This window comes from Benincasa hispida, chromosome 1 (genome assembly GCF_027475165.1).
Source record: "Benincasa hispida cultivar pf3 chromosome 1, pf3_genome.v1.1, whole genome shotgun sequence".
Taxonomy (NCBI): Eukaryota; Viridiplantae; Streptophyta; class Magnoliopsida; order Cucurbitales; family Cucurbitaceae; genus Benincasa; species Benincasa hispida.
This window is the reverse complement of record NC_143478.1, coordinates 38,370,222-38,432,138: the sequence shown is the minus strand read 5'-3', so window position 1 is coordinate 38,432,138 and position 61,917 is coordinate 38,370,222. Positions and strand designations below refer to the sequence as shown.

Here is a 61,917-nt window from a genome sequence, read left to right as displayed (position 1 = left end):
TTAGAAGTCTACATTTCACCAACTTTTCAATCCTATTAAGGTTGATGTGACCTAACATTAGATACCAATGATGGGTGTTTTCCTAGGAGAAACCCTTGGTCTTTTTGCAGTTGTCGTTGTTTTGAACATTTCATTATTAAGCAAGGCTTTTATGACAAATGGCCTTAGTACATACAAGTTATTTTCCATTGAACAAAAACCAATCTCCATACCATTCTTAAAAATAAACACTTTATTCTCAGAAAAGAAGATGAATTAACCTTGTTCAATCAGACAAGAAATTGAGATTAAGTTCCTCTTGATATGAGGAACTATATAAACATTATCCAGTAACAAATAACGTTTCTTATCCAAAAATAACTTTAACCAGCCTACAGTAATAGCTGAAACAACCTTACCAGTTTGATGTGTCCTAATCTTAGGTGTCAAAGACGGACATTTTCTTTAGGAGAAAATTTAAGTCTCTTATTATGAGTTACTGCAGTTTTAAACATTTCAGTGTTAAGGAGGGCTTTAGTTACTAACGGTCTTAGCACATACAAATTATCTTCAAGATTAGAACAACAAATTAATACTCCAATCTTGTAAAGAAACACTTTATTCACTTGAAAGTTAAGAGAGTAATGTTGTTCAAGAAGACATTTTACAGAAATTAGGTTATTTTTCAAACTTGGAACCACATATATATTATTTAATAAAATATAAGATTTCTGTAAGCAGAGTTTAAGCCCTCCCACTACCATAGCTGAGACGATGTGCCCAATTACAACACGCGTCATCATCTCCCCAACCTCCAGTTGCCGCTAGGAACTAATTCCCTAAAATGAAGAACAAACATGGTTAGTGGCACATGAATCAATTATCCAGGCAGAATCATCATTCTCCACTAAATAGGTTTCCAGTACAAGTAAATCAACCTTGTTTGGCCTTCTTCTTTTCTACCAAGTATTTGAGACAGTTCCTCTTTCAATGTCCCTCATGGTTGCAATGGAAACAGTTTCCCTTTGCAACTTTGGTCTTCTTGCTCTTCTAGGTAGCAGCTGGTAGGTTAGCTTTCACCTTTCCACCTTTCTTCTTCTTCCACTTTTTGGTGCTGAAAGAAGAAGGCACAAACTTAGTTCCAGAGGATGATCCTCTATGGAACTTCTTTGAAGATGAAGCAACATTTGTCTCTCCCTTTTGTTTCTTATTTTTCATCAAGGACTAAAAAGTCTAAAGCTCATTGAGCAAGGTGGTTAGGTTGTAATCAATCCTGCTTATAACAACATTCCTACAGAACTATAGGAAACTTTTAGGTAAAGATTCCAAAATGAAGCTAACCTAACTGGCTTCATCAATGACAGACACATTCATCTCTGCTACGTTGAAGTGAACCATCATGTTAAGAACGTGTTCTCTAACAGATGTCCCTTTTTGCATATGGGTATTAAAGATGTGTTTAAAAGCGTTGTGTCTGTTGTTCTCTAACAGATGTCCCTTTTTGCATATGGGTATTAAAGATGTGTTTAAAAGCGTTGTGTCTGAGTTGTGCGAATGTTGTTCGAACATTCCCCATAGGGACTCTATGATCTCACGGGCAAAGATCATGGGCTCATGCTTTTTAGCCAAGACTTCTAAAAGGCTTGTCAAGATATACGCTCGGGCCTTTCATTTTTCCATGTCTAGTGCTCGTATGCCTTTCGAACATTTCAAGTGGCATTTTGAGCAGGAATAGGAGAAAAATCCTCCATAAGGACAAAACGCAGGTCATCGATGATCAGTATTGTGTTGATTGTGTTTTTCCATGTTGTATAATTTTGCCCATTAGTTTGTTGGCAACAAGCAAATTAAGTGTCGCGAAAGTCATTGTTAATAAATTATTGAAACCATACAAATTATTTATATTAGTATACTATGTATTAACCCATTTGGAAAAACCAATCAAATTTAACAAAATAATCTCATGCACCTTAAGTGATATCTATTTTGCAATGATGTTTCAGTGAGATAGGACAAAAGCCACCATAGGTTGATTAGGTGCCTTTTCACTGAAATAAGACTATCTCAACCAATAGACCGAACAACTCCTTGTTATTGTAACTATCAGTCACCATTGTTCAGTCCAGAAATTGTTAAACTCGCTTAATATCTCTTGTAAGTGTAATCTCTCATTTTAGATTCTAGAGTTCCGCCCCAATGAGCCAACTGTAGGGAAAAGCCGATTAGGGCAAAAACTAAAGTAATCCTATCCATTTTTTGAATTTGACGTAAAGAATCACGCAAATGTCATCCGTTGGGGGACACAAGCAAAGGTGCCTCGAGGCCGAGCATGAAACTTTACTACCAACTAACGAGAGAGATCGTGGGATATGTTGACAAACGTCCCGCTCCCACTTACTATAAATACTCTCTTCATTCACCTTGTTATTGATCTATACACTTTGTTAGTAAATTCTAATCAAACGTTGCATGCTTGTAACAAATGTATCTAATTCACCTTTCCAAGTAAGTTTCCAGGTAGAGGTGCTACGTTTCCGTCAACTTAAATACCTCAGCCTAGACACAACAAGCCTTAAACAAGAGGTCCCTTATAGATATATTTGTTACAAATTTAATATTTTAACTAAGAATCAATTTAATCATATTAAACTGATTAAAATATTAGACTTAATTTCTAATCTTATTAGAAAAGTGATCTTAGGTATATGTGAATCATATTTTTAAATTATTTAAAAAAATTATTTTAACCTAAGGTTTGCATGTAATTCTGAATTATTGATTTTAATTACTAATTTCATTTAATTATAACTTTTATAAACAAATGAAATAAATTAAAACCAAACAATTGCATTCATTGGCGTACTTAGTAAATTATAACAATTACAAATTACCTAAGATAGTGTCATACTTCATGCAATTCCATTTCATTATTAACTATATATAACACTTATATAATTAGGTAATGAAATAATTAATAACATTCATGCATACATTCACAAAACTATATATTATAACACTTATAATATAAATGATGCATGACAACATTATGAATGCATGCAAACATATACTATAACACTTATATTATATAATGCATGTGCATGTTATAAAAAATAAATCATGCAACTATACATATTATAATATTTATAATATAAATGATGCATGAAATTAAATGAATAACTTATGGTGGGATTTTATATTATATGACATACATATGACATATATATATAAATTGAAATCATACATCAAATGCATAATTAATAAAATAATTATTGGACAGGGATTGGACACTTAAACAATTAATTAAATTAAATGAATAGTCAACTGGTTCAAAACAAGCGAATCAGGCCCTAAACTGCTCGAATCAAACGATCCAGCCTCTGAACCGGACCCGAACCACTCAAACTAACTGAACCGCAAGTGAGCCAAGCGAGCCACACCGAACTGGGTGCGAATCGGTTAGTTCTTTTTGTCTCGCAGTGGTGCAATGCTATGACCCAGCGTTGCAATGTATGAATAGAACAATTCGTTCGTCTAATCGTAGTGTTGCAATGCTAAGGCATAGCATTACAATGCTACTATACAAAATGCACTATACAGTTGCAATTTTTTTCAAATCTCCTCAATTTTTGGCCCCATCTTTTCCAGAAATCAATCAGAATAGCCTCGAACGACTCAAAACATCAAAATACAGACTTGATCGCAAAGAAATTGCTCCAAAACATGGACCCTTACAAATTAAATTGTAAATGAAAGCGATAAAACTAAATAAACCAATCCCCAAAATATCCAATAATCTCATTCAATCACATTCATAAATATTCATCACATGAACATACAGAATACTAAAATTACACCATTAAACTGTAAAATTAACTCTGAAAAATTGGAAAAAATTGGATAAAAAACCCCGCTCTGATACTAATTGAAGGAACCGATGAAGGTTCTTGAGCAGAAACAAGGATCAGACTCAAATCCCAAAATTACAAAGCATTCAATTTTACAAAATCAAACAAAATTGTATGCATTATATAAAAATTACAGCATGCTGGAAAGTAAGAGAAAAGAGAATACTAACTCTTGAAGATCAAGCTTCTTCACGTAATTCCTTTTCTCTGAAATTGCAATGGACTCAAAACCCTAAATAACCACCACCACTTGGTTTCCTCTATATTATCTGGGATGAGAATCTAGGAGTTTTGTGGGCTCTAAAATTTTGGAAAGGGAGTGAGAATTTTTTATTTTAGAGGAGAAGAGTTAATTGGGAAGCAAGATCTCAGAACGTTTTTCTGTATTTGTATCTATAATTTGTTAAAAAACTAGAAGATAATACCCAAAAATAAAACCACTAACACAATACGTGGGTTGATAGAAAATAGGAGAGAGAAGTTATTTCCCTCCCTTATAATTTCAAAAAATAAATTTAAATTAAATAATTTAATTTTAATTAGTTTATATATATATATATATAATAACTAATTTATTGTACATATATACATAAATCATATGTTATATCACATATAACATATAACCTATAGTTTCTATATTGTATTAAATACAATATAATCTATAGTTTCAATTCTCTCACCAATGACATTTAATATAAATCTCATTTATATTAAATTTAATTATATGAATACAATTCATATAATTAATATTTGAAACATATTCAAATATTTATTTCCTCTCAAATAAAATTTATAATGTATCAAATACATTATAATAATTATATCATATATAATTAAATTAGATTAATTATATCATATATAATTAAATTAGATTAATTATATCACATATAATTAATTCCCTCAATTAATTAGAACAATTCAAATTAATCCAAAATTGATTCTCATTTAATCTCCGTTGAACTACAGAGTGGACTTCGTGGTCCTGTAGATAAAAACTCCAATGGTACTTAAATAATTAATTAAACTCATTTAATTAAATTACTCAACATCCATTAACTGTCGGGCACTCCACTAAAGACCAACAGCTGCATTCTTCGCACAACAGATATATTTCTGTGTCCACTGAATATAACTAGTCAACAGTGCGATGACCCTTCACAAATTGCTCGTAAGTACAACTGGGACAGAATTACCGTTTTGCCCCTGTAATTACGTCGAACTCCTTAAGTACCATTGATCATTCTAATGAACAATAAATCATATTCCAACTATGACTAAACCTCTCTCCTGCCAGGAGAGGGTGTGACGCCACATTATTCAAGCCTCTGAATCAACCCTTAAGAGAGCAATTTATCTACTTACCCGACCTCGAGGAAGAGACGAATTTCATCTTGTGTAGCTGTATTTCCAGCTCCCTAATCAAACGAAACCCCCCAAAATGCTAGGCTTGTTGAGTCGGCGATCTGGCCACTATCACCCATACAAATCAAATGACTGCCTTCATAGGCAAGAGTTCACAACTCACTCAGGATTTAGGTCATGTCATCTATGGTCATCTTGGTGAAATGTAAGTCTCTATTATGAACGATGTTATATAATGAGACTAGTCATTTTGTGGTCCGATCTTATATAAATTCCTTTGTATAGAATACCCCGCGCACACATCTCCATATGAATGAACAGGATCAGATCATTTGTAGCACTTTACAACAGTTGTAACATCTACAAGATGGGTCGTACTCGTAGTGTCACCAGGGTAATGTATCCAGTCTTATTCATCTACTACAGACCATTTAGGTTATCACTTAAACATCTACTTGTATGTCTCTACATACATGTTTAAGCTGCAGAAGATAACCTTGGATGTTAGTTTATTGGTTTGTGGGCTTAATGTTACTAAATGTCAAATAAAACATCTCATATTATATTAAATAAATAAAATATTTGTACAATACAATTACAAACTACAGAATCCGACGAGATTTAGGGCACCAACCCCAACACTTTTGACTAAATAACTCAAATTTGAGAAGAAAAAAATAAAAAAAAATAACGTGTATATATGTATGTATGTATGTATGTATGTATAGCCTTCAAACATATATCTATACAAGAATTAGGGAAATTTTACTTTTTCAGTGATGAGGAGAGAAATTATTCGATGAGATATTCCATTTAGGATTAGGAATAGGCGTAATCACAACATGATCCGTGATTTTTTACTATTGGATTTAGAAAAATAAATACCTCAAAAGGATTTAAAGATTATTGTATCCATGTCTAATAATTATTATTATCGAATAGCCACATTAAAATAATTTTTAAAGAGAGAGAAGAGAGAGAATAGATTTTTTTTTTTTTTACATTTTTTAAAAAATTAAACATATCATGTCATCGTTTTAAATAATAACAAAAAGAAACTTCAATACTAGTAACTTTCGAAGATTGCAAGTAGACAAGTTTCAACACTTCACAGAACAAATGCATTCATAACTGAAAAGTGAAACACTAAAATAATAGGACTTTTCTGTTGAACTTTTGATTTCTTGATCAGTGGTATCTATTTTATGTTAGTTGAATGACTAAAAGATTATCTTTTTTTCTAGAATTGATTAGAAACTATGATGTTGAAGTGGTGGGGTAGAGTGTACGCAAAAGATTAAAGAAACAAAAAGAGTTTACTTCAAAGAAAATACTAATCCTTATCCTTAATCAAACGCCACTAATCCTTATCCTTAATCAAATGCCACTTTGCATATGGGATTTATGGACTCCCAACATTCCTTTTCATAATCAAATTAAAATCAACTTCTTTTTTCTTCAAAGCAAAAGCTTTTCATAATGGTTTCCTTCTTGTTTTTATGCGGTACTCAATTATCTCAATTAGTTAAGCCATGTTTTAAGAACTTACAGATTTATTTATAAGTTATACAATTCTTAAACTAATAGGGTTACATATTGAGATAAATGATATAATTTTTTTGAAAATGTTTAAAATTTTGCATTCTAATTTAATGATTTTATGAGGGATATTTACTATATATATTTTTAAAGAAATTTGATCACTATATGAATTAGCTTGCCTATTCCATATGGCTCATTAGCTTAACCTATTATTATTATCCTAAGTTAATTTGAATTTAAATTGATTGATTTCTTACATTGTTATTACTTTATATTCACAGTTTGTGATTGTGTCTGGGACTGGATGGGTTTTAGTTCTTTATGGGACGTACAAGTTCTTCCCTGGAGGCATGAAGGAAAAAGCATGGTTTTTTTAGAACTTTATTGAAAGGAAATATGGTTAATATGATTAGTTTTAATGTAAAGTTTTTGTAGGGCTTTTTCTCCAAAGTTTGCCTTTCGATTGCTTCAGCTTTGCCTTCTCTTGTTTGGTAAATGTGAGAAAATTGTATTTGTTCACCCTTATATTGGTGAAAATTGAACTTCTTTTCAAATGTTCCATCGCATCCACAATTTTTCCATGCTCGCAGCTGTATTGTGCATGTCACTTTATATTTTATTTTACATATCTACATGTGTATATACATGAAAAAACAAGTATCACAACAAATTCACAAGCCCAACACAATAATATATAACATTTCAAAGCAAGGCGCATCGGAAGCAACACATAAATGTAACACGTCATGGAATATAAAAAAATGTAAAAATAGAAAGCCAACTTAGTATTGTATGTTATGAAAAGATAAAGAAAATATTAACTCCATAAACAAAACCATCTCCAATCATACAAGGAAAAGGGTATTTGTGGATATCAAATCAAATCAAAGAAATGCATAATATTGTCTTACAAAACTTTTGAATATTTGAGTTCCTATCAAATTTGGTTACTATTATAAAATTGTTAACAATTTTACTAAAATGGTTGCAACAGAGGACTAGAGTTAGGCAAACAAACTCTATACCCATTAGTGATTTCTCCTTGATTGTAGTAGAAAAGTTGGCAATTAGCTCTCAATTAGGAAGCTTCCATTGTGTAAAATCTGCAGTTGTAAATTGGCCTTATGTAAACGAGCAGTTGGATAATTTTTCTTAGTTTCTTTGTTGTTATTGTGCAAGTAGTATTTATTTAAATTTCACCATTGCTATTGAATTTTGCATAAACATCATGAACTACATTTCAAAGTTATTGATTGAAGTACATCACCTTCATTTGGTTATTTTTTATACCGTCTTTAAATTGTTGAATTAAACTTGTGTAAGACCTAATAGTTCTAATTGAATATGAAGTCAAAATTAATCCAATGAAAAAGAACTTGTTTCTTGCAGATAATCCAAGCTTGGTGATGTTCTGTTCCAAACTCAGTCACCCCATTATGAACTAAAACTCCTATTTCCCATTGAGTCAACATCAAAACCAGGAAAAAAAATCTTATCACTTTCTTTCCACTCATGTTCAGATTTCAGAGCAAGCTTTTCAGTTTACTCTTATTAGGAAATTTTAGACGTATGCTTTTATGATTTTATGGATGAATGGTGAAGAAAGTAATGAGACTTGATTTGCGTCTTTTTTCTTATGTCTTTGACTGGACCATTTTAAAGTATCAGATGGCCACTCCTCCAACCCGTGCGCTAGTTAGTTATATGTGACTTGCTTTTGTTGTGCAACTGTGCCCTTTCTTTTAACCGTACTGAGTGTATTTTTTTTTTTCTATAGGGTGCCGGTGCTGGAACCAGTTCTTGAATTCCTCCTGGTATAGCAAATGTTGATAGACAGACAGGTTCTCTTTTGGTTTTACTTTAAAATTTTCCTGGTTTAGTTGAGTGGAACGTTGATCCTCTCTGGTTATGCTACTTGGAGGGATAGTGAATGCAAAGAATTTTAAAGCAAATAGATTTTGTGTGTGTTTAGTTGGGTTTTTGGATGCATAGTTATTTGTTCATTGTGTTAGTAATGCTTCATTGAGCTGAATATTGTAGTCTTCGTTTTCTTTATGAGCCAGTTCATGTTCTTAGTAAAACATAAATCTAATTTGCTTTACTTTTCTCATGTGTAGGAAAATGTCAAGACGAAGCATCCTAAGTTGCTTTACGAGTCTAAGTTATACAGAATTCTTCAGAAGGAAGTAATGAGATATTCTTCTCCCTTCTTTCTGGATGGAAGTAAAATCGGAATGAATGCTTTCTCCTGAATGAATGGAAGTAAAATCGATGAACAACAATATTAAATAAATATAATTGCTATAGCATGTATCATTTCTAAATAGAAATACAGTGTAAATGGGTAAGCATTAGTTACCAGTATCTAATCGAATGGATTTTATATACAAAAGTGGCACATTTTTTCCTAACTTTGAATTTCAAACTGGTAGTTTTTTATTAGATTTGATTTGTTTGGCCACTTTTCGAATTCATTCAAAATTAATCGATCTCTATTTTTTATATCTCAATTTAAATTTTAGTTTATTATAATCTTCAAATTTTACATTATCTTGGTGACCTTTCCGATGTTGCGATGATCTAGGTGGTTGCCCCTACTCGGGAGTGGGTCCATAATTTTTTATTATTTTAAATTCTTATTAACATATTTAATTCCGATTGAGTTTTGTTCATTATTTTATAAATATTCCCATCAAACAAAGTGTATATTTCATTCAAATTTCTCGATTTTTCAATTTTTTTATCACATTTTATCACTTATCATCTTATTATATTATTATATCGTTTAACAAATTTTTATATACACTTTATTTTATCAGTATCTCAACAAAAATTTGTCTTTTTAACAAATAAGTAAGTATTCACTTTTACAATCTTGTTTTTGCTATGACTCTACCCGATTGCGTCCTAATGGAGACCTTTTATAATGGCCTGAACAGATCAACGCAGGCTGTTACTGACTCCTCCGCAGTAGGAGGTTTTATGGATAAGACATATACTGAGGCCAAGGTCATCCTTGACCGCATCTCGTGGAATATGGATGACTGGGTTGATGATGGACACGGAGGAAAAGGCTCTGAAAAGAAGACTAATTTGGCCGCCCAAAAGAAGAAGAAATGAAATTGTCATTGTCCCTGTGAGACAATGACTACTTTGGCTGCTCAAATGGCCGCAGTAACCTCTATCCTCCAGTTGATGGTGCTTAATCAAGGTGCCCTCTCCCAAGGATCAGCGCAACCCAATGCGCCAGCACAAGTGGCCGCAATCAATTGCGTTAATTGTGGAGGAGGCCATGCAGCGAAAATATGCCCATCGAACATGCAGCAAATATGTGCAATCCAGAACAAACCCTATAGCAACACGTATAATCCTGGTTGGAAGAGACACAGGGAATCAGAACCAAGGTGGGCCAAGTAACCATTAGAATAGCAACTCGGGGAATCGAGGAAACCCTCCACCTTTTCACCATAATCAGAATAACAGAGACAGTCGAACCAACAACCTTCATCTTCAAACACCTCTAGCAATTCATTGGAGGCCCTGCTCAAGCAATACATGGATAAAAACGATGTGGTGATGCAAGCGCATGCATCTTCAATTAGAAATTTAGAGATTCAAGTGGGGTAACTGGCATCCGAGTTACGTAATAGAACACCTGGAACGTTTCCAAACAATTCTAAAGCCCCTGGTTCTCACGGGAAGGAGCAATGTCCCTGAAGACATTAGGCAGGCAAGCTGGACTGCCTGCAGAGGTGTGGATTGCGTTCATCAAGAGAAAATTGTCTTCCGGTCCATATCTCAATCCTATGTTTACTTGCTTTTTGAATTTATTGCTTTATGAATTTGTCATTTATCGCTTCATTTAATTTGTTTTTATGACTTTACGAATTTATGCTTCATTTAATTCTCTTGCGTTTATTTTCGTGTTCTTTCTATTCCTTACTTTTCCGTCATAAATGTGTTATTCTTAAATATTGGTGAATGATTGATTAATCAGAAGAAAATTATTACCGCAACGTCCATGTGACTTACGTTGATAAAACAATTTAATAAAACAATCAACACTCAGTATGCATTACGATGATGGGTGTATCTTGTACCCACAAGATATACTTTGCGTTCATCCAACTCAAATGCATTGCGTTGAGGGGTGTGTTGCGCTCGTATGTGTTCTTTGCCCGTCCTTAGCAAAAATGCACTATGTTGAGGTAGTGTTGCGCTGGTAGAAATACCGTGAGCCCGTCCTCCAAAAATGCGTTGAGTTAAGGGGTGTGTTGTGGGGATACATGCGTTGTTGCTCGTCCTCTGCAAAGATGTATTTGCTTTGATGAACTCATTGCATTAATTCTTCACCTTGCGCCCATTCGAATAAAACACTAAAGTTAATTCATTTTGCAAACTGAGAAGTCCAATCGTTTAACTTAAGCCGCACGATGCGAATAATGATTCGTCTTCTTCCTCAAAGCGAGCAGCAACCCCTTGCGTCTGAAGCTTCATCATAAACGACTCAAACAAACAAAAAAAACAAATACATACTCGATTGCAAGTTAATAATGCCCAAAAACACAATGGCCCTTACAAATTAACTTTTGTAAAAGTAAAGAAAGCTTAAACAGAAAGGCAATTATCCCGTAAACATCCATCAACAACATCCACAACCACACTTAACACTTAAACGCATTGCAGAATACTTAAAACCCACCAAGACTATAAATGACAGTCAATACAACAGGGATTTGGAAATCAAAACAACTGGTTCTAATACCAGTTGAAGAAACTCTAAATATAGAGGACTTATAAGTGGAAGCAGATCGTTCCAAACTTCATTGTGAAAAAACACATACATTTACAATCATACATAAACAATTATGCATTAAAGATAAATTACAGCATGTTTATTATCAGACAAAAAGGATGAGAGAGACAATACCTTTGAAGAATTCTTTCTTCACGTATATTCCTCGAACAAACTCGAATGCAACGAGCAATTGGAACTTCCTCGAACACCAGCGAGTAAAACTCAATCCTCGATTAGAACTAGACACCATCACAAGATTACCTTGATATTCTTGGTGTGAAAATCCAGAAGTTGTGGGCTCTGGCTAATTTTGGATTGAGGGAAGGATTGGAGTGAAGGAGGAAGAACGATCGAGTATTGGACAGAAGTATCGTGTAGAAGATATAAGTCTATCACATAGACTCGACTCTCAATCGTTTAGACTCTCTAAGGCTATCGTGTAGTAAAAATCCTTTTACTTGATAGTGTAGCTTATCAGTCGTGTTTTTGTCGTACGATGAGAAAAACTATTTTTCTTTTTTTTATCTCACTTATCTATAATAACTGTATAACCACCCACTAAGGGTGGTTATTAGAGGAAAAAAAATTAATTATCTTATAATTAATAAATTATAAATAAATACAATAACTAACTTATCATATTATATTTATAACCTATAGTTTTAATATTTCATCATATACAATACATAAACCATAGTTGTATTTCTCTTTTTATGGCAATTAATAGAAATCATATTTATATTAAATTCCTCCAATCAAATAATGTATCAAATACATCATATCAATTATACCATATATAATTGAATTAATTTAATTATATCATATATAATCAAATTCCCTCTTGTTAATTTGAACATTTCAAACTAACCCAAAAATTGATTCTCAACTTGAATCCATTAAGTTACCAAAAGAGGACCTTATGGACCTATAGCTTGAAACTCTAACGGTACGTGAATAACTAACTAAACCCTTTAATCACGATATCCACCATCCGTTAACTGTTGGGCACTCCACTAAAGATCGACAACTGCACTCTTCGAACTATAGATATATTTTTATGTCCATTGGATATAACCAAACAAAAGAACAATGACCCTTCACAAATTGCTCGTAAGTATAGCTGGGCTAAATTACCGTTTTTTTCCTGTAGTTACATCTAACTCCTTAAGTACCACTGATCCCTCTAATGAACAATAGATCATAGTTCCATTATGACTAAACTCTTCTTAGGCCAAAAAAAGGTGTGGTGTCACATTGTTCAAGCCCCAAAATCAACCTTTAAGGGAGAAATTTATCTATTTACCCCTGTTTCGAGGAAGGAGTGAATTCCATCTTGTGTAGCTGAGTTCCCAGTTCCCCAATCAGACAAATCCCGAAAATGGTAGGCTTGTTAAGTCGGTAATCTAGCCACTCTCACCTATGCAAATCAAAGGATCGTCCTCATAGGCAGGAGTTCACAACTCACTCAGGATTAAGGTCATGTTACCTATGGTCATCCTAATGAAATGAAAGTCTCAATTATGAACGGCATTATATAAGAGACTAAACATTTCGTGATCCGATCTTATATAAACTCCTTTGTATAGAATATCCCCACTCGCATGTCTAATACATGAATGATTAGGATCAGATCATTTATAGCACTTTACAATATTTGTAACACCTACAAAGTAGGCCACACTCGTAGTGTCACCAGGATAAGGTATCTCTCTTTAATCCATATACTACAGACCATTTAGGTTATCACTTAAAACACGATCCACTTGTATGTCTCCACATACATGTTTAAGTTACAACGATAACCATAGATCTTAGTTTATTGGTTTGTGGTTAAAGCAATGAAAATATAAAATTTTTCATAAACTAAAGTGAATAAAATATCATATATTATAAATCACAAAATGTTTGCTCATACAAGTGTTTACAAACTACAGGACCCTGCAAGATTTAGGGCATCAACCCCAACACTCCCGACGGCTGGAAAGCCGTTGAGAGTTCAAATTCAGAAACTCAATTTTTGAATTGAACTCTCGACAGCTAGATCTAAGAACTCTTGACGATGTCTATACATGCGTCGATAGTCTAAACTACCGACACTGTATATCAAACGTCGAGAGTTTACATTAGCTCCCGACGATATATCCCAACCAAACTCCTGACAACTAGTTTTTCGTTAGGAGTGGATCTCTCGATGCATTTTTTTTTTACCATTTCCTCGTGATTTTAAGTGTCGGAAAATGGGTGTAATCTTGTAGTGTGGGTTCATAGATTTTATAGTTGATGGAGTTATAGATATAGTATAATTGTTGAAGCTTTCAATTATTAAATTATGACCTAACCGATTAAAAAAAATAAACGAGTCTTTTTCATGATTTCTCTCCCCCAAATTATATTTGAATTTATATTTTAGTATCAAATTAGATTTTATCTAACTAATTTTTAAATTAATAATAATAAACAAAAAAATTCTGATTTGTCTCTCTAATTTATATTCGAATTTATCTTTTAGTATCAAATTTGATTTTATTTATCTAACTTTCAAATTATTATTAGATTTTATCTAACTAGTTTTTGAATTAATCACAAGAAACAAAAACCTCCTGATTTTTCTCTCCAATTTATATTTAAAATTATATTTGGTTATCAAATTTGATTTTATGGGTTGGGTTAATTTATGGTCACCTAAAATGATCCGAACCAACTCAAATTTATTATTAACTTTAAAATGTATATATATATTTTTAAGTAGGATACAATTATATATCCATATATTTACTTTAGTTTTTATTTAATTTCTTTATATTTTGAAAAAGTTATTTTACAACTACTCCTAAAAATAGTTTTTTTAGCACTTTAGAAAAAAAATCATTATATAAATTGAAATTGAAATTTATTATTAAGTAAATATATGAGAATAATTAAACCAAATATTTACGTATTAACATTTTACTTCTTTTTAGTATAAAAATTTAAATAAATGACCCAAGTAACCCGAACCAACCCAATCCAAATGTCTCATGGTTGAGTTCATTTTTGGGCTAACGAGAAGTACAGCAGATTTTAACTTTTCATTTGTAAAAATAGAAAATCATCATTTCATTCACAAAAATGCCAAAACAAATTAAAAATAAAAAATAACCAAATTTGTAAAAGTCTAAACTACCCCCAGCCATACAAATGTGATTGCAATTGACTTATTAAGAAATATTCGTAATTACATTGAAATTAAAACTAACATCTAGAGACTAGTCACTACACCGACGGCTCCTCCACCAACAATGGTGCAGTCGTGAATAGAATCACTGTCTCTGAATCTATCATCGAACCATATTTTCTTCCACTCTACTCAATGTTCTGAAAGTCCAGATGGGGGAATTATTTTCTTCCACTCTACTCAAGGTTCTAAAAGTCCAGATGGGGGAATTTTAGGATTAAAGAAAAACTAATTACACAGTAATTCGGATGAAGGTTTTGTAGTCATCAAAGATCTTTTGAAAGTTTTTGGCGATACTTCCAATGAGATATTTATGTGACCTATAAATACAATGTAATTAGTTTCCAAACTACGCCCAACAAATACACTGAACTGAAAAAAAAAAATACACTGCAATTGAAAATCACTCAATCAAACCATTTACATCATTGTTGAACTTACCCAAAATTTTGTAACAATACTTTTTCTTGGTTCTAGATCAAAATATTAGTTTAGAAAGTGAGGGTTGGACTAATAAAAATTTTATCTAAATAATTGCATTCGTGAAGAAAGAAACTGATTTAGATTAGAGTGTGAAAATCTCAATTAAAAATCGTCAATTGAAATTACTAACCAATTATAATATGGTGTTGATGTCAATTGTGGGGATCTGATGAATAGAAGAGAAACAAACAAAATTTGAGGATGGTACATCCTTCCTTGATCGAATCAGTCAAGGTGGATATATAAGACCCCCAAGGCAAACAGGTTAATACCAAGGCGCTATATGCTTGGCCTACCTTTTCACAATGGCTCAATAGGAATCACTTTGGAAAGAAGAGACTCTGCGACTTAAACTATTGGCCATCCCGATACATTGTTATCGAGAAATAATACATTTAGAAGTTGGAAAACCTTAGGTTGGATTAGATCAACAAGATTTTTAAAAGATGTGTTTGAAGCAACAGAAACTTCTATAAATCAGAAGTCATGATAGTAGTTATTTTCATCTCACTTACCATTGAACAAAACTCTTAATCATTTAACAGTCATAAGAAGAAAACGTCAAGAGGATGAAGAAAGCTAGGGCTAGGTGTTGTATTCTAATATTTTATGTTTGAAACAAAAGGATAATAAATATAATGTTCAAAAGTATTTTAAAACTTTAAATCTTGATTAAGTTTAATAGAAAGTATAATAAAAACAATAAATTTCAATTGGGCTAATTAATATATATGATAATTTAAATTTCAAACGAAGATTTAAAATTAGTTGTTGTAGAAGATTTGAAAATTCAAAATAAGTATTAAATTTGATACGTAAATTCATAACAACGGCTAAAATCGCGAGATTTAAGGATGATTATCCGCTTGAAATAATCAAGTTACTTGGCATTGAAAGTCTGCTAGAATATATAGTTGAATAAATTACAGTCTCATTAATATAGATGTCGAATTAATTACACTGCAATTAAAAGAGACGATAAGGGCATTTTAGGATTTCCAAAAGTTTGACTCACGTGATTTCCATGCGTTTTGCTATAATTCAAAACTACTCCGCCTTTTTCTATTTTTCCAAATGATAGTGTAATTATTGCTATTTACCTTATTATTCCTTCTTTTTTTAATAAGGATTATTGGGTTAGTTGCATAAATGGAATTCAAACCCAAAATAATAGAATATGTTGTAAAATGATAAAATAATTGTCTATATAGAACAAAAAAATGGTAAAAGACCAAAAAACCCATACCTAATCACCATTTTGTGTGTTGCTTCTTGGTTTTCTCAAATTGAAAGATATTACTGATAGCGTCTATGAGTGATAGCTTTCAATTTAAGAAGTGTGTTATCTGTAGCTATCACTATCAATGGTTACTTTTCGATTTAAGAAGTGTGCTATCAATTGCTATCAGCGATAGTTTTCAATTTGAGAAGTGTGCTATTAGTTGCTATCGCTGATAGCTGCAACTAGTGATACTGCTATCAGTGATAACTTTCAATTTAAGAAATGTACTATCAGTTGCTATGACTAATAGCTGCTATCAGTTATTATCAATGATGTTGTTATTGGTGAATATTACTGATAGTTATTATTAGTGATGTTGTTATTAGTTATAACTTTTAATTTGAGAAATAGGCTATCAATTGCTATCATTGATATGTTTCTATCAATGATAGCAATTGATAGCATATTTCTCAAATTGATAGCCTATGTTTCTATCAATGATAGCCAAATAGTGGCTATTGCTAATATGATTCTATTAATGGTAATGTTTTGATGCTTTTTGTTGTTTTGATATCATGTTATACTTGTTTGTAAATAATTGAGGTCTCTTGATTAATTTGTTGATATATGTAGTGTGCCTATATGTCGTTATTGATGCATGTAGGTATATAATGATATCTTTCTACATTGATAGTCATAAAAGATATCATTGATAGCAGTTGTCAGTGATATTTTCTATTGTAAATGATATCATTGATAGTATTTATGTATTATGTAATGTTTGGAGAGATGAGGAGATTGCGGAGATGGACGCAAAAACTAGAGAAAGGAACGAAAAAATTAAAAAAAAAAAAAAAAAAAAAAAAAAAAAAAAAAAAAAAAACTAGACGAAGGAAGGGAAATTAAAAAAAATTTTAAAAAAAATCGGAGAAGGAAAAATTAAAAAAATTAAAAAGTTTGAGAAATGAAAAAAAATTAAAAAATAAAAATAAACCAAAGAAAATAAAAAAAAATTAAAAACATTGGAGAAAGGAAAGAAAATTAAAAAAAAAATAAAAAATTAGAGAATCAAAATAAAATAAAATAAAATAAAAAATAAAGGGAAAGAGAAAGGGAAAGAAAATTTAAAAAAAAATGAAGAAGAAGAAGAAAGGAAAGAAAAAACTGGAAAAATGAAAGAAAATAAAAAAGGAAGAGGAAGAAGGCATGCAACAAAATAAATGAGAACAATATGGAAAAGAAAAAAATTCAAAAATTGACTAATCAATACTTTCATATTTACAAATATTTTGAAGATGTAGTATATTGTTTTATCCATTATAAATATCCAAGATTATTTGAGTTGAAAGAAATTTACCGCCCCAACTTAGTCAACACCTTCATTAACATATAATATATTTAATGGCCCTGATTCTGGATATAAGTGGAAATATTGTTTAGTGGGCTGGGCTTTGTAATGAGTCAGTTTGAATAACATTGAATATTGTCCCTTTAGAATATAACAACAAATGTAGAAAAATGAGCTTCATTGTTTGTCAAATATATCCTTTTACTTTAAGCCTACTGCATCTCATTTCAATTTATGCAATCCTAACTATATACCAGAAAAGGAAAAAAAAAATACAATATTAAAACATTACCATCTCAAAGTGACATTATAACTAATAAAAATTATTTATTTTTGTTGCACTTAGAAAACACATTTTTACAAGCAATTACAATATCATTCAAAACATTCTTATATTTTGTTCTTGGACCCAAGTACGGTATGTACTCAAAACAGATCTATATTTGATAAAGTATTAACATCATTAATCAATCAACAAAATTTGGTTTAACTTTTCAAATCGAACATAGTGTAGTAGATAATACATGTCTTTCATCACAAAGGGTTAATGGTTTGATCCCACTCATAATATTCTATTTATTTGACCCTTCAATTACTCGAAGATTTAAATTATCTATAATTTCAAACTTGAAATATACTCTCAAACATGGCTTAAACCTATTTAATTTCTTCTTGCTTCTAAAATTTTCAAAGTGAAAATATTAGAAATGGTAGTTTGACAATACTGTAGAATTGGATATTGATAAAAGTTTGTGGTTGACATAGTATAATAACAGAGAAAGAAGACATGAAATACTCGGACAGAGGATATATTTTAATATATATATATATATATACAGAGAAACATTATTTGATGATATAAAAACTAAAAGACAGTCTGTTATATACAAAAAATTTGAAATTTTGAAGAGAGAGAGAGAGAGAATATGTGTTTGTCTGTATCGATAAGAGAAAAAAACAGAGCACAAAAGCAGAAGCAGTGGGCGCCACGGAATACTGTGTTTCTTTACGTTGTAATTTCACATGCTGGGTGTGTCACTTCCAAGGACATGGATGCTCTGCTTTGGTTGCACCTTTATTATAATTTTCTTTTTATTTTTTGCTGCTCATTTTTCTAATGTATGAAACTTCATTTCATGAACTACAACAAATGCAATATCTGTTCACAAACAGAGACTGGGAAAAGGGCGGTTTATACGAAGAAGGGGACTAAGCATTTGGATCATTTTCATCCAATGATATAATTGACATCTAGTTCAAATAAGAACGATAAAGCCAAGAAAACAGCATGGTACGACTTGAAAGTGGCGATTTAGCATCAAAATAGTCTAAAAAAGGGGTTGACTTGTACCTTGGCTTGAGTCCGTGTGCTCGACCTCAGCCAAGGCCTTGCCTTACCTATGTACATAGTTTCAACAAATTTTTTGGACCAATCCAAAAATTCGAATTGGTTAGGTGACTATCCGAATGACCCAAATAAGGTCTCTAACCCAATCCTTAAAATTCGGGCTGGGTTGTCGGACTATTTATTATTTATTTTTTTAATTTTAATTGTATTTTTTATTAACAAAATAATACTTAAATGTGTGTGCAACACATATTAATAATTAAAATTTTATAAAATTCAAATATTAAATATCAAAATTCGAGGTATATATTACAAACTTCATACAAACATCATAAAAATATATAGAAAAATTATTCTTTTGGTCCTCGAGTTTTAGAAAATATGTGTGTTTAGTCCATGAATTTCTTTTTAGTCCTTAGGTTTATAAGAATAAACTCATTTCGTCACTGAGTTTTCAAAATAAATCTTTTTAATACCCGAATTTTTAAAAATAGGTTTAAAAAGTCTCTTAAACAACTTTATACTATTATTTTGAATTATTATATTACATTTCAAATTAGAATAATGATTTTTAAAAATCACATTCTCTCTAAGACTATTTTTTCTAATTTTAAATATCATATAATTATTTTTAAAAAATCAAACAGAAATACTTCAAGGACCTTTTAAACCTATTTTTATAAACCTGGGACTAAAAATGTATATTTTGAAAATTCAATGACTAAATAGATCTATTTTTATAAACTTTTGGACTAAAAAGATATATTTTGAAAACTAAACCATGGACCTTTTTATAAACTTAAGGACTAAAAAGATACAATTTTAAAACTCATAGACCAAATGCACATGTTCTTCAAAACTTGGAGTCTAAAAAGGTAATTTTTCAAATATATATGATTTATAAGTTATAATATATATATTTGATAATATTAGAAACCAATCCAAATTTTTAAGAATGTAACCCGAATACAACCCAACCTGAAGAAAATATAAAAAATTCAATTCAACCCAATCCGAAAATAAAACTAACCCAACCCAACCCAACCATTACAATTTAGGTTGGATAGTTCGGGTTGTTCGGGCGATTGGGTCATTTGAACATCCCTACTTATCAATTGGGCATGCTTCATGCATAATCTGGTCTGAGAGATCATTTGAGGATCGGAATATGGCTTAAGGAAGACGTTCGGCTTTAGCCAAGGCTGATGTTGACCTAGCCAAACATGAAACTAGACACGCCCCTTAGTCCGATAGGCAATATAATTAACTTGAAGTGACTTCATAACCATGGAAACAACTTAGGTCAACTTCCTCTATAAATATGTGAGCACTGGTGTGCATATTTCTTCTTTTGTAGGCACTTCTTCTCCTCTTCAAATAAATTTATGGTTGGTGTCATGTGAAAGTAAGATGTATTTTCCCAGTCCAAAATTTAATATCCAAAATTATTATTAAAAAAAAACTAACATTGTCATTTCTTTAAGAGTATTTTTATCATTTGTAAAGTTGCACTCTCCATCTTTCATAAAAAATTTCAAAATTAACTTTTGACTAGATAACCGTTAGAATATTAGATGAAAATTTTAGACTTATAATACATTGTTGGTGATTCGAAACATAAATTAGGACTACCACATTCATTTCAAGTCATAATTTTCATAAAAAAGTCTAAAAGATATGTTTTAATGGTAGCTTTAAAACATCTATGGAACATGTTTTAAAGAAAGGACCATGCTAAGGATTTTTTTTTAAGCAATTTAACATTTTCTTTCTATGAGCCTTTTTCTATCTCAATTGAGTCTATGTGAGAAAAGGGGGATTTTTTAGTTTCATGGTCCTTTCGACCCTGCTTTACTATGTATAATTCACACATACACACGTAGAGAAGGCAGTCTTTTTTCTCATAGACTTATAATATAATGTTTCTTAAGGAGATTGAGATAATGGATCTTTAAATTTTGGGCTTCTTGCATATTTGATAAAATAAATTTAAAAAATTATATCTATAGTCCAGATTTATTACTTTTGAAAAAATAGCAAAAAAAAAAAGTTCAATTCATGTGATACACTTATACATATGATATATATGATACACTTGATACACTACTAGTATACGTCTGATACACTTGATACACTACTAGTATATGTCTGATACACTTGTTACACTATTGATACACACTTAATACAGTTGATGTACTATTGATACACGGTTAAAAATAACCAGTTATTTAAGTGTTTAAAAAAAAAATCATAAAAATGATTTTAAAAACACTTTTTCTCTAGTTATTCAAAACATGACCAAATTGTCAAAATGAGTAATACTAAATTGAGTGTAGTTTTAGATTGAATCTTGTTGGCCTATTGTACCTTTGTACTTAAAAATGAAAAAAACAACATCATTTAAAAATGAAAAAACTACAAAAAGAATAAAAAATATAGCAAATTTAAAATTTAAAGTGAGTAATAACTCATATTGCTACAAATAAAAAAAAATACAAAAAAGTATACATATCAAAGGAAAAATATATATAACTAATATATTAAATGTGGTATAGTTGGATATACAGAAAAAGTGAATATATTAAAAGGGTAAAATTGGAATAAGGAATAAATAAAAAAAATTAATTTAAAAATTTAAGTATATCTATAATTTTTCCTATGGTGAAAGCTCGCTTCTAATTGTACCTTCTGTATTTGCCCACCATTACAAATTTCCTTGTTTCTGTGGGTCGTTTTTATTCTTTCTTTTGAAAAAGTGGTATTTTTCTCTCTGATATAGAATTATAACTATAATGCTGGAGAGAGAGAGGAGAATAAAATAGGATTTTTCTGATATGGGTCTTTTTCTCTCTGGTATAGTATAATACTACAGAGAGCAAGAGACAGAGATAGGAAGAAAGAGGGAGTTTTGATTATCTCTCTCTCTCGGGTCCTTTTAATAATTACAAATTACAGAGAGAGGTGGGGCTTGGGAGAGAGAAGAGGAAAGGGATATGTATAGTTTGGTCTTTTTCTCTCTGTTTTATATTATTATCAAACTGTTTTTGACCCATTTGTCTGTGCTACCGTCTGTTTATCAATCATGTTTTGAGTTTTAACTTCAAAATGAAGTTATTAATGAATAATTTGGTATCATTTTCAGTAATGATGGACTTGATTATGGAAAAAAACCTTTGAGTGTAAAAGTTGGTTTTTTTTATGAGAATCTTCAGCTAAGATACAAGAATTTCATGTTTTCCTTAGGATAATGTGTACTCTGCTTTGTAAAATTGCCATTTCCTTTTGTTTTGGCATCATCCCAAATCTGGATTTTAAACTGCAGTTGCAGACCATTAATGGCGATTATTAAAGCCATTATGAAGTATAAAGTTACAATAATTGAACATGAAAGCAAATAATGTCTGTATTTCTGTTTAGAATGTCATAAATTAATGAGAAATAATAAGTCGTATTGTGTCAACAACTTCAAATTTTTTTTTTTTCTAATAAATGCACTGTGAAGATTGTTTGGTTAGCGATTTTTTACGTCATTTGTTCATAGAAGTGGGATTTCTTGAAGCAAAAACCCACAAGTTGCAATGTGTGCAACAAAGAAACAATGATGAATTTGATTCTCTAGTCTGTCTTCTTTAGGCAACTTTGCTTCTGTAATCTTCTTCTTCCAACACTCAAATTTTAAATTTCCTTTTATTTTTACCCTTTTTATAATTGTCAGTGGCACTGCCATGGGTTTTTGGGTCCTACTGTATTCCATGGGAGATGTAACCAAAAATCGTATAGCAAATTGTGAGGAACAGATTTGAAACACTCTCTCTCACGCGCTTGAACCATTGATTAGTTTCTCACTTTCCCTTTTTGATGCTTCTTAAAATGTGCTAAAACGGCCGCCGCTCCTTCGCGCCACCGGCTTCTTTGCTAGCTCTGGCGGCGAAAACTTTTAAAGGGTCTCTGTCTGTCTTGATCATGGCCGCCGCCGCACTGAGCAGAGCTTTGTTTCTAATGGGGTTTCTTCTATTTCTTCAACTGCAGCTTCCTGAAACAATGGCGGGTTAGTCTCTTTATCCCATTTGCTTGAATATTCAGACGCAACTCATCTCTGTATCTCTTCCTTTTTCACTGTGATTTGTTTTCTGGAGTCGATTTCTCTGATCTAGTGACAGTTCTTTTGAGAAAAAATGGTGTTCGTTGAAATGGGTTTTTAGTTCCTTTGAGAACAGAGTGAATAGCGATGGAAAAAGGTCAGTGGAATGATTCAGAGTTAAATGGTTCCTTGTTTTCGAAGAAGGTCAGTTTGAAATGTGAATCTGAATGACTTCTGGGATTTTTGTTTACCCTCTATTTGTTGGAGCTTTGAGGTTGCTTTCTTGGGCCTAGGTCTTGTTTGGCTGAGCTTGGTTTTGGTTCTTTTGTTGTTTTTGGATTAAGATGAAAAATGTTTCAGGTTGATTTTGCAGAAGTAAACATTATATTCAAATGGTTAGCTTTTAATTTCTTCTTGTTCTAAAAATTTCACAGATTGTCCCTTGGACTTGAGTGGATCAAACTTTACTTTAGTTGCCTCTATTTGCTCTAACCCCAATGAAAGAGGGAAATGTTGCCGCTATATCAATGCATTTGTTGCAGTTTCTGTTGCTCAGCTTGCAAATGCAACAGGTGAATTGGGAGTTTCTTCAAACTTATCTAGCATTTGCCTGCAATTTATATTTCAAACCATGGGACTCTATGGGGTTCCTAGAAATGCCACTGTTTTCTGTGGGGTTGGAACAAAAATTCCAGTGAACTATGCGTGTAGAGGCCGGGAAACCATCACACAGATGCTGGAATCTCCAAAGTTTACAGATGTCAGCGAAAATTGCAAGTTGCCACTCTCAGAGGAGAGTACTTGTAGGAAGTGTATTAATGCTGGGATTTTATATCTCCGCAATCTGATTGGAAGAGAAGATAATATAACGTTAAATACTTGTCGCGACGCTACGTTTGTTGCACTTGCTAGCCAACTTGATCCTGCTTCAGTTATTGATCTTGCATCCTGCTTCTTTGGAATTCAAGGCCTTAACAAGCCTCCAGGTACGACTATATAAGCAAGCAAATGTGAAATTTGTTTAGTTTCTCTTTGTAAGAGCCATACAGGCTTGGTTCTTTCCTTGCAAAGCTTGCTGTTCCCCTTTTCTGTTTATTACTGCATACACTTTAAGTTCAATAGCTATATCAGTTGCATAATGTATGATGTTCTGTGCCATCTGGCCCCTAGTTCTGCAGTATGTTGTTAACATTGTGTGAGATTACTAGTAAGGGATATTTTGGAGAATATTAGTAGGATACTAGTAAGAGCATAGTGGTAATTAGTTAGTGGTGCATTAGTTATAAATAAGGAAGTTGGGCATCTACGGTGGCGGGATCATTTTGGCATGTCAGTCCTTTGTGGATTAGTGATGGAATAGACATAGCCTCCTCGAAAGGCTATTGATATTGTAATTTTTTCATTGCTATTGCAAAATACAATTATCTTTGATGTTTTCATATATTTTGCGTTTGGGTAACTAACGCATCGTTACACAGGTACGATTATATGTCAGTTGTAAAGTTTTTTAAGATCGTACTTTTAGCAACCTATGAAGGGTGGTATTTGCTTACACAAATAGACTAGACTAACTCTAGTTTTAAACCTAGATCTCCTTTTCTGATAAAAGAGGATATTGGGTGAGTGAATGGTGCACACAGAAGGGGACACTATTTTTCTGCTCATGATTTGTTTGGTCAGATACAAGTTTCCTTAATCCTGGGTGCTGATTTAATTTTCCCCACAAATTCCTCTTCTCCAACATATAGTATAGTATAAAGTGTGATTTTATTTTTCATGCTGTTTTCAGCCCCACCCCCATCTTTGGCTACACCAGATATTTCCCCAAGTCCATCAGCTGCTGAAAGTCCGGGGCCACTGACGCTAGGTGTTGCTGGTGATAAAAGTCAACATCATTCCTACCATCTAACATTAGTAGCGGGTATTGGCATTGCGGTGACTGTCGCTTCTGTATTGATGCTGGTTGTCTTGATTGTGCTGATTCGAAGGAAAAGCCGAGAGCTAAAGGATTCTGATAAGATGGATGCCAACTCTTCAAAATCCTTCCCCTCTCGTCCCATCAAAAAGTATCAGGAAGGTTGGGTGAATTATCTGTACTCCTGTCGGCTTTCGAGTTCTTTGCTTAGCATTAGGAACATACATGTTCAAGCAATCTTTCAGCTGTCTCTTTCTTTTGTGTTTTATGCCCTCTGTTGCCATTGACATCTCGTGCAGGACCTTCAATGTTTAAAAAATTCAGCTATAAGGAGATCAAGAAAGCAACAGATAGTTTTAGTACAACAATTGGTCAAGGAGGATACGGAACTGTTTATAAAGCTCAATTCAGTGATGACTTAGTGGTAGCTGTGAAGAGGATGAACAAAGTCTCCGAGCAGGGGGACGATGAATTTGGCAGAGAAATAGAGCTGCTTGCGAGATTACATCACCGGCATCTTGTTGCTTTAAGGGGCTTTTGTGTTGAAAAGCATGAACGGTAGTTCACTTAATGTTATACTTTTGTGGAAGCATTTAACATCTTGTGACAACAACATGAAATGCTACAATTTTTTTTTACCTCGGCAGGTTTCTTGTGTACGAGTATATGGCTAATGGAAGCTTGAAGGATCATCTTCATGGTATGTCAGTTTCTTTAACAGACTCGATTGTTCTTTCTTTTTTTCCCCTTTGTACTTCTCAAAATAGAAATGATGTTTCATTCTAAAGTATTTTAAACAAGATTAACTGAAATGCAGTTTCTGGAAACTATTGACGAAAACAATCTTCAGGCGATCTTTCAGCAAATTTTTGGTTTCGAGCCTATTGTTACTTATAGGCTCCCTGGTCACATCCTCATTCTAGCCATTCTTTCTTCCATATGGTTGGAAAGGAACGGAATAAATTTAAAATATTTAAAACCCCTTTCAGATAGACTTTGGGATAATATGATTTTTGTAGCACTTTATGCTTTGTCAAGTGTTTAGTCAAATGAATGAGCTTCTTTTTATTATCCTCCCTTGGATTATGTATAAATGAATGCATTCTCACGCTCGTGCAGCTCCTGGCAGGACCCCTTTAAGTTGGCGGACAAGAATCCAAATTGCCATTGATGTCGCCAATGCTTTGGTAGCTTGCTGATATTCCTATTCTCATCAAGAGCTAATGAACTAATAGCTCAACCATCTTCAAAAGCTGTTTTCAGCAACTCTTTTATTGAAGGAAAATCCATTTACCATTCACTTGTACTTCTCCTCTGCAGGAGTATCTTCACTATTATTGTGATCCCCCACTGTGCCATAGAGACATTAAGTCCAGCAACATTTTACTGGATGAGAACTTTGTTGCTAAGGTGACTGAGCAAATTCATCTACAATGACAAATATTGCTCTTTTCTTTTGTTATGTACCGACAACATGGTTGCGGTACCATATTACAAATTTTTATTAGGAATACATACATACGTTTACAACTGAACCGAAGATTTATTCTCGTTACAATCTGCAAATCCAAATGCTTCAACTTATTATAATTCTATCTTATCTTCCAGGTTGCCGATTTTGGCCTTGCACATGCTTCAAAGGGCGGTTCTGTTTTCTTTGAACCTGTAAATACCGATATCCGGGGAACACCAGGTTTGGAAGACAAGGAATTGTTCAACTCGTGTACGGATATTACCATCTCATAAGCTAATAATATCTCAATGCTAATTAATTTTCAGGTTATATGGATCCTGAGTACGTTATCACACAAGAACTTACTGAGAAAAGTGATATATACAGTTATGGCGTGCTACTTCTGGAAATAGTTACTGGCAGACGTGCAATACAAGACGGGAAGAATTTGGTCGAATGGTCCCTGGGGTACATGATTTCAGATTCAAGGATATCTGAACTAGTAGATCCAAGTATCAAGAGTTCTTTTAACTTGGACCAACTTCACACAGTCGTGTCAATAGTGAGATGGTGCACTGAGGGAGAAGGCAGGGCGAGGCCATCGATTAAACAGGTGCTTCGAATATTGTACGAGAGTTCGGACCCGATGCATCAAGGGCTTGTAGAGGCTGTGGATGATGAAGAATATGGAGGCATTGAAGGGAGACAGAGCATGAGCAAGAGAAAAATGCATAAAAGTGATGTGATTTTCCACAGTGGAGATGGAAGGTATCTTGCTTCTTCATCAAGCACATCTAGGTCATATTGTAGTAGAAGCTTTTTACTTGAAACTGGTTCACCACAGTCTCCTCCCAATATTTTGTCTGTCCCAGACCAATTGTTTTAGACTTCAGCACTGTATGAGGCATGTTTGACAGTGAAAAAGTATTGGTTTTGTAAGCATGCTTGGTTTTCATTCTTTCCATGGCTACACCTAGAAAAAAGTTGTAAAGAGAGATCGAAACATATTTCACTGCCACGTTTTTGGTTAATGCCAAACCAAAATTCTTAAAAGGATTGAAATATGTTAAGCCATCGTGTATTTTCTTTTATTCTATTGTGTACTGTCATTCTTACTGATAGAGGATGTCAGTGAAAATTGTTGTTAGATACCGAATTCAAACTATGTCAATATTGGAGATATAATGATATAAAATTTTTAGATGGTCGTCATTTACTTCTCTACATGACACTGCAATTAGTATTTAAATTTAGTTAAACCATGATTCAGGAAATGACGATTAACGTGTCTAATAAATCTCTTCTATAAGTGTATTCAACTATCATTTAACCTCCCTTTCATCTATTCTATAAAAAGCAAAATCAACTATCAATGATAAAATCTATTTTATTGTATTCAACTATCATAAGCCTCCCTTTCATCTATTCTATAACTATTCCATAAAGCAAAATCATTCTATATTGATCTACCAAATTTAGTCCCATCATCGTTCAGTATAAATTAAATACAATCACAACTCAAAATATAGAAATAATTTTTTAAAAACTTTGAGAACTAAATAAACCACCATCAAAATTAAGAAATTAAATTCGTAATCTTGCACTTCCATTTGGCATCTGATAAGACCTGAAAGGAAAGAAACAACTCTACAAAAAGAGGAAAGTTATTTTTTTTTTTTTAAAAAAAAGAAATTATCTTGAACCCCAAACAAAATTTAGTATAATATTCTTCTGTGAAAAGATCATATAACGATGAACTTCCTCTCTAAACTAAAGTGCGTGTTGGCCATTATCTCATTTACAAAGGGTTTTTGTAGCCTAATCGAGTCAAACAAGAAATGAAACAACCTTCAAACTACACAAAAATGGCTTCAAATTTGGCACAAGGGTTATCTTCCACGTATCTTCTGAGTTCAGAGTCCCCTTTAAATCTGAAGGTATATAGAGCTTGCCTTTGCGTCAACCCAACTGGGTATATTTTGTACAACCTTAATCCATCTCCTCCTTTTAAGCTTTTAGGCCTCTCCTGCTTCCATATTGGTTCGTGCTTCAGAGAATTGAACTTCGAAATCACTGCTGACGCCAGACCTTCAAGCGTCAGATTACTGGACCTGCAAACTAAGGTCTTACACATTCTATTCTGAGAACTGAAGGGGGCAGAAGACCACTCGGACTGGTTAAGTTCGTATAATTTAGAGTTAAAAATTCGAACCTACATTTGAAAGGCAGTTTACTTAGGAAAACCTTTCTATAACCAATTATTTTCTACCCTTCAAACATAGATTAAACAATATCTAAGTTGCCGAAACGAGCATAGCTTAACTGACATATGAGTGTCTTAGTAACTACGAGGACTGTGGTTCAAATTTCCCAACTCCCAATTATACTAAAAAAAAACAAAACCTAAGTTTTAGATCCCATATTTCATACCTATGGAACAAATTCTTTGCAGATAAGGTCTCACCACACTTCATAGTTTTAAGGGTTTGTTTGGAATGACTTTCTAGAATAATCATTCCAAACAACATTTCCGGAAGAAGAAATAGACAAGTCACGTGATCCAGTAATCTTGAAAAGAGTATATGGATTACCTCAAGAAAATGGACTCTGAATCAAACCTTCCTCTTTCTCTCACATACAAGTGATAAACAGTCTCAGAACCTCTGGTGCATTTACAAGGTCGATTTTTGAATGCTAGACCCTTTTCTTCGGTCTCGTGAATACCTGTTGCCACATGAATACAAAGGCGACATGACGAATGAACTGCTGCCATATCCAATAGTGCCTTGAAAGAATCAGATGGACCCTCATATTTCCACCTAGAATGGGAAAGACCAAATGCACATAGTTGAGAAGGAACATCAGAAATAGACCTGAAATATCTCATTTCTCTAGATGGATTTAAATTTCACCTCAGAGAGTTGTTGAATGCCTCAGGATTTGCTGCAAGGTATTTCATAGAGTTGGCAACTGACTCAACATCTGAAAGTTCCCTGATATGCAAAAGTGAAGCAGGTGAAGGAGCAAACTCTTGAATGTTTGGAGCTCCAATAACCACTGGAACAGCTCCTACAATAACGACAAGAAAAAGAGAAAGGCCACAACTTTCAAAGACAAGGACTGGATTTTAGAACGATAAGTGGAATAATTCCTTACCCAGTACCCGTAAGATAACTTGAAACATAAAATTTGAAAACATGAGCGATTCAAGTAACATGCAAGTATGTAAAAGAGATATGATCACGTAAGACCTAATCATTGAATGAAGCATATGAGGGTAAAAAGGATATATCCAGGAGTCAGTGAAGAGATCCAAATTCCTTACCAGCAACTAGAGACTGGAAAAATTTTTCAGTCACATAATCTTCCTCGTTGGAATTCTCAAAAGCCAAGCTGAACTTGTAGCGCTTCAGAGTCTCCAATTTGTTCACTGCAAAGAGCAAAATAGAAATGTGTATTACAAAACTTTTCACTACGATAAAACTGGTAAAAGTCTAAATCTCTGATCCCTGCAAGTTTATTAGCATATCTACCCAGAAATTCTTTCAATTTATGAGATGACCAGAATATCATAATGTATATTATATTCTCTAAGGGCATACATTTCACAACAAAATGAGCCAAATAACCCACCAAGTATGAAAGCCATGTGTGAATCAAGCGATGAATTTCTTGGCCATTTGGTTTTATTTTATTTTTTAACCAAGAAACAAATAAAGGATTCTTGTTCACTGCAAGTAACAATTTGTTCACTGCAAAGAGCAAAATAGAAATGTGTATTACAAAACTTTTCACTACGATAAAACTGGTAAAAGTCCAAATCTCTGGTCCCTGTAAGTTTATTAGCATATCTACCCAGCAATTCTTTCAATTTATGAGATGACCAGAATATCATAACGTATATTATATTCCCTAAGGGCATACATTTCACAACAAAATGAGCCAAATAACCCACCAAGTATGAAAGCCATGTGTGAATCAAGCGATGAATTTCTTGGCCATTTGTTTTTAAATTAGTTTTTAAACAACAAACAACTCATTAATGTAATGAAAACAAATAAAAGTTTAAAAGATACAACCTCCCAAAAGGAGAGGAATAAAAGTTTTCTACATTGCTGCTTTGCATCCCATTATAGGCTAATTATTTTGGAGGCTTCTGGCTGGTCATAATCGTTTCCTAATACCATTTTCAATATCCTCGCTTCTGTTTTGGTTGATCATCCTTTTGGCAGTACTAAACAAGTTTTATGGTTGGCTATCGTTCGTGCTGTTTTATGGATGCCTTGGGGTGAAAGAAATGGCCGTGTTTTCAGGGATACTTCCTCCTCTTTTGATTATTTTATAGACAGGGTTCTATCTACCCCTTTCGTTTTTTGTAAAACGAAACACCCTTTTGTTCATTATAGCATGTCATTCCTATTGGAGATCTTTATTGTAATTCACCAATAGGTTTGGAGTCTTACTCCTTTATTTCATCAGTCAATAAAATTGTTTCTTGAATAAAAATAAAAATAAATAATAAATAAAAACTATGAAAACCTTTTGACAAAATCTTTCATCCCAAATATCTCCTGCATCTCACACCAGCCAATTAGGTTTTATCAGATGAGACTTATTCTTTCACTTTCTTTCCCTCCAGCGTTCATATGTTCACTATTTTTATTTATTTATTTTGTATCGCAGTTACTTGATGTAAACAATTTTAGTTTCAATTGAAAAATTATCACGTCTTCCAGTTCTACTAAACATCCATCCTATATGATTCGAGTGTGTCAAAATGTGCACCCTCCACATGTTTCGAGCATATCCAAAATAGAACCAAAATAGAAAATCATCGCAAACCAATAGAGTGCATTCATGTCTCAAACAAATAAGTAGAGTTGCATGCTTCCTAGGTCAAACACATTCAGGATTTAAGAGATAGCATCACTTAGAGGCACACGCTTATCACTAATCAGAAGCACATGACAGCAACAATGACTGATGAGCAAAATCCATCAAATAACACTGGAATCAAATTAGACCCAATAAATTATAAAAAATGTCCTCTTTCTTAGTAATAACAATACGATGAGAACTACTCGTAGAGGAAGAAATTGATAATTATGTGACTTAAAACCAAAAGCAGAGTACAAACAAGGTAATCAAAACCTAGCGATTTAACAGATGAATAAAACATTATATTATCTTTGTGGTCATAGGATAATTTTAAATTGCACCTGTGCTTCCATCACGATTTCTGTGACAAGCACCATAGGAATCTATTGTGACATTCAGCTTTTCAAGAGCCTCAAGAGCTTCCAGGCGGAAGTTACGAGCACCACAATTCGAAATGAAAGCAGCTGCAAGGGCACTCTCACTCTTTGCCTGCACTGGAGCCATGATATCATACTCGGCCCAGGAGAAGTATCCAACAGGTACATCTGACGAGAGACTGGTGGTCATTACTATACTGTAGCCATTCCTAAAAAAGCATCAAAGACTATGTTAGAGTTTCTTTTTTTTATTTTGGTTGTGTGGGGGTGGGGGGTGTAGCATACAATTTCTTGATTAAATGAAATATTACAAAAGGTAAAACCCATACAAAGAGATTATAAAAGAGTTCTCCAATTTGTTACTAGAGAATGTAAGTTGTAGCTATTAAAAGGAGCCAAATTTTTACTCCACATAGCAGTAAAAAAAAAGAAGCTTCTAAAACTTCCAGCGGGGAAATTTCTCTGTTTTGACTGCTTACCACAACTAACCACCACATTCCTATAACATTAAACTTACTATTATGCTATATAACAGCCAGGCCAACCATTACATCAGATTTCCAATTATCTCAACCCACGACATACAGAACATTGAACCCTTCTAGCTCTTTTCTTCCTACATAGGTGATCAGACTAGCAGTTTAGCTATATCAATTCCCTCGCCCAATCTTGACCTTAACCAGGAAGTGAAAGTCAGGGTAGCATTCCATATGTCGTCAGAGGACTCACATGAACTGTTCAATTCTTGGCCATTAAATTAGGACCTTAAGGTTAGATGGTCCATGACTGCCAAATTGTATTGCTATTCTTAATTCAGCCCATTTTTTGATAGTTCTCCATCCATTGAGACATAGAAAACATGCCAATGTTACCCCCTCAAAAATTGACTAAGCTTTGAAAGCTTCCTAGCCAATTAACTCGCTATGTTCTTGATAGATCATATCACAAAAGCCTATAAAATATGCATTCCCACCACACCTCCCTTGCTTCCCTTACACTCTTCTCCTCATGGGCAAACTCTTGCATACCACTAGTTCAGCCCTCCAACTCGGGACTATATAGACTTCTTCCGTTACAGTTCTCTTACAAGTTGAGCTCTCAAACCAACCACTCCATCCCTTCCATGAGTTTCTTGATCTCTCTCCATCATGGATAACTTTTGTATCACACTCTAAAAGGAACTGAATGCCCTCTGCATCCCCTCAAAATTCCAACTCCAACTTATCTCCCATATTACTCAATCTTACTTCCCTCCTGCATTTCCATATTCCACCATACCCAAGTTTTCAAAGGCTTGGACTTCTTTTCACATTTCTCTCTCTAACCAGTCTTCCTCCTTCCCATCTCTCCCTTTGATGAAGACTTCTACCAAGAACCAAGCACCATAACCCAATTGCAAACAACTACCTATAAAAGCTCATGAAACCTCTACAAATCCCCAATTTTCTCGATCCATAACATATGACCCTTCTGGCAGCCTTCCTTTTAAGCCCTTTGTTTCCTGTGTAGGTAAATCAAACTGGCAGCCTTCCTCTACCAGATAAGTTTTTCAGGCATTTCATCAGATTGACTGGGGGGAAAAACAGCAAACCGTGCATGGTTTTTGTAATCATACATGACACTAATGCCCAAATATTTTATTGCCTGGGTGTTAAATAAAAAACTATTCATTAAAAAAAATCCCTAGAAATAAATATAGAGGATGTTTCTTACTAAGAAAGGGGAAGTTTTGTACTCCAAACAGCATAATGGTAATATAAGAGATTGTGCTTACCCACCGTCGGGCCTGGGCAATATTGTTATCTGCATAATATAGAGATGATTCCATGGATCGAATAATTGAAGGCATTCCACCCTGGTAATTTAAACCAAAAGCAGCATCCGGATCCTTACTTGGTCTGGCCTGAAATTCACATCCTACAGCACAGGATTTCCTCCCCTATAGAAAACAAATAACTAAAAGGATTTAGAATTTTTTGCAAAAACGTACAAATTAGGATTTTGGAGCTTTAAGTCCCACAGGAAATAAATCTCAGCATGAATGCAGTAAGATAGTCTCCCTGAATTTATACATGAATTAATGAATTTTAGTATATTAATAGCAGGAAGGAGAAATGCTGTGCATGGTATAGATAAATTTCCCTCCGCTTTTCATGGGGCCATCAAACATCACTTTTTGGGTGATTGAAAATATCTAAGAAAGTCATTTCAAAGTATCCTCATATTTATCCTTGAAAATTCAGTGTTTCTTGATGATCACATATGTTAAAGGAGGATTTGCAGGCATTTTACAAAGGGCTAGAGCCTTTAAGAAGTTGAACCAGAATGGCATCGTTCGCAATGTCTATAGGTATACATTATTAGAAACCAACAATGTTTATGAATGGCATTTCATCCCAAATAAGCGAAATGGCAATGAATTAAGATATAGTTTGCCTGTCCTTGCAACTAACGCGGATGAGAGGGGAGAAGGATATGGAAGGACCTTATTGTTGGATTATTATTCGTTTTGATTTTATTCAGGGCCACAAACTAAAGAAGAATCCAACCTTCAAAGGAAATTTGCCTTTCCCAATCCGAGCCACAACCTCCTTTTAGCACAACTCATAGTCTCACACTTTCAGGTTGAACATTCAAGTTCAATTCCTACCAAACATTTGGGCACGAAACTATCTTGATATCAATATCTGAGCTCCTAATATACAAAACCAATGCATGAACTCTCTCTCCACGCATCCAAAAAATAAAGATGTACATCGAAAATTGAACATGGAAAGGAAAATTTGCATATCAAATGATATCGATAGATGCTACGTTACGTGTAGCATTACATGGATTTCCACGTCGATGCAGTACAAAGTCGTAACAGCACATTAAATAACATAGTGATGCAGTACATCAAAATAAAACGCGAGTATATAGGGCATTTTATTATGCAATGACGAGTGAAACATGATGCAGAAGGCGAATAAAGAAAGAAACCTCATCAGAACCAGACACCAATATCGGCTCCTTTTGGAAGTCCCTAGAATACGTCACAGCATCTTCTTTCTCCAACCACTCCTCACACATCCCCAATTCCGAAATCCGATCGCCGTCAATAAACCGGGAATTCAAATCATCAGCTCCGCCGATCAGTGCACGAGAAGGCGGCGAGCGGTAGAACAAATCAGCCCATGAATCGACCATGGCTACATTTTTAGCCACATCAAGACGACCCAGAAAGATGATCTCTGCTATGACGACGAGAGCGATGAACAGAGGCATCGCATTTGACCATTTTTTCTTAGGCGGTATCGGGGCCCCACTGGACACCGGCAACTCCTCGGCGGTGGCCCATGATCGGGACCCTCTTTGATTCGCGGTAATGCTCATCGTTTCAAAACTCAACTCAAATCAAATCTCCTTAATTTGATTTCTAATTCCCAAGAAATTTGTAATCCAGGGAGTTTCGGAAGAGAGAGAGAGGGAGATTTTGACGATAATTTAAGCGTTTGCCTTTTATATGGTTTTCAGTGTCCCGACCAGAAATTATCGAAAGATCGCTATGATATTTGAGGAGAAAATTTCTACTACTTTAATGAATGATGTGGATCCACCAAATAAATAATTAAGAAATTAATAAATTATTTAATGCTATATTTTCAATTTTTTAATTTATTTATTTTTGGCAAAGGCTTGTAATTTAAAAATTGATAATTAAATTTTATCTATAAAATGATGACTAGTTTTAAATGTATTTGTTTTGTTCGTAATAAAAGAAAATACTATATTATTGTAAAATAGTATGAAATTTGGATAAAGAAATTTCAAGGTAAGTTATTTGAAATCACCATTTTTTTTTTTTCGTTTTGTATCATATGAGAGGGAGATTGAACTTATAATATTGAAGTTGGTAATATAACGATGCCATTAAGCTAAAAGTTATGCCAATTTTGGTATTTGAAATAACAATTCAATGTGATATGAGTCATGGAATTCATTTGAAATTCTATATGTATACACATTGATATCACATATGCAAAATATATACATATATATACTTCATCGGTAACCAATAAGTCTTTCGATCTAAAAATTTCTATTAGATATTTAAGACGTTTTATATTTTACCCGGTGAATCTTTAGCTTCATATTTAACAAATTCATGTGTGAAAAAAAGCCATTATTTTTTTTTTATATGTCTTGCAGTCAATATTTATTGGCTATTTATAAATTTTAAGAAATATGAAAATAGTACATGTTAAATACATGTTGTAATTATAAGATTGAGATCGAGGATATTATATATATATATATATACACACATATATTAGTTTAATTCGTGCTAAATTGTAAATTTTATCTTATGATTTGGAGAAAGTTAGAGTTTAATCCCACAATTTTTAAAATTGTAATCTAGTCCTTATTGTTCGATAAAATTTTCATACACGATTCCTAATGTAAGGACTATTTATGAAATTTTTATTAAATTATAGAGACTAAATTTTAATTATAAATTATCTAGACTAAATTTTAATTTCGTCCAAAACTAAATTTACAATTTAATCATTAATTTAAAACTAAAACATTGGTGGCTTCATTAAAAAAGAAAGAGAGAGAGAGAGAGAGAAAGAAAACACATTGTTAGCTTAATTTAAACTGAAAATGTCAGATAGTTTCTAAATATATCTCAATAAAACGGATTTTTTGAGCTATTGTATTTATTTCAAATTTGAAAGCTTTATTATTTATTTTTTTACCTAATAGAATTTCTGTTTGTTTAATTAAACGCAAACTTGAAAATTTCCCGTACAAAGCTGACCATTATTTCACGTAATCGCCAAGCAAATCGAATATTTTCAAATTCCAAGGGCTCGGCAAATTCATCGTTGCATGAGTTTCATACACAAGATCAAACAAAAAATTATCCATCATCTTTCAATTCTCATCGTTCTGCTCTAGATGGGGATTTTGTTCCCATCACGAGCGACAGCGATTTTCAAAACCCTAATCAGTTTCCACTAAGCCCTGTTTCCTTCTCAATTTTTCTTTTTATCATTCCGACGCGTTACTACCGGCAAAACCAGCCATGTTTCCGTGGAACATCGCGAAGACGGCGGAGGCGATGTTCTCGAAATTCGCCGTTAAGAGGCTGTGTAAGTTTCTACTGAAGAAGAAATTGGGGCAGTTTTTGTTGGGGGAAATTGATATCGACCAGCTAGACGTGCAGCTTGCCGATGGCACAATTCAGCTTAGCGACCTTGCACTCAACGTTGATTTTCTCAATGAAAAGGTTTGTTTTTTTCTTTTTTTTTTTCTTTTTAATTTTCTTTTTATCACTTTTTTTTTCCCCATTTTCCTTTTTCTTTTAACGGGGACACTGGAGCGTGTCTCTTCAACGAGAGAGTGGAGGAAAACTTTGGTGAAGTTAAATTGGGAAACATGATAGAGATGGTTTTGTGTGGAAGGAAATTGCTGGGATTGGAAGGTGGGATGAAACTGAAGGTTAGCTAGCACGGTGATGGCAAACAAAGGGCATTATGACCAACGAATCTGACACTGAAATTTACTTTGACCAGAAGTTTGTGAGCTATTAGCCCAACGCTCCTGCTGATTGGGCCGTTGCGAACGAAGAATTCCAGAAATTTGATTAAAAGTTTTGTTCCCTTTTCCCAAAAAAAAAAAAAAAAGAATTAACATTTGATTCTCCACAACAGATTGTTGAAGTGTTTAATTTGATAGATAAGGATTGAGAGACATTTGATATCATTTAAGGGATTTCAAAACTTGCTGAGGGATGGGCGAAAAGGAGGGTGGTTTGCCAAACCGAGGTTGAGGAGTGCTAAAATATAGGGTGTAGGGCAAAAATAGTTGTTATCGGTGGAAACAGGGCGGGTTTTATAATTTTGCCTTTTCTTTTTGGAGCCCCTGTGCTCTTGCTGTTCTTGTAGGTCCCTTCGTTTTTACTTTCTTTTGTCTAAATTACACTTACACACACAGAAGAAAATCAGGGCAGATACAAAGGCTTAGAGTTTTGATTGCACTGTTCCTGATCTTGTTTGACTTAGAAGTAGGGAGCATACCTTGTATTCCTATTCTTTCTAATTATAACTTTCATTTCATGTATATTATTCCGGAGGACAAATGTAAGTTATATAATGCTTATTTTGCGTCAACTGGTAGCAATGCATTGACAATTACTCTTGTCTGAATTCACCAGTGTTCTATAAGTTTTGAGTTATAATTTGCCTTTGTTGTTGTTTCTTTTTTAATATTAAACCATGTAGTATATTTCTTTTTATATTTTCTTGAAAATTATATATTTATAATTTTGTACTTACCAGTGCCATAAGAGCCGCACTCTTCAAATCAACCGTCCAGTAGATAACAAAAGTTATATCATTATGGAACAATATTCGCTAGTATTGATGGGGACAAAGAAGTCCTTAAACTGTCATATCATTACGGAAAAGTATTTGAAAGTATTGATGGGGACAAAGAAATCCTTAAACTAAAGGATAACGGATAAAATAACAATTAATATAAACGTACCTGTCTTGAGAACATGGGGGTCAGAATACTTATCATTCTTTGACTAGTAAAAAAGGTAAAAATGCAGTACATGTCATACTACTGACAACAACTATTTATTATTACTAACAAATGGCCTAATAAAGTGCGTCCATTTTGCATTTCCAAAATGTCTCACTCTTCATTGTGAATCACTTTTCAATTATGTCCTCTATTTTGTAGGTTGGTACAGCAGCCTTGGTTATTTTCAAAGAAGGATCTATTGGGTCATTATTAATTAGAATGCCATGGACGAGTAGGGGCTGTGAGGTAGAAATCAATGGGTTGGAGCTTGTGCTTTCACCATGCTTGAAGAATGATCATATGGATTGTTGTGGAACTTTTAGTGGTGGTCATAAAAACCATCATGAATCGAGAAAGTCGGAGCATGATGTGGTGAAAAATGCTGCAAAATCTACCTATGGGGGGGATATCCATGAAGGTGTTAAGACAGTTGCGAAGATGGTGAAAGGGCTGCTTGCTAGCTTTCACTTAAAGATAATAAACTTGATAGTTGCATTTGATTCTTTTTATGATGAAAACAAAACCAGAACAGGATTCGATACCACACTTGTTCTTCGAATTTCAGATGTAGAATGCGGAACTTGTGTTACAGAGGATGGTAAATTGGGTATGGATGCAGTTGAAAGCTTTCTTGGTATTAGCCAGCTGAATAATTTTGTAAAGTTTCAAGGAGCAATGGTTGAGTTTCTTCACATGGATGATTGTGACAAGGTAAAAACCTTTTCATGCACGACTGCAGCGTCATCTCAAATGGTGTTAGATCATGTTCCATCAAATGTTGCGACTCCGTTTCTGACAGGTGGAGTCGGTGGATTTTCAGGTAACCTGAAATTATGCATACCTTTGAGGGATGGTTCCTTAGACATTCACAGAGTGGATGGGGATCTTTCCTTTGATCCTGTACAAGTAAAACTTCAACCTAGAACAGTCAAATGCTTTTTAATTTTGTCTGAAGCTTATTGGAACTCAGACAAGAATAGTGATGGATGTATACATAATAAGGTGAATGAATCTGGGTACTTTGAGCAAGCATCTTCATCAGGGCTAGCTTCTGCTGAAATGACTCCCGATGAAACCTCACCTCATGGTGGTGGGATTCTGCCTGGTTCTCACCTTATATCAAATTGGGTGCCATTATCTGTAAAATGTAGAGAAAAAGAAAAAGTTGAAGAATTTGATTTTGGAGCAAGGTTGGTATTGCCACTTCCTCTATTAGAACAAGTGTTTGTCTGCTGTTGGTATTCAAATTTATTGAAAAATTTTCATGTTTTAGTTTAAATGTATGCATTTAATGCTATGATTATGTGATCATCTGTTGAAGTATAATTATAAATACGTATGAGATGTTCTTATCTTTATATATATATAAATATGGAAATTCTTACTGTCTTATGCTATCAATATTCCTGCAATTTGATCTAATCCTTTAATCTACTTCAATTCTGCAAATTATATTTTCAGATTTTTACCCTTGTGTTCTAAATATATCTTCTGCTGTAGTTTCTTATCACTTTAAATATTGAATAATGATTAAAGAATCTCTATATGAGGAACCTAGGTTCTTAGTTTGGAATCAGGATACATGCTGAATGTTTGTCAAGTTTGCACGCTATTTTACATAAAACTATTTATGCTGTGTGTAAGTACGGCATATTCTGGGACTTGAATTAGACAAATCACAATACTTCATTACTTTTGTTTTCTTGACGACCTTTTATCCTTCTGAGTCATTTGGGTTTAACAATTAAATGAAAACTGAGTGTTTATCTTTTGGCCGTTTTGCAGTGTGGACCAATTTTTTGAATGCTTAGATGAAATAAGAAGTACCCAGTCTGCTTTAGGCAGCAGTGGGATGTGGAACTCAGTTTTTAGTGCAATCACTGCTGCGTCCAGCCTTGCTACTGGATCTTTACACGTTCCTTCTGGTGTGTATGCACTTACTCCATCCAGTTGTATTAGTCATGCTCGTGCATTCGACCTTAAGATATTGTTATGAACTTATGCTTCTTGACCTGCGTAATACCACATTTTGGCTGATTTCACTTATCATTTTTTTTTCAAACAATATATAACTTGAATTCATGATCCTGAAACAACAGTTTTACCGTATGCGTAGTTATATCATGCAATGTTCTTTTTCAAGTTGATATGAGCTGGAATTTTCTCAGGAATGCTCATTCTCTAAGAAGTGTTAATATGTTTGGTATTAAGTTAATTGATCCTTTTATCTTTTTTTTTTGTCAAAGAATGTTGAGCCTTTTTCTTCATTTTCATATATCAAAAACAAGGTTTGTTTCTTGTTAGAAAATAAGGAAAATATTGAGCTTTTTCTTGGAAGATGAGTGGTGGTCATTCTGGCAGGGAAGGGAATGAGGGATAGGTAATCAGTTAACAATCCATAAGGGATCATGGTGAAAATATATAATTGTGTAATCTACATTCATGGATTTTTTTTTTTTTTTTTTGGGGGGGGGGGGGGGGGATGGTGGGGCGTGTAAGGAATAAAAATATCATGGCAATGTTACTTGAGATTACCTGGACTCAAGGCTATTGGTTGTCAATTGATTTTTTCCCATCATAAGTTATGGTCTCGTGATAAGCTTTCTTTTATTTTTTTCAATGCCTCAATAGATTAGTTAATTCTCCATGTTTACCATTTAGTATACTCTTTTATACACTAATTACTGCATACAGAACTGCAGCCTGTTGAAACAAACCTTAGAGCAGCTATCTCTGGAATTTCCGTTGTTATTTCCTTCCACGATGACAATAAGTATCATTTCACTGACACCAAGAAAGCACAGATCAAAGCAGATTCAGAGGTTCATTTTGTGGCTGCTAAATTCAGTGATATCCATCTTCTTATGCAGGTAAAATTGTGCTTTAGGACTCTTTATATTTCTCATGTATTACTCTATGTGTGTCCGTGTCCTTATCTCCCTCCCTCTCCTCAACTGGCATGGAGGCTCTTCTTTTCAACATTTTATGTGTAGAGGATACTTTTCTATTAGTCCCATTTACTTTAACACATTTTGTTCAGCAGGTATCTACTCAAAGAACAAGGTTTCATGGAACTATCAAGCATATTGAGGTTGCTGATTATTTGAACTGCAGAAGTTATGCCTCAAAGACTGACTTCCACAATAGTAATGGTGACTTCCAGACGGTTCTGATGAAGCGTCTGCAAGTGGATGTCCTAGATGCGCTCCCCCCATTTGATTTTTCAGCCGAAGATCCTGATCTTGTGGAATCAAATAGTTCATTCAATATGGATTTTCCATGTGAAAACAAAGACAACGTTACAAAAATTACATTGCTGAAAACCTATGGCATCACTTCTTCCCAATTGAATACGACATCTAGTTCTTCTGATGAGAACTCTACTATGTCAAAATCATTTTCATTGAATCTACCACCCTTTGTTTTCTGGGTGAACTATACTTTGGTGAAAATGCTACTGGATTTACTAAAGGGTGTTGAAAATTGTATGCCTGGTGATAACAACCACAAGTGCTTTAAGGAGAACTATACATCAGATCATGAGGATGCCAAAAGCAGCTCTAATCAAGTTACGGCCTTGTCATCCTCAAGCATGCAAGGCAATATAATAATCAGCAATGCAAGGGTAATATTTTGTTTCCCACTTGAAAGTGACAAGGACTTGGGCTACACTTCCTGGGATCGATTTATTGCTCTTGATTTTTATTCCCCCCCAATCACAAAGGAGGAAACAACTCACAGGGGTAACTTGGCTCTGCAGAAAAGTTATTTGTCAGAAAAAAATGCTTTGCATTTCAGATTTGGTAGTCTTGGGGTATTCTTGGTTACTTTCGAAGAAGATATAAATCAAAGTAGCACATGCAATGTGCAAAGGAAGAAATTTTTAGCTCATAACATTTTGTCTGCCTCCAACAGAACAAATGGTTCTTCTTTAACTTTGTTTTGGCAGGAGGTTAATGTCACAGGTCCATGGATTGCAAAGAAGGCCAAGTCCTTAGCTAATCTAGAGGAATCAAAAAGCAGGTGTAAGTTCATTGGAAAAGATTATGAGTTTGCTTCCGTTGCTAATATGAAAGATGTGGAGGAGTCAAACTTGCAGACTCGACAAGAAATGATTTTGAGCTCCACTTTGGTGTTGCATGTATTTTTCTCTCTTGTCAGAATCAATTTTGGTACTGTTCAATATAAAGCCTTCCATTTTCTTTTAGATCAGTTGATAAAAGGATTGTCAAGTGAAACTTGTGATGCAGTTGATGTTACGAAAGGATTAGTTGCGTGTCAAACATCTATTGTAGTTGATTGTAATTGTCTAGAAATTGCCATTAGGCCAGACTCAAATGAGAGTACAAAGTGCTATTTGCAGAGAGAACTTCCTGGATCATGGTATCATCTAAGATTAGATATTCAAAACTTAGAATTAATCTCGGTCTCCGACCTTGGAGGCATCAAGGGTGCCAATTTCTTTTGGCTGGCCCATGGAGAAGGAAAATTGCTGGGTTTCATCTCTGAAGATCCTGATCAAGAGTTCCTTTTGATCTCATGTAGCAACTCTAACATGAAGCGTGGGGATGGGGAAGGTTCAAATGCTTTATCTTCAAGGTTAGCTGGTTCTGATATTATGCATTTGTGGGATCCTGACAGTTTACAGGGTTTTTCTTCAATAACTATAAGATGTGCGACAATTCTGGCTATAGGAGGTCGCTTGGATTGGTTAGATGTCATCTACTCCTTTTTCTTTTTGTCCTCTCCTCCAGTTGAACCAGAAGGTAACGAGATTATGCCCAGAGAGAAACCAAAAAAGTCATCGGGGTCTTGTTTTTTTCTTAACTTTGTTGATGTGGGGTTGAATTATCATCCGTACTTGAAGAATTTGCTGGTCAAAAGCGGACTTTCTCAAACAGAATCCAGTTCTTCAACTTTCAAACAAGAGTTGGAGGATGATTATGTTGCTTGCTTGCTGGCTGCATCTTCAGTGACACTTTCAAGTTCTAGTGTGGCAGATGTAGTTGAAGATAATTACAGAATCACAGTACAAGATTTCGGACTTCTTCTATGTAGTGTCTCTGATTATGAGCATGTGTTTGATGCTTACAATGTTGGAGATCTCCGCAAGGTAGGCTATGTTAAGGTCGCCCGGGAGACATTTATTGAAGCAATTTTGAGAACTAATTGTAATAACGGCCTTAAGTGGGAGTTAGAATGTTACAAAGCACACATTTCTGTGGAAACATGCCATGACACTGCCTCTGGTCTGGCACGTTTGGCTGCTCAACTTCAGCAGCTATTTGCCCCTGATCTCGAGGAATCAATTGTTCATTTGCAAACGAGATGGAATAATGTCCAACAGGGACAGGAGAGAAAAGAGATTGACACTGAATCATCTTCTCCTCCGTGTCACAATTTATCAGTTAAACAAAGTGAAGTTGGGTTAATGGATGAAATATGTGAAGATGCATTTCTATTAAATAAAAACCATTCCAGAGAATGTGATTATAGCAAGTCAAAATGTAGTGTTTTACCCAATGAAGGTCTTCATGCTGAGGTATGCAGTTCGAATTCTGACGTTCGTGAAACTTCTTCTCCTGCTCATTCCTTCATGGGCTCAGATCCTGATGGTCAAACATCTTTCATACAATACCGCCAGTTTCCTGAAATAATAGAAGGGTATTGCTTGTCTGAACTCCGCCCTTTATCAGATCTGGCGATAGGCCGGCAATTACCTTCTGATATTAGTAATTCCAGAAATTCTGGCAGTATAGATACTGGAGAACGAAGAAGTGGTTGGTATGGGGACTTGCCTATGAAAATTCTTGAAAACCACATATCAGATGTAAGTAAAGTCGAACACTTGGTAACTGATGATCTTTGTTCTAATGAGAGCATAAGTCTTGATGAGGTTGAAGAGCCAAGTGGACGTGTACTACTTAATAATATTGATGTGAAATGGAGAATGTATGCCGGTTCTGATTGGCAAGTCTCTAAAGTGAATAGTGATCTACCAATGGGTACAGTTAAAAGAGATCAACACACATGTCTAGAGCTTGCATTATCTTCAATGCAAGTTCAATATGATATTTTTCCAGTAGGTGGAATGTGTGTATCTAGACTTTCTCTTTCGGTTCAAGATTTCCATCTTTATGACAGCAGTGTAGATGCACCTTGGAAGCTGGTATTCTCTTTTACCCGACTGAAGTGTTTTTACATTTATGCTTTTTACAGACTGATTTTCCCCCCTCCTTTTTCTGGTGGTTGTGAAAGGTACTGGGATATTACAATTCAAAGAATCATCCTCGCAAGTCTTCCTCAAAAGCATTCAAGCTCGACTTAGAAGCTATTAGACCAGATCCTTTGATCCCTCTTGAGGAATACCGGTGCGCCAATTTTTAGTTTTTAGTTTCCTATGTTAGATGTGATTTGTGTTTGCTCATTTTTTTGTCCAACAAGGACATGAACTCTTCCAACAAGATGTTTTCTGCATGTTTGTTTGTATGACCAATGGTGGAAGAGAAGGGAATGACAGACAATTTCTTTTGTTTGGTTGGAAGGAGTTGTCATTCCTTTCCACCATATCGATGGATAGAGCTTTCATTGTCCTTATTAAGGATGTTCTTTCCTTTTCTTATTCCTCACCTCAAAATAATTCAATATTATTATAAGATATTCATGACAAATGTTAGTGATTATGTAACAATATTATCTTTCATGTGTACTTATTATGGGTGTATAACCTGTTTTCCTTTCAGGTTGTGTATTGGTTTTCTGCCTATGATATTACATCTTCATCAATGCCAACTTGATTTTCTTGTTAATTTTTTTGGGGAGAGAAGTTCATCAGGAAACCGGTCATCAGGTCCACTAGATTCAGATGGTTTAAAAACCATACCTACAACCAGAAGTCATGATGGGCTTACTTTGGCAGAGGAGGCACTGCTTCCTTATTTTCAGGCAAGTTATGGCAAAATTTTATTGGTTATGCATGTTGGTACGGCAAGAACTTTCACAACACACTCACACATAGTTGTGCCTACTTTTGTGTTACCTTGACTCAGACTTGTGCCCTTGTGACTGATTTATCTTAGTAGCTAATTCTTTTCACCTCGAAGGTGATAAAAATCCTTGTATGGTGAATGGAGAATCAAATCAGATGAAGTGTGGATCATGTGATGAAGAATTGAAGTATTTATAAGGGGAAAAGTTTGCCTATAAGATAAGAAGTCCAGGGGTGTTTGTGGAGGGAAGACAGATTTGGATGCAATCCTTATAATTAATGAAGTTGTTGAGGACTCAAGAGTTAAGATCTCTAAATATTAGTGGTGAAGACAAGGAGACTGAAAAATGCAAAATACTTTACTGAAGGGATATCCAGCTATTTAAATAGGCTGGACAACAACTTAAACTTAGCAGTTACAAGGGTTTACTCCAATTAATCAGCCATTTAATTAAGGCTGTAAAAACATCAGTAACTAGGCTTATTATAAAGTACAATCAACCAAAATTAAAAGAAAATGAAAAAACGAACAAGAAGAGCTAACAAGAACCATCCAAGAAAGACACCGGTTGCCCTACATCAATTAGTTACAGTATTTACGAATTTGATCTTGATTGATTCTTCGATCATTACCAATTGTGTTAATTTTTGGTACACTCCCATGGCCTTGGTTGGATGACTTAACATTATTTTTCTTCTTTGTACTACTTTAATTAAGAGATTGGACCAGTGATCTTGTTGAGTGGCAGCTAGGAACTACCATTTGCTGTGTTTCATTTGTGATACAGAAGCGGTGGTTATTGTAGCAATGCAAATATTTCTTTTGAGTTTTTAGGTCATAAAGAGATCTTCCATCTTCAAAGTTATCCCCATTGCTTACTTTGTGGTATAGAGTTTTCTCTCTTACCAAATTTTGTCGCTTATTGCTTTTGGACTCTCAAAACCTTCGGGGGCTTTATTGCCCCTTTTCTTCCCTATGCTCTATAAGGCCAGTATTATATGCTCTTGAAGGCTAGTATTATTCTCTTCATCATCTTTTCAATCTTTTGCATTATTCTACGGCCTTATTTGCAACCAAAATAGAACAAATTATTTTTCTACCACCTCCCACCAAAGCATTTTGGAGAAAAGATACAGTTGGCCCAAAATGTCTCATCTTGCATATTTTTCTCTTCTTTGAAGTTTAATTAATAAAATTCTCCTTCGCATTCTTATAGAATTGCATTTTTGAAGATCTCAGAACATCTTCTTACAAGCATTAGAATGACCCTAAAGCCTGAACTCTTAACATCTTAATGCATTAGAATGACAGGTTGAATAAAAAACAATTCTTTCGCAACTCTGTTCATCTGACTCAGATTTACAGAAAATTTTGCGTGATTACATTTTTTCCATTTATTTTCTTTTTTTAAAAAAGCATTCAAATGGCCTCTTCATAAACTCAATTTCAGCCAACCGAATGTCCCTCAAGCTCCAAATGGATTTTACCAATTTGGAAGAGTTATTTTGGGAGAGTCTAGACCTCTCGTAGTACTTGAGTATTGTAATTTTTCTTTTATATTTCAGTACTATTTTCTATCAATTTCTATTTCCTATCACTGCCTTGTCAAATTCCAGCTAAAGTCCTCATTAGCAACTGAATCCATTGGAACTGGTTTCTCTTAGTTAAATGTTGAAATCAGGCACATAGTTCCTTTTTTTTTTCCTTCTCTTTTTTCATTTCACCCTTTCAACTTTGTATGTGAATGTGTTTCTAAAAAAGTGAAGTGATTGGAGGTGTCGTCACTGTTTAGGGTTTAAGCACATGGTGAAAAAAGATGAGGACTTCAATGAAGTGAAATTCATAATATATGGATTATATATATATAAAAAATCAGCATGAAGGATAAGACAATGATATCGATATAAAATTGACTACTAAAGACAATAAAAATTCAAACACAGTTTTTAGATTTTATATTAACTATATAGAATCACATCTCCATTTCCATCATTAAATTTATAGTTCTCCATGTTTTCCTCCATCTTTAAGAAAGCATTTGACAGGTTCTTCTCCTATTTGTATAGAGATTTTTCCAGCTTTATGGCTGTCTTCTAAACTCTAAAGCTCCTAAAAGAATCAACATTCTTATTTGGGTAATGAGTAATGGATTGCGGAATTGTTCAGAGGTTCTTCAAAGAAAGCCTCCTTCACATCACCTATCGCATTCTAATTTGATCTCTTTGCATGAAGGATTGTGAAACCTTGCAACATTTATTCTTTGACTGTTTGTATTCAAGGCAATATATATATATTCTTTAACAAGAAGTATTCAAGGCAATATTGGTGGAAACTATTTTCACTATTCAACATCAGTGGGTTTTCCTGAATAATGAATTCATTTAAGAAAAATGTCTTCCATTTATTGATTTGTCCAGCTGTGGTATCAAAGTCCAAAGTTTTGTGGGTTAATGTTGTGAAAGCCTTATTATTTGAGTTATGGTTTGAGCGCAATAAGAGGGTTTTAATAGCAAGTCTCTTCCTTGGAACGATCAATTTGGTTCAACTCGTCTAAAGACCTCTTCTTGGTGTTCTCTTTCTAAAAACTTTGCAGGAAACTCTATTAAGGATATTTGTCTTAATTGGAACGTTTTTATCTTTTCCTTACAATTTTTATCTAGTTGTACTGTTTCAGTTTTAATATTTATTATTTAATTTTCTAGTTTTCCCGTTTGGGTTCTGAGTTAGAGCATTAATCTCTTTTCATTATATTTTAATGAAAAGTGCTGGTTGTTTCCTCTACAATTTAGTCCACTTTCATGTTTCTCCAAGTTTTGTGGGAAAGAGGTGTGCTTAAGGTGAGAGTTGAAAAGAGCCAAAAGCTTTTTGTTTTTTTTTCTAAGTTGATTTAACCATTAGTATATTGAAATAAATGTTGCACTGAAAGTGAGGAGTGCATGCTTAGCAAGGTAAGGTGTAGCACAAGCACTATTTGATTTCTATTTGTCTACTCAACTACTCGAGCACTATTTGATTCATGATGATGGAAATTTCTATTTTTTTTAATATATATAAAAGTTGCCACTGAACAAGAAAGTTTAAACTGACCTCAATATCCAATGGTTAAAAACAATGTACTAAATGTTCTGTATTTTTCAGAAATTTGACATACAACCAATTGTAGTCCGTGTTGATTACAGTCCTAGTCGTGTGGATTTGGCTGCATTAAGAGGTGGGAAGTACGTTGAACTTGTAAATCTGGTTCCTTGGAAGGTAACACCACCACTCACCCAAAACACATACACACACATTGATGACCTGTTTCTTCTTTCCCCTTTGGGTGCCAAATTATATGTATAGACAATTTGTTTTGATGATATATATTACATTAGGCATTTTGTTTCACAGTTTGTCCAATTGTACTATGCTGCCTTTGGAAACACATTCTTGTATTTAGGTAATTTTATGTATTATATATCATATTAGCCATGTTACTTTATGATGTCCGGTTTAAATTGACGAGTTACTTTTAGAAAAAACTCATATGTCAATACTTGAATATGTTGCTTTGTTGCCTACATATATATTTTGAGTAAGTCAAGAGAGGTGTTACTTTGTCTGACAGACCGAGTAACATCTCCAACTGAGTTGTGTTAGTCTCACCTTTTCTGGAATGGCCAGTGTTTTTAAACGTCCAAGGCACACTAAGGCACAATGACCCTTTGGAGCCTAGGTGCAGACTTTTTTTTTTTCGTGAGGCGCACTATATAAACAAATACATATACTATATATATGTTAATTTAAACAACCAAAACATAGATGGATAGAAATGGGATTTAAAAGAAGAATATACAAAAAAAAACGAAAGATAGATAAGATTTAAATATTAGTCATTCAACACCAAGTTAAGTGAAGCTAATAGAATATACCCTACAAAAAAAAAAAAAAAAGAAAAAGAAAAAAGAAAAAAGAAACGACACAAAAACAATCACAAGCACAATTCCTCTTTCTTTTCCCTTTTTTTTTTTTTGGAAGAAGAATCCAAGAGTAAAAAATACAGAAAAATTGGACTTGTAACCCTAACCTATAATGTTTCAATTATTTTTGTTCTGTGTTGTAGTTGTATTTGTTCTTTTAACGAACTCAAATTTTTTATTTGGATGTCTTTGTGCAACTTTGTAACTTTTAGAGCTTGATCCTTAAATCCTCGGTGGATGAGGCATTCTGTTTTTGTTTTTATTTTTTTTTTTAAGATGTAAAGAAGTAATCTGCATTCTGCCGCACTTGTACTCGTAAATCAATCGTAGGCATAGGTATAATGATGCCAAAGTTAGAATTAGGTTTAAAATTATAAATATATTATATTTTATAATAAACGGCAACAATATTTGCGTTTTAGGGATTCGTTTAAAAAATAAAAAAAGCCCGAAGAGGTGCACTTAAGCGTGCCTCGGCGCTTCTTGAAAGGCACTGTAAGGCGCGCACCTTGCTTATCCAAGGCAAGGTGCAACATTTGTGCCTTGCACCTCACCTTTCAAAACAGTGGGAATGACAAACTACGTTACTCATCAAAGTCTTATTTTCCTGTAAATGATGCTTGTTTAAATGTCAAGGTGGGCTGTTGTGTCCCTATCGCACTAATTAAGTTGACTGGTGCAGGGGGTCGAGCTACACCTGAAGCATGTACAAGCTGTTGGAGTCTATGGTTGGGGCAGTGTATGTGAAACAGTTGTTGGGGAATGGTTGGAAGATATATCTCATAATCAGGTAATACGAAACTAGAAAGCTTGTTGGTTATTCTCTTACATTATAGTAATTAATCGTAACGTGTTACAACCTTATATAGATACGTAAAATACTGGAGGGCCTTCCTGCAGTTAGGTCATTGGTTGCTGTTGGCTCTGGTGCTTCAAAGCTTTTGTCTTCTCCGGTTGAGAGCTACAAAAAGGATCGAAGAATATTAAAAGGGATGCAAAGAGGTGACTTTTATTTTGGGGTTGTATTTTACGTTTGTTGCAAAAGTGATAAAAATATCATATGTCAAATATAATAATCGTTTGACAGTTCACCTTTAATTATAGGAAAAGTGGTAGTTTCTTCTAAGTTCTAATGCTTATTAACATAAAATTTTAAATTTGATCATTCATGTGAACTTATGATGATAAAATTTATGGGTTACAGTAAATATAGGTGGTTTGGTTCTGGGATAAATCTTTGTTCAAAGTATACTTGGAAAGCATATAATAAACTTTGGGAAACCTTTTCAATGATTTCCAATATAAAATCAATTTTGAACCTTTACTTTGTTTTTCTCATGAGAACAAAAATCCTATATTCGTAAAGGTAGACATTTATATCAAACTTGGGAAAAAATATTAATGGATGTAAAGCAAGATGAAACTCCATGGGGTTAAAACCATGCCTTTGTAGATGTAGTTTCAACACTTGTATAGCCCGTTTTTTCCCCTTTTCATGATATTCAGCAACTCCAATAATTTGGTCTTTTTAGGTACTATTGCATTTCTCAGAAGTATTTCCCTTGAAGCTGTTGGACTGGGGGTACACTTGGCTGCAGGGGCTCACGACATTTTGCTCCAGGCAGAGTACATTCTCACTAGTATTCCTCCTTCAGTGAAAGTACGGTATAAAACAAAGCCTGATGTAAGATCCAATCAACCCAAGGATGCTCAAGAAGGACTGAAAAAGGTGAATCTTCTATATTTATCTGCATGCATCATATTCCAGTTTCTAATGTATAGAGAAATGACACGCCATCTGTTTGGAATGTCGAAAAGAGATAAGAAGAATACTGTTGGTCGTGAATTCATATCCTGCATGTCAAAATGCCCATGGGTATTCCAAACTATGAAACTACCGTGGGTACCCAGTTGCCTTTGAAATTATGGGTTCAAATAGTGTGAAATTGGTTGAATGGTTTGAACTGGAATCACTTTTATTTTCCAGCTTAATTATCTTTGTATTATTTCTATTATTGTTTTCTCTGTTGTTGGTTTCTTTGAATTTCGAGCATTTGGCTAGTCTCTTTTCATTTCTTCAACAGAAAGTTGACCTAAGACATCCAATTCTTCTGAAAAAATATATTGGACAATAACATTTCATATCTGAACAAGCTGTGTGTTTTGTCCATACTGCTTTAAGAAACATTTTGCGTCTCTTTATTTTAAGGAAATCTGAGCAGTACCAGTGATTGGATTTATTTTAGTATCTTCCAAGTGTGATCGTACTAGGGGATGTATGTACTTCCCTATCTAAGGAAATGATAGAGAATGTGACGAGTTTGCATACAATCAGTAATTATGTAACCTTACTGTTTGATGATCCAGATCTTGATGCCAGATGGAATTTTAGAACTCCTGTAATCTTAGTTACTACTCTCAATTTTCGCCATGATTATTTTTCCAATTTTAAACAAGATAGAATAATCACATTAACACATGAATCCGCCTTTAGTTGAAAATCTATTTAAAACATGTTCTGTAAGAAGATAGTTTTATGCATATTTTCAAATTTTTGTTATCTTTATATGTGCACGGAGATGAAATCTGAACTTTGTCCATTTGATTTACTTCGTACGATGTTTCACAAATTTTTTCATGGTTAGATGTTAGTAACACTACAAAGAAGGATTGAATGCCATCTTTCAATGTGACATTGACACACAACTACCATTCATCTTTTTATTATTTTTCCTCATTTTATTATATACTGGGGAATGACGTGAGCAAATTTGCTCTGTTCATTACATATAATTTCTCTTTCTTTTATTTCCCTATAGAATTAATTAAACTTGATTTTTAACAGGCTTATGAAAGCCTTAGTGATGGTCTCGGGAAGTCTACCTCTGCCTTGGTTCGAACTCCCTTGAAAAAGTATCAACGTGGAGCCAGTACAGTGTCTGCTTTTGCAACTGCTGTTCAAGCAATTCCAGCTGCAGCTATAGCTCCAGCTTCTGCATGTGCAAGTGCCATACATTACACTTTTCTTGGCTTGAGAAATAGGTCATTGCTTTTTTTGTTTTCTTGTTTGTTTAGGTGCTCGCTTAGTTATTGTTGGATACGCAATAATATGAGAATCTTTGGAAACTTGGTTGATGTTGGTTCTCTCTCATGCATGCAGCCTTGATCCTGAGCGCAAAAGAGAATCCATGGAGAAGTATTTAGGTCCTACAGACTCGTGGGAACAGAATTGATGGTGTAGTCAAGAATGACTATGAAAAGAGTTTAAGCTTAATATCACATGAAATCACGATTGCATTGTGCGTCGCCTTAAAAGAGATCGTGACAAGCGCTTTACCCATTGAAGATGGAGCCGGGTGTAAATGTGAGTGGAATCTCTATTCCGATCCTTTTACGGTTATAAATTATAATTCTGCATTTTCCATGGGCAGTGCTTAAGCATAGAAAATATCATGAAGAAGATAGGTAGTCGGACTATATATACACGCGCACATATTCCTTATTGGTTTGGCAACGTTATAGGAAAGAAATTTGTTGCTTTTATATCAGCACGTTATCGAACTGTTGTCTAGATCTAACATTGAGTAAAGCCTGAAAACCCTGTTTCTCTAAATAGATATAACACAAGTATTTTTAATAATACATCGCAATGTTTTTTTATCATGTAAGTGCAGAACCTAAGGCTCCCAATAACGATTTCGTTTTTTGCTTCCATTTTATAAATTTATGCTGGTTTCCTCTCGATTTTCTTACTATGATTGTCATATGTCTTGAGAAACATTTAACATAGTCAAATTTCAAACCCAAAAACTAAAGTTACCTTTTTTTTTTTTTTTTTTTTTAGTTTTCAAAATTTGGCTTGGCTTTTAAGAAGTTTAGTAAGGAGCGAATAGCAAAACTAAAAAAAATTTTGTTTTTGTTTCCTACACTTGTGATGTTTATGGTATTCGTTTGTTGCAGATGTACAGTGAGAATCTTGTAGGCATTCTTTCCCCGTTGGATCGAGAAGACGGAGATTTTGTACATAATGTAAAATATTGGACTTTGGTTAGAAAATTTTTATACTAGGTGTCCCTTGTAATTATAATGATCAAGTTCTATAGTTATTTATACCCAAGTTTATTCTTTGAGGCTTGAGAAAATGTATCATAGTTTTCTTATTTGTGCATAGTTTTGTAAATACTTGATCATTTGTTTTCCAAGTTGTGCATAGTTCAGCAAATTGTTTACCAAGTTATTTTTTTCTTAAATTCAACCATCCTAGCAATTTGAAGGATCGAACAATTTTGAGAGAAGTAATTTTCTTGAATTTTGTACATGTTAAGAAGAGATGTTATTTCCTAGTTAATCCAACGGAGTAATTTCTACCTAGATTTTATTTTTTTTTTTTTATTACAACATTTGTGAGATGGAATATTGAAATTTTGACTTTAAAGATGCTGTTAGTGGCGGATTTAGGAAGGGAGCACGTGCCTCCCTCAAATGGTTACGTATATATATGCAAATTGTTTCTAATTTTTTTTTAAAATGATGTTATCAAGTGTTTACATATATTTAAATTCTTGGCTTATTTTCTCTTTTTTGGTCTTTTGATTAATTTTTCAAGTGTTTAATTTTGAAAATAAGTTATTTCGAAGAAAATTAATGTGTTTGACAACCACTTAAAATAGATTTTGAAACATATTTAAAGTTTATTTTAAATCGTTTTTTTAATCAAAAATGATTTTTTTAAAAAAGAAAAACATTTTTTTCTTTAGTCCAAATAAGATGTTAATCTTTTACTATCTCTATTTACTTTTTACTGTTATTGTTTGAATTTTTCACTAGATATATTATATATTATTTTACTTTTTTTTGTACATGGGAAGTGTTAGTTAATTGGGTTGTTTTTAAATGTAGAAAATGAATCAAAATATCTACAAATAAGCAAAATTTCAAAGTCTATCTGTAATAGATTGCAATAGACTGTGAGACTTAGTCTATCGTGGTCTATCTAGACTGTCATATTTTGCTATTAATTCTAAATATTTTCAGAAATTTTGTCATTTAAAATAGTTTTTTCTAGTTTCATTTTTTAATTTTTCTCACATTTATATATTCAAATATACTAATATTTTTTAATCTTTAGAAAATTATTTTACGAAAAGTGATTGAATTAGAAAACTTAATTCTATTTCAGAAGACCTTGATAAATATCATATACTAATACATCTAAAATTATATTTCTATGAAGATTAAATTATAAATTAGTCCCTAAGTTTTGAAAATTGTGATTAATAAATATTTAAACTTTTAATAGATTTCTTAAAAATATTTAATATATCTATAAACTTTCTATTTTATATCCTAACAGATCTCAGAAATATTAGAAACGTATAAAAATTAACAATTTTATTAGGCAAAAAAAAATTGTCTAATTGATTTTTATTTTTTTTTTGAATAGGTAATATTATTATGCAACAACAGAAGAATCCCACAGCCCGGGATCAAGGCACCACAGCAAACAAAGCAACAACAAAGATCGAGTTCTTAATCGAACCAGAGATCAAAAGCCATAGCAAAAGAAAACAGAATAATCGTCCAGAGAAACAGTCACGAAACAAAATAAACCCCACAAATCGAGGGCAACACCTAAAGGAAACAAAAGACTGAACACACAAAGGAAAAAATAACATTAAATAAAAATTAGAGAAGACCAAGAAGATCAACCTGTCAGGAAACAACATGAGCACGAACCATAGAGATAATAAGATGGAATAAAGTAGACGTCATCCTTGGACGACTTCCATGCAACTGACGATTCCTCTCCTACCAGATAGAATAAATAGAAGCACACTAGAAGACTTGAAACAATTTACTTCGTACCCCCTTACCCGTCCCCACTCGACAAACCCAACTCAACTCGACATTCCACCCAGCCACCCGATGAGATGACCCCAACAAACGTAACACACCCGATCATACCCCTCTCCCAAACCCACACTCAAAGAACAAATGATCCCGAGACCCTCAACCCCAGATACCTGACAGGCAGAGAACTAAGAGCAAACCCCATAAAGGTAGCAAGCTCCTCGGCCTCAACAGAATCTACTCCCGCAATAAACATAGAGCTCTTCCCCATGTTTGCAATAACTCTCCTCACAAAATCCAAAGAACCCTGGTCAACTACACAGAAAATCATGAGATCATCAGCAAAAGCCAAATGAGTTAGGCCAACACGCTCACAACAGTCATGGAACCTAAACCACACAGGAGGATTATTCAGCAACTTCAAAAGAACTTTCATTACCATCACGAAGAGAAAGGAAGATAACAGATCACCCTGTCTCAGTCCCTTCCTACCCGGGAAATAACCCTCAAGAGAATCATTGATCATCACCGAGAAAGAAGGAGATGTGACACAAGTTTGCACCCAACTAACAAACTATACAGGAGTACCAATAGCCAGTAGCACTCCAAACAGAAAATCCTAGTTAACTGAATCATAAGCCTTTTGGAATCTTAAAATTTTAATTTTGTAGTTAATAGATATATTAATTTTTAAAACATGTCCACAATACCTATTAAAAAGTTAAATTTAATGTCTAATAACATTTAGTTTTTAACATCTTCAAATACGTAAAAGATTTATTAGATATAAAAATTGAGAATTTCAAAACTTATTAGACATTTTTTTTAAGTTTAGGACTATACATACCCACAATTTTAGAAGTCCATGTTGAAGGGATTGGAATTTCCACAGTGGAAGCAATCAAATATCTTGTGTTTCGAACTTTTTGTTTTACATAACATGAAATTACAGAGGCGACGAAAACAGGATAAACAAAAATAAAACTAAGCATGCTTCTATCACAAAATTATAAAGGAAAATGGGAAAAGGAAACTAACCCTTGAAGACACACTTTCTTCACGTTTCCTTTCCACTACAAGAAATCACGAACTGGACTTCTTCATCTTAATCTCGAACATCATGAACACAGCAACTCGATAAGATCTCGAATGTCACAATGAGGACACCACCACAAGAACTTCATAGTTATTCTCAAGGAGAGAATCACAAAGACTTGTGGGATTCTATTTTTAATTTTGGTGTCAAGGAAGATATGAGACTCTTTGAGAGAAAATCTTTTGGTCAAGAAGATGAAGAGGAGATTGATAGATCATAGAATTCTTCTGTGTAAAATGAATATCACGTTGAATCCCAAAAACGAACCACACCTCTGTTTAACTCCCTTAGTAACTCCCAAGGAGTTATAATTTTGAATTCAAAATTCAAAATCAAATTATATTAAAACAATTTAATATAATTAAATCTAAACTATATGTTATATCTCATATAACATATAACATATAACCTATAGTTTATTATATCGCATATAATATAATCTATAGTCTATAATTCTCTCATATAACTTATAGTATTAATATGAAACATATTCATATTAATTTTAACCTATAGTTTTTATAAGAATCACATTCATATAATTAATATTTGAATCATATTCAAATATTTATTTCTCTCATTAAAACTTTATATTATAATATATCACATATATTATACTAATTGTATCATATACAATTAATTTTCTCTGATTAATTTAAACAATTCAAATGAATTCAAATTAATCCAAAATTAATTTGATTCTCATTAATTCTTATTGAGCTAACAATGAGATCTTATGGACCTACAAGGCTCCAATGATACGAGATTAATTAATAAACTCTTTAATTAAGTTAATCCCCTTTCATTAACTACCGGTCACTCTATTAAAGATTGAAGTTGCATTCTTCGCACTGTAAATATATTTCTGTGTCCATTGGATATAATCAATCAACAGTGCGTTGACCCTTCACAAATTACTCGTAAATACTACTATGTCAAAATTACCATTCTACCCCTGTAGTTACATCTAATTCTTTAAGTATCACCAATTTCTCTAATGAACAATTAGTCATAGTCAACTATAACTGAAGCCCTCTCGGGCCAAGAGAGGATATGATGCCACATTGTTCAAGACCCAGAATTAGTTTTTAAGGAGTAATTTATCTACTTACCCCAACAATCGGGAATGAGCGAATTTCTTCTTGTGTAGTTGTGTTCCTGGCTTCCCACTCGGACAAATCCCTAAAATGGTAGGCATATTGAGTCGACGAATCTGGCCATTCTCACCCATGCATATCAAATGACCCCCCTCATAGGCAAGAGTACACAACTCACTCATGATTTAGGTCAAGTCACCTATGGTCATCTTAGTGAAATGTGAGTATCTTCTAGCAATGGTGTTATAAAGAGAGACTACTCATTTCGTGGTTCGGTCTTATACAAACTTTTTGTATAGGATACCTCCGCTTACATGTCTCCACATGAATGATCAAAATCGATTATTTGTAACACTTTACAACAATTGTAACAATTACAAAGTGGGTCTTATCTGTAGTGTCACTAGGATAAGGTACCCAGCCTTATCCATTTACTACAAACCGTTCAAGTTATTACTTAAACATGATTCACCTGTATGTCTCCATATGCATGTTTAAACTTCATCAAATAACCTTACGTCTTAGTTTATTGGTTTTAAGTTAATGCAACTAAATGTCAAATAAAATAACAACTTATTTTATTAAATAAATAATCTATTTGTACAAATACAGTTTACAAACTACAAGACCACGAGATTTAGGGCATCAACCCCAACACATGTGCTATACTTTAACCTTATATAAATTTGTGCCCTTCGTGACATGAAGTACTAGATCCGCTATTGAGTGCAGTGTGTCACAATTGCACTTTCGAAGGTTCATAAAAAGTGATTGTGCGACACTTGTTGCCACCCATGAACAAGCCAACCAATTCAGATTCAGACTGTCAACAGCACAACAGGCGTAATACGCAACTACCACCCCCGTTTCAGAGAAAATGATTTTCGAAAACAGAGTTAGAGAAAAAAGTTTTCGCAAACATTTGAATGTATGTTTAAGAAAATAAATGTCATAGTAGAAAACAATAAAGGACAACAACGACTTCATGACATATACCTCGGATATGAAGATATGATGGTTAGTCTTACCCCCACATAGTACATTCGAAGCAAAAAGATTTTTGTCACCCTTGCATATGCAAAAGGTCGTTGAATTACTTACAACAAAAAGTACAAAGAAAACAAGCTAATGTGACTAATGAAATACATATCATGAAAGTATGATAAAAAGGAGTTGGCTTGAGAATGCGGTCACGGGCAACACACCCTAGACAAGTATGACCATGACGTAGTGCATGCTAATTAACATTTATTGACAAAATTTTTAAGATTTTAAATCTTAGGTGGGTGGTCTCAACGACCATTAGATCAGTTTGTAGTAGGTTTTTCATAATCGCAGACAACTCCAAATTAATGTTTATGTTTTAATTTTCACCACTCATTTGTGACGTAATATCAATAAAAGAAAGGGTTTAGTTACCCATTGTAATTAGATAAATCTAATCAAGTTACTTCAGAGCATGTCAATGGTATTTCTTTTCTCTTACTTTAATATTTCTAATTCTAGTTATTTAAAATAAGTTTATTTTAACTAGTTTAATGATTTATTCATTTTTCATATATACATAATAAATTCTTTGCTGTTCTCTGATTTATCTTACTAAAACACTTGAATGATTTTAAATTTAATTTTGACTGTGCTGATTTATATTCTTTAAATCCAATTCTTTTTTCATTTTCATTTTATGGAATAAATTTGATAAAGTTATATTTGTTACAAAAAGGTTGGGTTATAAAGTTGTTGATATAGTCAATAAATTTGAGATATGTTTATTCAATAATATATAGAAATATAATAGAGTTATGATGTATTATAACAAAATCCATGAAGGAATTACACATGATAAAATGAAAATCTAGGTAGCTCATGAAATCTAAAGCATTTATACAAAATTAAATAAAAAAGTTATAGTTCCCAACCTGATCTCACAAAGGGTTTTTGGTTGATTTTTTCTTGTAACTAAACAAAAGAGATGAAAAAGCTTCTCTCTTTTTAAGCCAAAAACCCTCAAACAAGCTTGTAATTATCTGAAGATAATCTTGTGATATCCTTCTGCTTTACATTGGTTATTACCCATAATCTCTCTAATTCCTTTCATCTCTGTGAGTTAGCTTTCTTCAAGTAACAATTCCTGTTCATAAAACACCTTCTTTTAGCTCATTCCCATTTCAGTTTCAATAATATAATAACATCTTTCTATTTTCCTTTTCTTTCTGTCCCTTTTTGATTTGTAGAAGTATATAAAAAGATAATAACAAACTTGTTTGATAATGATTTCCATTTTTGAAAAATATGTTTCTTCACAATTTCTTTGCTTAAAAATTTAAATTTTTAGTCAAATTTCATAACTAAATGTATTTTTTTTCGCTCGGTAAGTATTTCGTTTTTTTAAAAAAAAAAAAAATAAATCTATAGACACTATTTCTATTTCCAAATTTCTTCTTTTGTATTTACTTTTTATCAATAGTTTAAAAAACAAGCCAAATTTTGAAAATTAAAAAAAAAAAAAAAGGTTTTAATAACGTGTTTCTGTTTTTTGGAATTTGGCTAAGAATTCAACCATTGTAAGAAGATGCAAATCGTTGTAAAAATTGGAGAGAAAATATACTTAATTTTTAAAAATCAAAAAATAAAAAACGACATGATTACCGAATAGAGTTTTTTTTCTCTTTCTTTTGTAGTTTTAAAAGCATGAGCTTGAATATTTCTTGAAAATGAATTTAGAAGTTAGATAACAAAACAAGAAATCTCATGTGTGGATGTAGAGTTTACAAACTCACTTTCAAAAACCAAAATCGAAAACTAATGGTTATTAAACCGGACCTAAGATTTTAAACTTGTCTTCCTAATTGTCAATCCAAAACCAAATTTAGAAAGTTCATCACCACCCTTATTCATTTGTTGAACTAAAACAAAAAAAGAAGTTGCCTAATTTTTAGGATGAAAAAAAAATGATGTAGAAAAATCTCTGTGAAAATTTTTGGCTCTGCCCCTACTTATTTGTATACTTGTTAAAAAAAACAAAAAACAAAAAACCAAAAACAAAAAAAGAAATCTTTCATCTTACCCATTTTTTCTTGCAATATTTATGAGGTCTTCATGAAGAAAAACAGAAGTTTTCTCTTCTTCTTCAACAGTTTTCAAAACCCCTTCATTTCTACTCTGTTTCTTTGGAACAAAATGAGATCTCCTGAACCCAAATTTCTCCTTCCAACAGCTAGCAGAAGAAACTTTTGTGAACTTTGGAAATGAAACTTCATCTTCTTCATCATCTTCTTCATTCACTTGCAATTCATCTCTTAAAGTTGTCTTAACCAACAGATTATTATTCCTTGAACTGTCCTTCAATGGCAGCAACTTCCCTTGAAAGAAAATCTCATCTGCTGATATCATACATCTGTTCTTCACACTAAACTCAAAATCAGAAGAAACAGGTGCTTCTCTGTAAATATTCTCAATCTTCAATCCCTGTTTTGTTTCAACAAAATCATTTGAAAATGAAATTCTTGGATCCATAGAGGAATAACCTCAAAAGGGTTTGCTTCTAAGTTTAAGCAAATGATAAAAAATCCTTCATCTTTCCTTTGCTTTTCACTTGCCTTGGTTAATTGGGTTTAGAAAGGTTTGTTTATATATAGAGGGAATTTTTTGTTTTTCATTCTTGTTCATTAGACACTTTCATGTTACTGGCTTTGTCAGTGTCTAATAAAAGAATTGTGGGTAAAATTAAAACTTCTTTTTTTTTTTTTTTTTGCTTTCTAGTATACATTTGTATGATTTGTAATCATAAATTATATATTCTTTTTTAGTTTATGTTTCATTTTCTTCCATCATAAACATTTTTTGTTTGACTATATTATCTACTTCAATGGCATGATGGGACAATTTGTTTTATTCTATTCTTTGGGAAACTAAATTTTGGTTCTTGAACTAGAATCGCAAGAGTTACAATGGTTAGAAATAATAAAGTATTTCATGATATTACCTCTTCCTTTTTTTTTTTTTTTTTTTTTTTTGCCTTCAAAGTATTTGGATGAAATGCAGGTTGAATGTTGGTTATTTGGAATTGTATTAAATGTTAGTAGTATGATTGTCTTGAAATTAATTGTCTTTGGGTTGTTATATAGTTTTGCTCATTATGATCTTTTTGAATTGTTTAAAGTATTTCAATATTAGTTTGGGAAAATAAGGTCCCGTCAAGTAACTATTTGGTTTTTTATTTTGAAAGTATAGTTTATTTTCTCTTAGATTCTTACCATGGTTTTCATTTTTCTTAAGTTGAATTCTTAGCTATTTTTTTTTTTTAAAAAAAAAAACCTTTTTTTTAGTTTCAAAAAATTGCTTGGTTTTTGAAAGCATCAATATAAAGTAGATAATAAAGGTAAAAAAAAGTTAGCGATAGAATGAGTGTTTATAAGCTTAATTTTCAAAAACTAAAAATTAAAAACAAA

General features: G+C 33.3%; 4 protein-coding genes across 5 annotated transcripts; 2 read left to right on the top strand and 2 right to left on the bottom strand.

The window, feature by feature from the left end:
- Positions 1 to 22,167: 22,167 nt before the first annotated feature.
- Positions 22,168 to 27,862, top strand: LOC150038427 (Protein kinase superfamily protein). The gene is made up of 9 exons (XM_090317308.1): positions 22,168 to 23,249; positions 23,717 to 24,268; positions 25,072 to 25,359; positions 25,497 to 25,755; positions 25,845 to 25,897; positions 26,317 to 26,384; positions 26,518 to 26,607; positions 26,806 to 26,890; positions 26,977 to 27,862. Exons 1-9 carry the CDS (start codon positions 23,165 to 23,167, stop codon positions 27,534 to 27,536), a joined length of 2,040 nt encoding a protein of 679 aa, XP_090173434.1. The 5' UTR covers positions 22,168 to 23,164; the 3' UTR covers positions 27,537 to 27,862.
- A 485-nt stretch (positions 27,863 to 28,347) lies between these two features.
- Positions 28,348 to 35,280, bottom strand: FUT11 (fucosyltransferase 11). Its single transcript, XM_090317306.1, has 7 exons — positions 34,888 to 35,280; positions 33,684 to 33,844; positions 31,870 to 32,114; positions 29,976 to 30,080; positions 29,563 to 29,719; positions 29,242 to 29,469; positions 28,348 to 28,761 (listed from the first exon to the last, which is right to left on the bottom strand). The coding sequence occupies exons 1-7, from the start codon at positions 35,278 to 35,280 to the stop codon at positions 28,506 to 28,508; spliced, it is 1,545 nt and encodes a 514-aa protein (XP_090173432.1). The 3' UTR covers positions 28,348 to 28,505.
- A 191-nt stretch (positions 35,281 to 35,471) lies between these two features.
- ATG2 (autophagy 2) lies at positions 35,472 to 53,659 on the top strand. 2 transcript variants are annotated; one of them, XM_039041592.2, is made up of 14 exons: positions 35,472 to 37,180; positions 38,641 to 39,671; positions 40,267 to 40,406; positions 41,176 to 41,351; positions 41,525 to 44,650; positions 44,740 to 44,852; positions 45,225 to 45,426; positions 48,609 to 48,722; positions 50,109 to 50,216; positions 50,327 to 50,428; positions 50,959 to 51,155; positions 52,272 to 52,468; positions 52,587 to 52,790; positions 53,387 to 53,659. In XM_039041592.2, the coding sequence occupies exons 1-10, from the start codon at positions 36,977 to 36,979 to the stop codon at positions 50,411 to 50,413; spliced, it is 5,301 nt and encodes a 1,766-aa protein (XP_038897520.1). In that variant the 5' UTR covers positions 35,472 to 36,976; the 3' UTR covers positions 50,414 to 50,428; positions 50,959 to 51,155; positions 52,272 to 52,468; positions 52,587 to 52,790; positions 53,387 to 53,659. The 2 variants fall into 2 exon arrangements, with proteins under 2 accessions (XP_038897520.1, XP_038897510.1); XM_039041582.2 differs by having other exon boundaries at positions 50,296 to 50,428.
- A 5,589-nt stretch (positions 53,660 to 59,248) lies between these two features.
- On the bottom strand, positions 59,249 to 61,144 carry LOC120070205 (uncharacterized). The gene is made up of 2 exons (XM_039022071.2): positions 60,534 to 61,144; positions 59,249 to 59,597 (listed from the first exon to the last, which is right to left on the bottom strand). The coding sequence occupies exons 1-2, from the start codon at positions 60,980 to 60,982 to the stop codon at positions 59,561 to 59,563; spliced, it is 486 nt and encodes a 161-aa protein (XP_038877999.1). The 5' UTR covers positions 60,983 to 61,144; the 3' UTR covers positions 59,249 to 59,560.
- Between the last annotated feature and the right edge of the window lie 773 nt (positions 61,145 to 61,917).

Excerpts from the sequence above, each read along its gene's own strand:
- LOC120070205 (XM_039022071.2), bottom strand. The coding sequence starts at position 60,982 with ATGGATCCAAGAATTTCATTTTCAAATGATTTTGTTGAAACAAAACAG. Across the intron at positions 59,598-60,533 it reads AATATTGCAAGAAAAAATGG|GAATTGTTACTTGAAGAAAG; the intron begins GTAAGATGAAAG and ends TTTTATGAACAG.
- LOC150038427 (XM_090317308.1), top strand. The coding sequence starts at position 23,165 with ATGGCCGCCGCCGCACTGAGCAGAGCTTTGTTTCTAATGGGGTTTCTT. Across the intron at positions 26,608-26,805 it reads ATGAGAACTTTGTTGCTAAG|GTTGCCGATTTTGGCCTTGC; the intron begins GTGACTGAGCAA and ends CTTATCTTCCAG. Across the intron at positions 26,891-26,976 it reads CGATATCCGGGGAACACCAG|GTTATATGGATCCTGAGTAC; the intron begins GTTTGGAAGACA and ends ATTAATTTTCAG.
- FUT11 (XM_090317306.1), bottom strand. The coding sequence starts at position 35,280 with ATGAGCATTACCGCGAATCAAAGAGGGTCCCGATCATGGGCCACCGCC. Across the intron at positions 29,470-29,562 it reads GCATTCAACAACTCTCTGAG|GTGGAAATATGAGGGTCCAT; the intron begins GTGAAATTTAAA and ends TTCCCATTCTAG. Across the intron at positions 28,762-29,241 it reads TCAGAGTCCATTTTCTTGAG|GTCCAGTAATCTGACGCTTG; the intron begins GTAATCCATATA and ends CTTAGTTTGCAG.
- ATG2 (XM_039041582.2), top strand. The coding sequence starts at position 36,977 with ATGTTTCCGTGGAACATCGCGAAGACGGCGGAGGCGATGTTCTCGAAA. Across the intron at positions 41,352-41,524 it reads ATATCCATCTTCTTATGCAG|GTATCTACTCAAAGAACAAG; the intron begins GTAAAATTGTGC and ends TTTGTTCAGCAG. Across the intron at positions 44,853-45,224 it reads ATCCCTCTTGAGGAATACCG|GTTGTGTATTGGTTTTCTGC; the intron begins GTGCGCCAATTT and ends TTTTCCTTTCAG.